The 72,089-nt window shown below is 40.3% G+C and overlaps 1 protein-coding gene across 1 annotated transcript; it reads left to right on the top strand.

Annotated features, from left to right (window-relative positions):
* The first annotated feature begins 3,461 nt into the window (after window positions 1-3,461).
* On the top strand, window positions 3,462-60,425 carry NGLY1 (N-glycanase 1). Its single transcript, XM_043968010.1, has 12 exons — window positions 3,462-3,633; window positions 19,214-19,328; window positions 20,609-20,854; window positions 32,226-32,388; window positions 37,306-37,525; window positions 48,216-48,337; window positions 49,522-49,667; window positions 49,997-50,107; window positions 51,728-51,892; window positions 53,968-54,153; window positions 59,065-59,242; window positions 59,650-60,425. Exons 1-12 carry the CDS (start codon window positions 3,494-3,496, stop codon window positions 59,823-59,825), a joined length of 1,968 nt encoding a protein of 655 aa, XP_043823945.1. The 5' UTR covers window positions 3,462-3,493; the 3' UTR covers window positions 59,826-60,425.
* Window positions 60,426-72,089: the final 11,664 nt, after the last annotated feature.

The raw sequence follows: 72,089 nt of genomic DNA on the forward strand, positions 1-72,089 counted from the left end.
TTACACATACAGAACAATGTCAATAGGGAAGTGAAGAGGTGGGAGGATTGGTGGGGGCAACACAAAAACACGGAATATTTATCATGTTAAGCCTCTTTTCTCAAGCTGAATGACACTACTGACAGATTATTGAAAAAAGGGAAAAGAATATGAGGAAGAAAGAAAGGAGTTATGGCTAATTTTTATTTATTACCTTGTGGCACTGTGGGGTCTTGTGTTTTGTTTGGCATTTGGTTGATGGGAGAGGATCCACTTGTGAGCATGGAAGAATTCCAATTAGAAGAACTCTTTCCATCTATGTAAATCAGCCACTGCAACCTGTAGTTTTGGAATTGCCTGGGGCAATAAGAGGTTAACTGATTTAGCTATAGTCACACAGCAAGTTTATGCCAGAGGTAAGATAGGAACCCAAGAACTGATTCCAAGACCAAACTAACCACTATCAGTGGTTCTTGGACCCAAAAAAGATGCCCAGGGAAGGGATATAAAAGGTTCAGAGACAAAACCTAAGGAGTACACATTGAGGAGAGATGTTTTCTGAATGTAATCAGACGTGGCAAACCCATTAGTTATTAAGTCCTATCAAGGGAAAGAAAAGATTACAATGACAAAAGAAGTAGACCACTATATATCAAACTAGGGATTTGCTGTGGGGAATCAATTAATCTACAAATGAGGACTGTGTGCCAGGTTAAGTGATATCATGCTCCAGTGTCTAAAGGATTTGAACTCAGGTCCTCATGGCTCCAAGTCCAGTGCCCTATCCACAATTCACCTAGCTGTCAAGTGACCTAGATGGAGACTATAAGGGACTCTGAATGACACAGGTGCTGGTATTTTATCCTATCAGCAATAGGAAGCAAGCCATTGGAGCTTTTTTTTAGTTAACTTGGTCAAACACATGCATAGGAATATCACTTTGTCAGCTCTGAGAAGGACAGACTGGAGAGGAGAGAGACAGGATTAGGAGACTGTTTCAATAATCAAGGTGGGAGGTGAAAAGGGCTGAATCAGGGCAGTAGTCAGGCAATCAGGGAGAAGAGGCCAGATGTTGGAGATGTTATAAGACTAGCTGAATATGGGGAACGGAGAAGAGTAAAGAATTGATCATGACTGAGGGTGCAAACCGAGGTAACTGGAAAGATGGTGGTGCCCTCAGCAGAAATAGGAGAATTAGGAAGAAGGATTGGTTCTAGAAGAAAAATGGAGACCTGTTTAGTGTGACATGCCTACAGAACTTGTTCAGGGGCCAGTTGTTGATGGAGGACTGAAGCTCAGGCCATATAGATGCAGGAGTCACCTGCACTGAGAGGACAATTGAACCCATGCCAGCTGATGAGAGGGTTAGAGTGCACAGGGCAGAGCTTGGAATGCTCTTTCAAGGACCTGACCAAGGAGGCAGATGGTGGCACTAACTCCTGTAGTGGGGCATGGCGGTGATAAGGGACTAAAGATTTGATTGTGGAGACACAGTAAAGGCAAAGTGGTGAACCCGAGAACTGATTTATGGAAGGGAGGAAGGGGAAATCAGAGTGGTGAGAAATAGGGAAGATCAAAAATAGGTTTAGGAGGAAGAAAGCATCATGGGATATGGCTGGAGAGAGGACTTTCTGAATCCCTTGCCAAGTTATTGGATCAAATCAGGAAAATTATAAGGCACATGTTTAATACATAATAGATAATAATAGATATAGTATGAGGCACATATGTAACATAAGAATTTGTGAAATATACATTTATGTATAATTAATATATTAATAGCGTATATCTAATTTATTATACACACATGTATATATATACATATACATATATACACACACACACACACACGTGTGTGTGTGTGTGTGTGTGTGTGTGTGTATGTGGTATGGCTTACATAGACTGTTCATAGATTTAGATCCGGAAAGGACCTCAGAAACTAGTCCACACCCTTCATTTTATAGAGGAGACTGAGGATCAGATCTCCGGGATGATCAATGACAAGGTCATTTACTGTGACACAAGAACCAAAGCTTTTCCACCAGTCATTTTTGTCACTTTTTGTCATTTTCTGGTCTGGGCTTTAAGACTGGGGCCTGAGAAGGGCTTCTTTGTCGAGTCTTACAGCATTAGAAATGCTTGTCTTACCAGGTCAGGGGTTCAAATGGAAGGGAGAAGAAAAAGATATAGCAAGCTGCCAGTCTCACCATTAACCTAATTAGAGACTGAAACAGTGGTGAAATGGTGTGCTCTCTATCTTATTTGATTCTAGACGTTTGGGTGCTGGGGAGATGGGGACAAAACTGAAGGAGTTCCTGTTTCCTCACATTCCCTCAGGAAGACAACACACTGGACTGTTCATATTGATACAGAATAGACTTGGGGGGAGGGGGCACTAGCAGCTTGGAGGTATCAGCAAGGCCCGGGGTTGGAGGTGGGACTTGAGCTTAGCTTTGAATATAATTAGGGGTGCTCTGAGGCCTCAAAGAGAAGGGAGTGCGTCCGCGACAGAGGGGACGACATGTGTAACGGCAGAAAGACGGGTCAAGGAATGTCATGTGTGAGCAAAGGCAAGAAGCCGGGTCTGGCAGAGCTAGAGCTGTGAATGGGTCATGTACCCGATACTAGAAAGGTTTGGGTCGAAGTTGTGAAGGATTTTAAATGCCAGTCAGGGATTCAGATTAGAATTTGATGCTTGGAGTTTATTGAGAGGGACACTTATCCCAAATCATCCAAACCGAGCTCTGATAATGTCAGGGGTCCCCAAGAATGATCCAAAGGATGGAAAAGGAAGCTGAAGCAACATGTTGGCCAGGATCACTGAGAAGAGAAGGGTCCCGGAGTGCGCGAGGCCCCAAATATCCACTTAGGAGGCCCTGGGATTCCTACGGAGAAGGACCGTCTGTTAAGAAGCCATCAGCGCTGAAGGCACAAAGGCAGAAATGAAACTCGCAAAAATGAAACTCACAAGCTGCGGGCGCTGGGCCGGCCGGGAGGGCGCCCGAGGTCACGCAGCAGCGCCAGGTAATGCGCCCGAGGCCCGCAATGACTAAAAGAATTGCCCACGGGCGCCTCGGGCCAGGGCTCAACGTTTCCAAGGCCCCGGAGCGGCAGGACTGAGCGGCGGGCCCTCGGGGCTGGTCCTCGGCCTTGGCCGGCCCAGGGGGGAGCCTCTTTCCGCGGGGGGCGGGGGTCCGCGCGTGAGGCCTGCGCCCCGGGCCGGGTCTGCACGCGAGCGCGTGGGGAGTGCGAGGCCGGCCACACCGGACAGCGGCGGGGAGAGAAGGGCCTCAGCCCCCGGCCTCGGGCGTGCCAAGGACGCGCCCTCCCCACGCAGAGTCCCCGGCAGGAGCCGAGCGCGCGTGGCCGCGGCTCGCTCCATCCCCCGGCGGCCCGGCAGGCGGGCGGGGCGGGCGCTTGCTCAGTGCAGGGGGCGGGGGCCGGAGGAGGAGGAGGAGGAGGAGGAGGAGGAGGAAGAGGAGTCCGAGCCGGAGCTGAGCCGGAGCCGAGCAGGATGGCTGCTGCGGCCGCCGCCGCGCTCGGCCCCTCGGCGGCCGCCCTGTCCAGGGCCGTCTCGGAGCTCTGCCAGAACCCCCGTGAAACGTTCCTGGAGGCCTCCCGACTGCTGCTCACCTACGCCGACAACATCCTGCGGTAAGACCCCTGGCCCGGCCCGGTCCGGCCCGGCCGCTCCGCGGCAGCTGCTGGGTCATGCCCGCACGTGGCCACCCGGGGGTGCTGGGGAGGGGGCGGCGCGCCAAGTGTGCTAGGGACTAGCCCCGGGGATTGGCGCGGGGGGGAGGGACTGCGGCAGACTTGCAGCCTCTGGCCTCCTGCCCTTTCTGGGGGTCCTGGGGACGCCCACTCGGCAGCGAGCAAGGCTGTGCATGGGTCAGCGTCCTTGGGCACGTCCTGTGGGAGGGGGAGGATCAGGACCGAAACCATCCCCCTCCTCGTTGCAAAACTACACACAGGTCAAAGGCTTCCCACCCCCCAGGAGAAGTGAATTTGCCTTCTCTGCTTTAAAATCAGTTGTGTACATTTCTGAAGTTGTCAGTGAGACCTTGGGAGGGCATGTTCTGGAGGTTCGGCTTGGGGGTTTGGGGCATCGCTTTCTTTTCGTCATTGACCTCTAAGTATTAATTCGGGCTGTGTGTGTTGGGTTAAGCCGCGTGTACGAGAGACAATAAACCTAGTTACCTTGGGTAAGTCAGATGTGGCTTTGCTTTTTTTCCTGTAGCCAGAGAAACACGGCGAGGTTCATTTCTGGGTGAAAGTACACTTTTTATTTCTTTCAAGCTAGCTACCTTCCAGCTTCTGATCAGCTTTACTGGAAGTTCACTGTAATGACCTAACTTATTCTTCCCACCTTTGATTTTCTGACTAATCAGCCATGTGCTGTCTGCCATCAGTCTGATAGACGGATTATTATCCATTTTAAGATTGTGGATACATTTCACTGGACGTCATTTACAAGCCATTATTGCAGGGACCATACTTGGAGTGATTATTCCGTACTAATAGCACGTTTATTTGGGCACCTCTGTCCCTTTAATCTGAATTTGAGGGGCTAATGTGTGCAGAGTCCTGTCGAAGATATTCCCATCTAGGTAATCATGATCTACTACACTAGTCTCCACCTCTTCTTTCTGTGGCACCGCCCCAGATGTGCTGAATTTGCCCACTCATTCCCGGGGAGGCTAAAGAGGCCGCGTGGAGCCACTTCAGATCCCATTTCTCTCCGGCTCTGAAGAACTAAAGAGAGCCAGTTGTTGCCTCTCCACCTGCCCTGCTCCTTTTAGTCCTAGGTGTCTGTAAAGGAGCAGGGAGGGGTGGTAGGCAAAAATATCCAAGAATCATTTCCTCTTTCAACCTAATGGAACCGGAATGCTTATGAGCTTTGAGAAATTCCCCTCATATTAACACTGGCTATGGGGTTCATTCTAACCTATGAATATATATTAGGCAACACGTTTATTGAAGACCTTATGAGACAGGGCATGGGCATTAAGTCACAAGCCCCCACACACTTGTATATGTTTATAATCTAGAAAGGGGATAGGGATTCCCGGTGCATACAGTAGGTGTGATGAAAAGCCCTGTAGTTGGCATTTTATGGGAGTTCTTTCATTTCCCCAACTAGTCCCAGACTGGCCCCCTTTGTCACTCCTTTAAAAGAGGGAGCCAGAGATAGTCATTTTATTTTCTGTATTTGCAGTGATACATACCTCTCTTGTCAGTATGACTGCTTGGTGAGCTCTACAGACATTGAACTTCAAGCTTCTGAAATACAAAGTGTGGAGAGATAATCATCTTCTCAATTAGGATAATAACTCACAGAGAGTGCTTTGTGAACTGGTACTCCCTAATGGAAACCGTTGAAAATACTAGAGTCGGGGAGAGTTAACAAGATTCATGGTGTCTACAACATCCAGAAACTGGGTCGGACACATTTGTTTTACCTCATGATAAATGACTGAAGCTTTACTGAAGATAAGATCCTATATAACTTGACCTGACTCTAATTTCCAGAAATAATGTATCTCAGTATTTCTGGGCTACCCAAAGGAGTGCCTTGAACTCAGGTGCTTAATAAAAAGTCATTGAATTGGAAATTAAAAATCTACATTTTTAAAACATTTAAAACCTACAGAAAATTCTCCCTTTCTCCTGCCTCCCCCCTGTTGGACCCCTGGAAAGAGTAGCCTTGTTTACTGCTTTCAGTTCTCACTTAGACGTAGTCTGTCACCCCAACCAACCATTGATTGTATCTTTCTCAGAAGGGGTCAGTGATCTCTCTCTTTCTCTCTCTCTCTCTCTCTCTCTCTCTCTCTCTCTCTCTTTTTCTCTCTCTCTCAGTGAGGCAATTGGAGTTAAGTGACTTGCCCAGGGTCACACAGCTAGTAAGTGTCAAGTGGCTGAGGTCGGATTTGAACTCAGGTCCTCCCGACTCAGGGCTGGTACTCTATCCAGTTCGCCACCTAGCTGCCCCCCCCAACTCCCCTCCCCGCAGTGATCTCTTAATTGCTAAATCCAGTGCCTTTTCTCAGCCCTCACCTTCCTGAACATTCTGATGCTCCACATGCTCCTGTTTTCCTCCTCATTTTCTAGATGGACCTTCTTAGTGATCCTTGAGGAAGGGGCCTTTCCTGCCTATCTTGTTATGCCTTCTCCATCTCCCACTCCCAAGCTTGTGTTCCCGACCCCCCCCCCCTCCAGGCTCTTTCCTGAGCCTCTGCTTCCCTCCCTTAGTGATCTTTATGTGTTGTCTCTCCCCTTTAGAATGTAAATTGTTTGAAGATGGGGACCAACCAACTAGTGTGCTTTTTTTACTTGTAAAAGTCCCAGATCTCGGCATATAGTAATAAATATTCTAGCTAGTTGGCTAGCTATTTCAGCTGCTCTCACGGGTTCCTTGATCACTTCAGGTGAAAACCAAAGCTATACAGAGATCACAGAGTGTAGGATTTGAAATTTAGAAGGGACTAGAAGCTGTCAATGCAACCCATACCTGAAAGGAATCGATCCTCTAACATAGACAAGTGGTTGTCCAGTCTCTGCCTGGAGAACTTCAAGGAAGGGGAAGCTCCCGCCCCTCCAGGCAGCCCTTGGCATTTTGGGACAGCTGTAATTGTGAGGAAGATTTTCCTGATGTCTGGCCTCAATTGGCTGCTTTGCAGTTTCCACTGGCACTGCTACTTGGAGGCAGCGATCATGTCCCCGAGTCTTCTTCAAACTAAGCAGTCTCCGGTTTCTTCAGGAGATGTGGACTCAGGTCCCTTTACCATATCCAGTTGTCCTCTGGATACTTCAGCTTATCAGTGTCCTTGAATCAGGATGCCCAGAACTGCGAAGAGATGAGGTCTCACCGGGCTAGAGTCTCTCTTCCTGGAAGCGGTTTCTCTCTCAGCGTATCCTAAGATTATATTTGCTTTCTTTTTGTTACTTTGCTACTCACTCTTACTGAGCTTTGGGTCTGGCCCCCAGATCCTTTTGAATTCTGTCTTAGCTTTCCCTCCTAGCCTTGTGTCATGTGCAGATTTGTTAACCATGCCATCTGTTCCTCCATCCATATCATGAATACAGCTTTAGGTGGCATTCTCATCAAATTAGCAAATGACCCAAAGCTAGTCAAACCTCCTCATTTTATGAGGCATGGAGAGACTTACTTATTCAAGGTCATACTGTAGCCAGCCCGAATCTCTGCTGAACTCCTTTCTCAGCTGCCTGTTCTATAGATCTGTCTGGATGACATGCCAGCATCCTAAACTCAGCATATTATTCTCCTCCCCTTATCACTGCCCCCTCCCCCATACAACCCTCCTTGAAACTCTTATCGTTAGTGGCACCAGTATTCACCTAGTCATGAGGATTCAAAACCCCGGATTCATCTTTGACTTTCACTCCCCTCTTAGCCCCTAGAGAATCAAATCAAGTGGCTGAGTCCTGTAGTGTTCCTCCACACCTCTTTCCACTCCTCCTCTCTTCTCTGTTCACATTGCTACTCCCCTAGTTCAGGCCCTTATCACCACTTGACTATTACAATAGCCTCCTAATTGGTTTTCTACCTCCAATCTCTATTCTTTGTATAGCTACTAAAATAATTTTCCAAAAGCACACTTCTGGTCCTATTATTTCCCTGTCCCAGCCCCTTGGGTTACCCCCTGTTACCGCTAGTATAACACACACATTCTTTAGTCCAGCATTTAAGACCCTTTGAAGTATGGTTCCGGTCTTGATCCTCTGAGTCAGTTCCAGACCTGCATCTCCATTTGGTTCTAGGAGTTTTTCACTGGATGTCCCACCAGCACTTAAAACTCAGCTTGGCCCAAACTCAGCCCATTCACTTCTTAAATCTGTTCCTCCCTCTGACTTCAGGCACCACCATGTTTCACAAATTTAAAATCTGTAGGTTCGGGGGCAGCTAGGTGGCGCAGTGGATAGAGCACCAGCCCTGGAGTCAGGAGGACCTGAGTTCAAATCTGGCCTTAGACACTTGACACTAGCTATGTGACCCTGGGCAAGTCACTTAACCCCAATTGCCTCACCCCCCCAAAAAACCCCAAAAACCCAACTGTAGGTTCTCTTTGACCTTTCCCTCTCCCTTACTTCTCATGCCAACTTAGTCACCAAGTGGTCTTGTTTTTGTCTCTGCCCCCGACCACTGCCTTAGTTGGGGTACTCACTACCAAGTCTTTCATTCATGCCTCCCCACTTCTTTCCAAATAGTAGTGCCCTCCCCAGTGCCCTCCTGAAATTACTTGGCATTTGCCTTGTGTGTTCTTTGTGGTTCCTCAGGCACATACATGTTGTTTTCCCCAACATTTGCTTTTGGAAACCAGGAACAGCTTCCTCCTTGTCTTTATGTCTCCAGCACCTCCTAAGAGCTTGACTCGTGGTGTTTCATAAATGCTGGTTAATTGACTTTATCATTTATGATGCTGCTTTGTTTATATCGCTGTCTTCTGTTTATTTCCTCCTGCATCTGTTCACAGGGATCTCCTCCTCTTTCTCTAAATAACTTTTCTTTGTCATTTATTGATGCACAATAATATCCCAATACATTCACGTAACCATACTGTTTTCAGCCATCCGTCTGTCAGGTGATTGGTCCCATTTTTATTTTTCCGTTATTTCTGACCACAGAAAGCACTACTGTGAATGCCTTTACTGTGTCCTGGACCTTCGTTTCTGACTTTGACTTCCTCGGGGTATTTGCTTATCAGGAGTGACATCTTTGAATGGAAGGGTATGAAAAGTTTAGCCATTTTTATTTCATAATGACAAATTGATTCTTAAAATGACCGGACCCCTTCATAGCCTGAGCAGCAGTGTCAGGGTGTATGGCTTCCCCCAGGCCCATCAGCACTGACTACCAACATCATCTGTCATCTTGGCACTAGGAGAGGCAAAATCTCACAACTGCTTTAATATACATTTTTGTTGCTTTTAGGGGTTCCAATAATGTCTTTTTGTAGCCGTTTAGAATCTTCTATTTTTATTTGAGAACTGCATATCCTTGAGCACATCTTTGGAAGATTGGCTCTTGGTGCTACTTTGTGTCCCAACAGGCTACGATGCGCTCTCTCTCTCTCCAGCCAATTCAGAAACTTTATCTGCTTCCAAGATTCTACCCAGGTACCATCTCTGTGTGGCCTTTCCCTCAAGTAGTCTGAGAGCGTATTGTCTGGATTTCTTCTTTGAACCCATCGCTGCTTGCCTTGTGTCATCTGTGTACATGGTCTGTCCTTCCTTGAAAGCGTCTTATACTTAAACACCATATACTTCTTCAGTTGAATAGGGATAGATGCTGGTCTTGGAGGAGTATTAATGCAATCAATCAGTCAAGCAATATAAAATCATTAAATATGAGTGGTCGGGGAGCACAGTAGCAAGGAGGAATCAGGAAAAATTTCACAGGTTCTTCAACTATGGAAGATGGAAGAGAGGGGGGTGGGGACACTAGAGATGGAGCATCGAGTGGGAGGGACAGAGGCAGTCAGTTTGGGTGGACGTAGCTTCATGAACATCGAGGTGAGAAATATGTTTCCCATACATCCTTTTTAAAATGTCCTCTAGTCCGCTGATGGTGAAACTGAAGCCTTGCTGAGGGACCAGTTGAATAAATAAATCTGAGTCTTCTGCTTTGTGATGCTGATTAACGATGAGGTCACTGAGAGCTGGAGTTTAGCAAGAGAAGGGCTTTTGTCTTGTCTAACTCCTTCCTTCTACACATGAGGAAGCTGAGGCCTGGAAAGGTTTGCTGACCTGCCTACTAAGATCATACAGTAAATGGCAGAGCCATAATTCAAATCTGCCTCTTCTGGCTCCAAAACCAGTGTTCTTTCCATTGCATCACATCTGGACCACAGAAAAGAGGGCAGGATTGGAATTCTGGATCTGGGGGTCATCTATGTCAGCATGAGATTGCCAAGGGACAGAGTTGAAAGAGAAAAAGAGACCAAATTCAGAACTTTAGAGAAGGCCTCCAAGTGAGGAACAGTTGAAAGGGATAGAAGAAAAACCAGAATGATGCGGGATTTTGGAAATAATTTTCAGGTTAGAATATTTCAAGGAGATGATAGTCAACATGCCAGATGATATTAGGGAAGTCAAGGATGGATAGTGCACTGGCCCTGGATTCAGGAGGACCTGAGTTCAAATTCGGCCTCGGACACTTGACACTTACTGGCTGTGTGACCCTGGGCAAATCACTTAACCTTCATTACTCTGCCCAAAAGAAAATGGAATTGAGAATGTTTAACAAAATAAATAAAAACAATAAAACATAGATAATGTTACTTTGTGGTTTTCTAACTCAGTGTGGCCACAAAAATCCATTTCTATTTTAGTTTGACAACACTTCTTTAAAGTAATAGCTTGATTGCTGCATTGATCATAATTTTGAAGTCTTTCAAGTGTTTTCCTTTATAATATATTCATCATCTGAATTATTTCTTCTGCCTTCTCTGTTGTCATCAATTTATGCAACTCTTCCCAAGTTCTTCATATTTATCATTTCCTGTAGTAAAGTAGCATTTCATCCCATAAAGATACCAGAGTTTGTTAAGCCATTTCTCAATTGATGTGGACCTATTTTTCTTTGCAACTCTCTTTGATTGTATAAATATTTCCTATGCCTGGGACCTTTCTCTTTGTCTGACTTTTCTAAGAGGCTTCATGGACATAAACAATCTCTCTTTAAGAGAATGGACGTGTTGATGCTGCCTTCCCAGGGTTCTCTTACTGACCTCTCCAACCAGTCTTTTCTGCCAAGATTTAAGAAAAAGGAGCCAGAACAGCTGGAGAATAGGACCCAGAGAAATGGATTGCTGAAGTGGAAATGATGAGAACCTTCCTTGAGAGGGGGTGACTGCTGCATCTTAGAAGCTATGATGAAGAACAAAGCCAGGAAACCTTTCACAGGCAGCCTATGTTTTGGGGAGCATTTTTCAAAGAGTTCAGAAAAACGATAGGAAAGATCCCATGGCCTAAAGTTATTTAGGAAAAGCTCTTAAGAATGTAATTCTAAAAACAGAAATAATTCCAGTTTGGAAGAATAGTGGAAGCTCTCTAAAGAGGCTGGCTCTAGATGCATAGGAAACTCACTGAATAACTGACATATTTAAAAGGCTGTACACAGGAAGGAAGCCAGGTCCAGTGACCAAGCATGAATACAAAGGCCTGGCAGGGTCCTGGCTGACTAGTGGGGTGCTGAATTGAAGGTTCTGAGGAAGTCCAAGGACAACAAGAAGGGTGGGTTTTTTTGTTTTTGTTTTTTTTAGTGAGGCAATTGGGGTTAAGTGACTTGCCCAGGGTCACACAGCTGGAAAGTGTTAAATGTCTGAGGCCGGATTTGAACTCAGGTACTCCTGACTCCAGGGCCAGTGCTCTATCCACTCTGCCACCCAGCTGCCCCAGGGTGGGTTTTTTTTAAAGCTCTATTTGGGAAAAGAGGATCAAAGAAGGGATAGAACCCCTGTTCTATTTGGATATGGAACCACGTTAAAACCACTGACCAGAAGAGGCAGAGCTGCTCAGTTTACTGTTTTTGTTTTCTCCGCCAAGCAGAAAGAGACTTGCACAGTAAGGTAATACTCAAGATAATTATGGAGATGGATAGTAAGACATTATCTAGCTGGCCCTGATGATTTCGTCACCAGGCTTAGGTATCTTTACAACATGTTCAGGTGCTGAAAGAACTAACACACACAGTTGTTGAGCCATTGTCAGTGGTTGCTTAACTTTGGAGACTGGAAAATTGAGGAATAAAGAAAAGAAATAGCGGCATCGTAATAGCGGTTTTTGAATGTTTGCTGTAAAGGTGGAAAATGTAGAAGAGGAATTAGATTTTGTTCTGTTTAACTCAAGAGAGAACTAGGCAGTGGGGGCAGGCACCTTTAGGCTTGATAGAGAGCCCCAGGAGCTAACGATTTGAGCTGTCCTAAAGGGGAGTGGGCTGCCTCAGGAGGTCCTGAGGTTCTCCAAACTCCCTGTGGGTCTCCAAGGAAAGGCTGGGTGATCTGGGGTGATTGGGCTTCTGTGACAGCTTCTGGGGTCTAGTTCTGAGGAAGTCATCCTGTGTCATAACAAAGTGATAGGAATTAGAGTGAGGGGTAGGAATCAAAATATGTCATGTGGGGCATTTACTTTAACGATGGAAGATAGTGTGGTGTAGTAGAAAGACCACACGCAAGATTTGGAATCAGAGAAATTGGGTTTGAATATTCAGCTGTTAGACCTGTGCGATCCTGGACAGATCATAAAGGTTCTGGGCCTGTGTTTTTCATTGTTTGTAAAATGAGTTTATAGGATCGTAGAGTTAGAGCTGAAAAGGAAAGCAAAGCAAAGCCCCTCATTTCACAGAAGAGGAAACTGAAGGCCAGAGAGGGCAAGTGACTTGTCCAGAGTCTTGAAGCTTAAGACAGTTCCAAAAGACTCATGATGGAAAATGCTGTCCACATCCAGAGAAAGAATTGATGGAGTCTGAATGTAGATTGAAGCATGCTATTTTCACTTGTGTGTGTGTTTTCCTTTTATTCTGGTTTTTTCACAACATGAAAAAAGGTTGTATGTGATTCCACATGTATATCCTAGATTAGATTGCTAGGTATCTTGGGCAAGGAAGGAGAGGAAGGTAGGAAGAAAAATTTGGAACTCAAAATCTTTCAAAAAATAGATGGTAAAAAATGTCTTTACGTGTAATTGGTAACAATAAAATACTATTTAAACATAAAAATGAAAAAGCAGAGTTGCACAGCTAGTAGGTGCCTGATCCATATCAAACCCAGTCCTTTCTTCTGTCCTCTATACCTGGGTGTCAAACTCAAATAGAAACAGGGCCACTGAACCTAGATAGGATTCCCCAAAGAGGCTTATTAGCTTAGAAATCCACCTGCTAACATGATCTATGTTCTATTGTATTTTTATTTACCTTTTGGGGTATTTCCCAATTTCATTTGACTCAGATTCAGGCAGCATTGTGGGTGCCTGACACCTCTCCACTTCCCCATCCCCCACCCCTTGGAGCTGAAGTAGATGACCTCTGGGGTCCCTTTTAGCTTCCTTCTGGACGGCCTCCTGTTGTCCTGGAACCCTTTATCTCTCAGTGGTTTTCCGCTCTGTATTTGTGTCTGGACAGGATGCCTTCTACATAGTAAGCACCTAGTAAGGCTTGTCAGTGAACTGGAAAGAGCTTTGAATCTGAGCAAGAAGGTCACGCTAATCAAAGGATAGTTAGAGTTGAATGCGGAATAAAAATTATATTGTAAGAGATTGAAGAAGTAAGGTGGCAAAGATATGGCAGGCAGCGCTCTAGGCCACACATTTTTAGATCCCATTTATTTTTTCCAGAATGAAATTGCGGGCATAGGTGGAATAAGGGAGGACCGCCCGGGTTGGGCTAGTACCTCTGGTTAAAAATGGAGAGAAATAAGACAGTCCTGGTCCAGAAGGTGCTCTGGGTAACCACAGGAGGGGAAGGAGATGAGCTAAGGATACAGGACTGATTGAGCTGAGTACAGCTCCCTTGCCTTTTTGCCTTGCTCATGGTCTTCTACCAGCCAAGAGCCAAGGCCCAGCTGGACTTGTGCGGCTTCATGGACTCAGGTGCGCTGCAGTCTGTCAGCAGGCTTGGTGATGGGTGAGCTTTAAGCTTCTCTTGCCACCCCAGTCCAGCCGTTCCCCAACCATGCTGACATGTGCAGCCCTTTTGGTGTTATCTTCCCCATTTGAATGTCAGTTCCATGAGGACAGGCTCTGTTTTGGCTTGTTGGCATTTCTTTCCCTATCGCTTGCATGATTCCTGACCCACAGGAAGTGCTTAATAGATACTTTTTCATCAGTTCAGTGGAGTCTTGAAGACATTAACTGCCTTTTTAATTAGTATTATTATTATTATTGCTATTATTAAATTTTTTTTTGCAGTGCAATGGGGGTTAAGTGACTTGCCCAGAGTCACACAGCTGGTAAATGTCAAGTGTCTGAGGCTGGATTTGAAATCAGGTGCTCCTGAATCCAGGGTCGGTGCTTTATCCACTGCGCCACCTAGCTGCCCTATTAACTGCCTTTTAAGAAAAAGTGGGCATTATTTCCATTCCCACAACAAGAGCCCTGGCGACTCCATTAATGTGCTAGTTCACAATCCTGGGGGAAAGTAAAAGACCAGTTTGGGTTATAGAGTAGGGGGTTCAACTGCCAGAGGACTAGAGGGGTGGGAAGTGAGGAGCAAATCATTCTCCAGCTGTACCTTAAAAACTGGGTCAGCTGCAGGTGCTCCCTCCTCCAGGAAATGTTCCCTGTTCCTTCTGGGTGTTAGTGCTCCCTCTTCTAGATTTAAGTATGTGATGCTGTGCTCCCCAGGGGGAAAGTTAGCTCCTGAGCCTCCAGGGAGGTGATCCTTCCAGAAGGAACCTAGAAAGTGCTGTTAGGGAGGGCGACAAGGAGCGGAAAGCTTCAGGACGCTGGTTGTATTTTCCTGCCTGCTGCTGATGGTGGGCAAGAACTTCAGAGTTGAGAAGTTAAGAGCTGGTTAAGAAGGTGGTGGCTGGGAACCAGATTTGGGTTTTTTAAGCATGAGAGGGATGCGCTTTGGCTCAGAGGTAGGGTACACCCTTAGAGGAGTGTTGAAGCATAGGTTTGTCTGGCCTCCAGTGTCACAAATGGAACCAAAAGGGTTATACGCTGAAAAGGCAGAGGGAAGTAGAAGCCTGCCTGGCCAGAACCACCAAGTTAGATGCGAGAAACAAAAAAAAAAGGGCAGCTAGGTGGCGCAGTGGATAGAGCACCGGCCCTGGAGTCAGGAGTACCTGAGTTCAAATCCGGCCTCAGACACTTAACACTTACTAGCTGTGTGACCCTGGGCAAGTCACTTAACCCCAATTGCCCCGCAAAAAAAAAAAAGTTAGATGCGAGAGCTGCTGCAACAAGGAAGAAGGGTGGCGGTAGAGATGCCCAGTCTTTCAGAGGACATAGGATCCGAGAAAGCACCACCAAAACCTGCGTCCCCAGGTGTTTGTACATGAGAGGGTAACAAGCAGGGTATACAAGAGATCCTAAGTCTAACCAAACAAGTCTCATTTAAGACTTGATGGGATGGAACTCATGTCTGAAACATGCTGCTGGGAAGGTATACTTTAACGGGAGCAGACTAGATCTCATGGGGCAGAGCAGAACAACATTGTATATTAAGATACATTTAGGGGCAGCTAGATGGCGCAGTGGTAAAGCACCGGCCCTAGATTCAGGAGTACCTGGGTTCAAATCCGGCCTCAGACACTTGACACTTACTAGCTGTGTGACCCTGGGCAAGTCACTTAACCCTCATTGCCGTGCAAAAAACAAAAAACAAACAAACAAAAAAAGAGATACATTTATTTGATGCAGGATGATAAGGAGTGACTAGAGGAATAAGGAATGACAGTGAAGCCTTTGGATACAAAAGCAGTGGAGGGAGAATTGAAGATCATGTTCAGGCAGTATATGATAGACCACCTAGACAAAAGTAGGAAATAAATGAAGGACTTGGGAAACACGGCAAGCCTGAAACAGAAGCGTGACACAGTAGCCGTGGGAGACGTCAGTCTTTTCTACTTCTTGAAGTATAGTGTAGGACCCAAAGCAGAATAGCTACTAAATGTATGGGCTCTTTTAATGATGATCTTGTTTGGTTTGTCCCTCATTCTTGAAGAGGACCAGCGCTCTAGCCATTCCACTTAGCTGCCCCCTAATGATGATCATTCATCCCTTGGACGTGATGAGGGGAACTGATACTCTCTACTTTATTCTGACCAAAAATGAGAAATTGGTTACCAAGATTGAAATGAAGCAAACATTTTTGGGGAAGTGATTATTCCATCTTGCAGTTTGGAGAGAGAGAGAGAGAGAGAGAGAGAGAGAGAGAGAGAGAGAATGAATTAGTCTAATGTCCACCACCATCAATCAGTCAGTAAACATTTATTAAGCACCTACTATGTGCCAGGCATTGTACTGGGCACCAGAGATACAAAGACAAAATGAAAGTACACCCTCAAGGAGCTTGTGTTCTATTGGGTGAGACAATACATACACCTAAGTATATTCAAATTAAATAAAAGGTAATTCAGGGGCTTTGGTGAAGCCAAAAAAAGACCAGTAAGAGGTAGCATTTGAGCTGAGCTTGGAAGAAAACTAGGAGTTTTTGGAAGGTGGATGTTATGAGGAAGTATATTCCAGGAAGTGGAGTGGGTGCCTCCTGTGCAAAGTGTGATAACGTGAGATGGAAAGTTATGTGTGAGGAAGAACAAGAAAACCCGTTTGACTGGACCTTAAAATGTGTCAAAGGGAGTTATATACAGTAAGCCTGGAAGTGTTGGTTGGAGCTGGATTGCGAAGGGCTTTAATGTTAAACAGCTGTTTGTATTTGATCCTTGAGAAAATAGGGAGCCACGGCATTTCCTTCTCTGAGGAGTGACTTGGTCTGATCTCATTTTTAAGGAATAACATTTTGGCACCAGCATATGGGATGGTATGGAGTGGAGAGTGACCAGTTAGTTAGGTTATTGAAGTAAATCAGTCAAGAGATGATGAGGGCCTACCCTGGCATAGTAGAAGTGTGAATAGAGAGAAGGGGATGGATGAGAGGTACTGGGGAAGTAGAATTGACAAGACTCCATAAGTGATGAGATCTGTGGAGAGGTAAGACTGAGTGACTGCAGGGAGAAGCGGGGGGGGGGGGGGGGGTCTTCACAGAAACAGGAGAGTCAGGGAATGGGGGTAGGGATGCCTCGGACACTTTAGATGCGCTGGGAAAGCTTAGTCTATTCACCTATCTTGCCCACGGGATCCTTGTCTTGTTACTGGACAGGGGAGCCAGTGGTGAGAGGTGTGGGATGGTTTTGCAGCTTAACGTTTTTGTTCCTCAGAAGGTGTTGGGGTTTAACATCACAGACCCTCTTATTACTGAAAGAGACTCTGGTAAGGGAGCGCCTCATCCGAGATTTCATTCTCAGATTCACGTCTGCCTCTGCTCTTCTTGTTTGCGGCCAGCCGTCACCCCTCTCAGGCTGGCCTCATTGGGGCCTCACTGTCCTCCGCCGCTCAAAGAATGTTCCTAAGGCTTAACCTGTTTTTAACTCCTTCTCATAGGAATTTGAGGTTAATATTTTATCCTAAAGGCCACAGGGAGTAAATGAACATCAGCAGAGTGTGGGAGTGACCTAGGCCCGTGCATTGGGAAGGTTATTTTGCCAGTGAATGATGGATTGGAGGGGAAGGGAAGGCCAGAGGCAGGGAGACCCATTAGGAGGCTGGTACAGTCAGCCAGGCCAGAGGTGCATAGTCTGGAGGAGGGGACTATCCTTCTTTATCTCTTCCCATAAAAACAGCTTTCTTTTCCTTCCAGTGCTTGGATCCAAAAGGCCCAGCCCAGGGCTTCCCCTCCCAAGAAGCTGTGATGACAGCCCCACTGCTGAGAGCCGTCTTTCCTGCCCCGTATTTTCTCAAAATGCCCCGAGCTTTGCCTTCCCCTTCTCTGCTCTGCATTGTATTCGAGCACCTCTCATTCCCTTTGCACACGCTCCCACCCCCATGAAACTGCCAGCTCCCTGCAGACAAGGTCTTTGTGCACACAGGAGTGTGGCATGATGGGCGATACAGTCTGGGAACCCAGGAAGAAAAGCTGGGAAAGCCACAACAGAGATCCACTTGATAAAACGTTAGATTTGAGTCAGGAATCCTTGGGCCTGTGTCCTTCTCCTGGTCCGTAAAGGCTTTGGGGCCTCAGGCAAGTCACTCTGAACCTCAGGTTCTTCATCTATTCAATGGTATATTAGCTGTTTTATCTCCCTCACAATGTGACCATGAGACTTACAAGAGATCATGTGTGTGAAGAACTTTGCAAACCCTGAAGCATCTGTCAGACTTTTAAAATTATATACAGATAAGCACTAAGTAGAAACTGTTGAATTAGAGGATGAACCCCCTCAAAACATTTTTTGGGGGTGAGGCAGTTGGGGTTAAGTGACTTTCCCAGGGTCACACAGCTAGTAAGTGTCAAGTGTCTGAGGCCGGATTTGAACTCAGGTCCTCCTGAATCCAGGGATAGTGCTCTATCCACTGCGCCATCTAGCTGCCCCAGTCAAAACATTTCCAAGAGGTTATGGGGAAGAGAGTTTGGGCAACATAACAGTCTCCTGTGGAAAGAGGTCAAACTCAAGCTTTCTCTGACTCCAGAGCAAGAATTCAAAAGAAGGATATTATGTTTATGTAGCTACTAAAGACATTGGGCCCTCAGACCAAAAGGAGGTAGGGAAGAGGGGATGGGCAGGGGATGGCTACAGGGGAGGTGACAGATCTTTGCTAAAAAGAAAGAGGACTGGAGAGGAGAAAGGAAGAACCAGAATTTCTAGAGGAAACAGTCAGATGAGTTGTCTGGTAACATTAAAGAAAAAGGAACACATGGTAGAAAAAATGAAAATGTTCATTGGTTGTGTTTTAAAGACGCTTGTAGCACATTTATCTGGTACTGTGAGGTGGCTGTGCAAGTGTTATCAATGCCAGCTTTACCAAAGAAGAAACCGCGGCTTTGGGAATAAGGAATTTGCCTCTGTTCTGTCTCTTTCCCTTGTAATACACCACTTCCAATATGTAATTCATTTGTTGCTTTGGAGGTTTCACTGGCAGAGACGTGGTGACTCTCCATCGGTTTGGCTTCCCTGTGTTGTTGTTGTTGTTACAAGGCAGTGCTCCCTGAGTTGGTTGGGGGTGGGTGGGGAGGAAGACACCTGAAATGACTGTGAAGTCAAAATAACATCATCAACAGAACTTAGAAAACTAAGCCAATCGGTTGTGCAATAGTCTTACCTGACTCTTTCATTCCTGCGAATGTTCGGTCTTTTTTCTTTATTTTTTGTAGCTCCTTAGACATTCCCTAAAGGTTTATAGTTGTAACAGTTCTTTGCACTGACAGCCATCCTGGGCTCTCCTCTTCTACACATTTAGTCTACCACGCTCCTTTCTCTGATCTGGATGTTAGCGTTAACATCATGTAACTGACCAAATCCCTGATAACCCTTCTGGACCTCAGATTTTACCTATCTTTAGATTGAGGAGCATAGACGTGGGCAGTAATACCTGCCTTACTTACCTTACGCTGGAATACACTGAGATCTTGGAAATGAAAAGATGTCAGAAAGTATGAGGTGCTGTGTACAATTAAGGGAGCAGCCAGAAGTGAAATTTTTGTTTTTCTTACCAGAAACCCTAACGATGAGAAATACAGATCTATCCGGATTGGAAATGCAGCCTTTTCTACCAGACTCTTGCCTGTCAGAGGAGCAGTTGAATGCTTGTTTGAAATGGGGTTTGAAGAAGTAAGTATTTTGCAGGCACTTGTAGATCTTATCCTCCTCACGCTTATCTTGTCTATCAAGGTGTGGACATCTTGGCTTATGTGTGGACATGTGCTTCACTGCTAGTACCATCCTTCAAATGGTCAACTAATTCTTTAGTTCTTAGCCTTAGGCAAACCCCAGTGTGTGTCATCTCTTCTTTTACTGGGCTGAATCTCTTAGGTTAAATAGAGTACCGTAGATTATTATTGTCGTTATTATTATTATTTTGGATTTGAGAATGAACTTCTAGAAAATGTGTGTGAGCGCCAATGCCCCTGACTCTCCCTGATGCCCTGCCATCTCTGTCTATTATCAATTTCAATTTGATCATATCACAGTAAATTTAAAGATGGAAAGGACCTCAGACTATACAGAGGTCAGGACACAGGAAGGAAGAGGCAGAGTGGGGATTTAAACCCAAGGTCCTTGGACTCAAAGCCTGCTGTTCTGTCCACTCTGTCACCCAGAGTCCTTTTTGATTGTTTGGGGAATACTTGGGCTTGGTGGCTTTGGTTTTTGTCTTTTTCCAAAGGAAAGGGGAACACATACATACTCATAGCTGATTTAAAGACTTTCTGGACTAAACTACAAAAAGAAAAGATCTTTTTTTTTTTTTTTTTTTTTTTTGCGGGGCAATGGGGGTTAAGTGACTTGCCCAGGGTCACACAGCTAGTAAGTGTCAAGTGTCTGAGGCTGGATTTGAACTCAGGTACTCCTGAATCCAGGGCCAGTGCTTTATCCACTGTGCCACCTAGCTGCCCCAAGAAAAGATCTTTTAAAAAAGCTCTTTGCCTGAATAAGGTAGTTCAAGAATTGTGTTCTAATAAGCTGAGAACAGTCTACTTGGTTCTGGTTGCATGTGTCTAGGACAAACTAGACCTTGGTCTCTATGAGCTAATTGTTGGTGGTATCGCCATAGTGCACGGAAAACTGGGCCTGAACTCAAGGACATGTGAGTTCAAATCCTACCCCAGGAAGACTCTGGGAAAATCATTTCACCTCTGTCTGCTTCAGTTTCCTTAACTTTAAAATGGGAATCCTAATAGCACCTATCTCCTAGGGTTGTTGTATCAGATGCCGTAATAATTGTAAAGTGCTTAGCATGGTGCATGGTACATACTACATGGTATATAAATGTTAGTTATCATTCTTATATAGTAGGCATTTTATGCATGCTCTGTCACCTTGTTTTCTAACAAAGAATAAGGCACTCTAAGCATAGAACAAAGGATGAATCTGTATATTTTCGTATGTTTCAGGGAGAGACACATCTTGTGTTTCCTAAGAAAGCATCAGTTGAGCAGCTCCAGAAAATCCGTGACCTTATTGCCATAGAGAGAAGTAACAGATTGAATGACTCAAATAAGACCCACAAAGTAGATTCATCTCAAAGACCCAGGACTGATGCTCAGCCCATGACAGCTCAGCTTTCCAATCCTGCCGAATTAACACCCAGCCCAGTGAACAGTCAGCTACAGCCAACACCTACACACTCTGCTCCAACGGTAATTCCGGGTTTGATTATTACATTTAAAAAATATATATTTAAATAGAATAATATCGACAAGTCCCTCTGAGAGAGAGGCCATTTATAAATCATTTCCTGAGTCTTATGCTGATTATTCTTGGGACTTCTTATCCCCACACAGGGAATGCTTCATAGTTGCCTTTAAAATGGTTATGTGGCTGCATGACTTGTCATGGGATTAGGAAAAATGTTCTCTTTTCTTGACACTTGTACCTTTATGTTGATGTTTTATTATAATGATGAGATGCTAAGTTATTTATAATTGTCCCCTATATCCTGCTTCATTTTTTATTTAAAGTTGTAGTTCCTAAACTGTGGGCCTGATAAAGCAATTGTAAGGGATCCAGCTTATTAAATGACTTAAATATAATAAGTAAGCAAACAGTTGCTGTAGACAGGATGATATATTTCCCACAAGTTACCATTTTAAAAACAATGGCAGGGGGCGGGGGGGGGGGGGGGGGCGGCTAGGTGGCACAGTGGATAAAGCACCGGCCCTGGATTCAGGAGTTCCTGAGTTCAAATCTGGCCTCAGACACTTGACACTTACTAGCTGTGTGACCCTGGGCAAGTCACTTAACCCCCATTGCCCTGAAAAAAAAAAAAAAAACCAAACCAATAGGTACTGTTTTGATTAATAACATATAAGTTTATTTAAAATTATTGGTGAATCTATAGTAAGTTTTTGTCATATCATTTCTCAGAGAATACTAATAGCATTCTTTGGGGTCTGAATTTTTTTGATAATCATAGCAGCTCATTGATTCACACTCATGCCGTTAACATAGATCAGCAGTATAAATTGGTGCTTAGCCTAAAGTCAGTCAGTGATAGACATGGCGGTCCAAGAAAGTTGTAGGTTGAGTCTTTGTTGACCTGGCTGTTCTCACCCTAATCAAAGGTAAACATCTACTTTTCAGTAGTTGACCATGAACCCAGTCCTCCTGATTGGCCTGGCAGCGGTCAGACCTACTGTATAATGCAGTTGCCATTTTCTGATGATGAATGTTACAAGTTGTGAACTTTACCTATAAACACACACAACTACAGACACATTTACTTAGAATTTAAGGGTTGGAAGGAACCCAGAGAGGTCATCTGGTCCGTCCCCTGGCTTATCCAGTACACTTGCTATTCAGCCAGGAATTCATCCTGTTTTTACAGATGTCTCCATACAAGAAGATGCTAAAGTCTTCCATGCTAACTCATTCCATAATTACTGTCAGAAAAGTCTTATTCCCGACTACGTCTGTCTCTTGTCAGCTTAAGCCCATAGCCTTTTGTTCTTTCTTGAGCAAAAAAAAAAAATTAGTTTTTCACTATTGTCTCTCTAGCAGCCCTTTACAAGAGATATTGTTAAATGATTAGATCTTTTCTTTAGACTGAATAATTTCAGAACCACCCACCTTTCCGCCCCTGTTAGGGTCACAGAACATATCCACAACTTTTTATCTATTCTGGGAAGGCTATGGACTACTCCTTGAGACGAAAGGCTAATGGGTTAGAAGAAGGCTGTCTTGGACACCTAGGTGGCGCTGTGGATAAAGCACCAGCCCTGGATTCAGGAGGACCTGAGTTCAAATCCAGCCTTACACACTTGACTCTTACTAGCTCTGTGACCCTGGGCAAGTCACTTAACCCTCATTGCCCTGCAAAAAAAAAAAAAAAAAAGAATCAAACAGAAGAAGTCTGTCTTCCTCTGAGTCATTTATCCCTTTGTTTTTGTCTAGTGGTTCTTTCTTCTTAAATTTTTTTTTCCATTTAACAAAAATCTATCTTCTTTCCCTCCTACTTCCTTATTGGGGAAAGAAAGAAAAACAAAACCTTACACTGAATATGTGTAGTTGAGCAAAACAAATCCCCAGACTATTATTTACCTTAAGGCCTTTACCTTTCTGTGAGATGGTGGGTAACATTTTTCTTCCTTGGTTTTCTGGCATTGTGGTTTTTCAGTCTGTTGTTGACATTTCTTAAGTTTTTCAAAGTTGTTTGTCTTTATAATGTTGTTGCCCTATAAATGATCCTGGCTCTGCTCATTTGATTATGCATCAGTTCTTAGAAGTCCTCCAGGTTTCTCTGAAACTGTCCCTTTCACGATTTCTTACAGCACAATAGTATTCTGTTACATTCACATGTCTTTTCATATTGTTATCTGTTTTTTACATCTCTTCTTTACTGCTGAAAGAATAATAGCCCTGTTATTCCTGCTCATGAAAGATAATTAGTCCCTTGTCATTAATATTGAGGAGAAGTAGGCTGCAGAGTTAAGGACTTCTTGGCTTTTTTTTTTCTCTTGGCTTTTTTACTTCCTAATTATGTTCTTGTTAAAAAAAAATTCTCTTCTTAAGATTTGCTACTTCACCTCTATATGTTACTTAAGAGTTTACTATAAGACTTCTTTTTTTTTTAATTAATTAATTTATTTTTTTGCAGGGCAATGAGGGTTAAGTGACTTGCCCAGGGTCACACAGCTAGTTAAGTGTCAAGTGTCTGAGGTTGGATTTGAATTCAGGTCCTCCTGAATCCAAGGCCAGTGCTTTATCCACTGTGCCACCTAGCTGCCCCCTACTATAAGACTTCAGGTTTCAGGGTTTTTTTGCTTGTTTGTTTTTTGCAGGGCAATGAGGGTTAAGTGACTTGCACAGAGTCACACAGCTAGTAAGTGTCAAGTGTCTGAGGCTGGATTTTAACTTGGGTCCTCCTGGATCCAGGGCCAGTACTTTATCCACTGTGTCACCTAGGTGCCCCCAACACTTTCAGTTTTAAAGAAATTTATATCACTTTTTAAAAATAAGGGCCTATTTACCTGGACTAATATATTTCTGTTGTTATTGTTCTGGTTTAGAGACTCTATCTACTGAATTAGTTTTCAGAGAACCCTTCTTTCACTTTTCATTTCAAATGTTTTGGAGGTTAATATTGTGGTATTGATTTTGGGTCATTCCAACCACAGATCTCTGCACACTCAATTAAAAAATTAAAACACCATTATATTGTTCAACCAAATTCTGGTTCCAGAAATAAAAACTACATCTTGATCTCTCTATATGTCAGTCATACACTTTGTAGCCAGAATGCTTATAATCTATCAGCAACTCTTTCTGGGGTACTTGTGACAATTCTGCTTTTAAAAATGTTAAGAATTGGAATGTATTGTTTACCTGAATCATACCTTAGGGATAATTTAGTCCAGAGGCATGAGATAGCAATAATGGGGTACTCCACTTAACTACACATCTTCTGGAACTCTCTGCTTCTTGAATGACCTTAGTTATAACTTTATTTTATGAAAGGTGATGGATCCAACCAGAGAAAATTTTATTCTGTATCTAATTTGTAGTAACACAGAAGAACTGTTTGCAGAGGTGGGAGTTATGGGAACCCTCAAGGGAAGTGATCCATTTCTCTTAGAATTTGGTAAGAAAAACATCTAGGCATAGTCTGACATGCATCCTAGATTCAGGGAAAACATTTCAAAAGGTTCAGAAGAAACAGGATCCCATGGATTAAAATGCTTCATTGGGGTGATCTGGTCCCAATATCTGGAGGAGGGGGACCATGGACTCAGCCCTTGGGGGCAAAGGCCCTCATCATGGTCAGATCCCTGGAGGAGAAGAGAACTGTGGAGCAAGACCCCTGAGCATGGAAAGGACCCTTCACCCTCTTACTTCAATCAGGCCCTTGGGGGAGGGAAATCTAAGATGAATGCCTGCCAGGAAGTAAGGCCTACGCCAGTTCTGATCATCATCCCCCAGGAGTAGGGATCTGAGACTCAGCCTGCAGGCCAGGAATAGGGCCACAGAATATTTACTCTTATCTCTCCAAGAGGGAAGGAAAGGGGCCTGTGTGTCAGACACCATGCCGTATACTTTACAGTTATCTCCTGTGATCTCCACAACAACCCTGTGAGGTAGGTGCTACTGTTACAGTGGAAGTAACAGAAGAAGAAAACTCAATTAAAGACCTAGAATATCAGCAGATAAAAAAACAGGGAAGATAGTGATTGCAAGAGGAAATATGGCTTCGGGATCAGATAAAAAAAATCCATTCCTCTATGAATAAGTATTGCAGGACAAAAGAAAATGAATAAACTCCTCATGAGGCAGAGGACCCTATATATCCTGAAGACAGCATGGGACCACAGTGGGATGTTCTTGAATGGTTTAAAAGAGAAATAAGAATTGTGAGAGCAGAATATATAACTTACATAGGAAAAAGAACTTAGCATAAAGAAAAAACTGGAATCCATGGTGACAAGTCTCACCAACAAAACAAAAGAGAGGATAACTGGGAATGCAAATACATGGAAGTGAAGAACAGTCTAGAAGAAGAGAATCAAAATCTGTAACATTTTAATAAAGCATGATTTCCCTACAAGTAAAATATATAGATCTCAAAGATAGGCTATTTAGTGACCACTTAAGCATTATCGGTCTCCCAGAAGGATACAAGTCAAAAAACCTGAACACTGTAATGCAAGAAATGGTACAAGAAAAGTGCCCCAAACTCCTGAACACAGAAAACAAATTGCCAATCAAAAGAATCTATAGATTGCCTCTATAAAGGAAAAAAACAAACATATGCTGCAAACTCCAAGAGACGTGGTGGTTAAATTTAATGATTCCTTTGAAATAGCAGATTTTCCAGGCAGCCAGGAAAAAGACTTTCAAATAAAAGGAAATGAAGTTCAGACAACATAAGCCTATTCTGAACCCACCAGAAACTAAAGGATGGAATGGAATAATGTATCCCAAACACCAAAAGGCGCTCAAGATGAAACCCAGGTGACATATACTATAAATCTGAACCTAAACATAAATGAAAATAAGATGTTCAATAAAAAAGAGACATTCAGAACATTCCTAGACATATAACCAGACTTGAAGAAATTGTTTGCTTCTCAAACATGCCAGGCAACAGAATGGTTGGGTAAACAAATCAACCCTAGGACAACAACAACGAAAGAACAACTTGATAAATCATTAAAAATTTTTCTTTAAATGTATACAAGGGTGAAAGCAGAACTCAAATAGAAACATCATAGACTAAACCCTCAAAACACCTCACCTACAAGTGAGTCCCTTTTTTTTGGTAGGACTGAATTATAAAATGGAAATTTACAAAATGGAAGGGTGTAAAAAAAGGGGGTAGGGGACAAAGAAGATAGAGGCGAACGTGTAATGTATTTTAACCAAGTCAAAGGCTAAGAATGAAGGGGAAATAACTCCTGTATTCTCTCTGGAAGAAGACAGCCTACAGGAAAATGATCAAGGTGGCAAAGGAAGGAACTGAAAAAGGATGAAAGAATGAGGAAAATTTGTTCCAGTGGTGGGAGGGAGTTACCCTGATGAATAAGCTCATGGAAGACTAGAGATCTTCTGTAAAGGGAGAGAGGGACTTGCTCATCCTGCCTCAGGAGGAGGAGAGTTCTTGGAGGCAGCTGGAATCCAAAAGAGTGAGGACGTGGATCCAGGAAGAGATTCTGAGTTAAAAGGTGTTGGGGGTGGGGGGGTGGGAAAATCCCTACCATGGAACAATATCTGCTCTTTTACCCTCAGGAACTTATATTTCTGAGAGAAAGGGAGATGGGAATAAGACCTATAAACCAATAACAAACTCTTTGTAAGAGAAAACCTTAAATAGGTACCGCAGAAGTCTTAATTTCATGAAGAATACAGAGAATAAAGAAGCACTAAATAAGTAGAAGCTCTGTGAATCAAAGAATATCAATAGAATAGATAGGGAAGATAAGTAATGAAGAGAACGGGGGAAAGAAATCCTTTTTAGAAAAAGGCATGGAAAATTAAATTTTAAAAAACTAACATCAAACATGTTGCAGGAGGAGAAGAGAGATTCTACTTGATTCCTTACAAGGAAAAAAAAGAGAAAAAGGTAAATAACTAGAAAAACAAAGAAATAAAAAGGAACTAATAAGCAAAACTCCCAAACTTGGGAAAGAGGGTAACAAATCAGGTAAGGACCCTAAGGGTAAGGGGTATAGAGCTGGTATGAATATGGTTGCCTTAAAATAGATTAAGCTAAAATAACTGAAAACATAGTAGCACAATTAGAGAGAAGGGGTGGATGGAAAGGGAATCCTAATGTTGAGGGGAAAGTATTTAGAGACAAATGGAGGAAAATAAAAATCTAAATAATTATAAGCATGAATGGATTAAACTATTCAATAAAATGAAAAAGAATGACAGATTGGATAAGAAAACAAACCCCCACAATCTGTTGCTTACAAGAAACACATTAAAAATAAAAATTTTAAATTTAAAAAAAGAAACACATTAAAAATTAAAGACATACACAGAGTAAAAATGAGGGATTGGAAAAAATGTACCATGCATCAAGTGAATCCAAAGAAACAGGAGTTGAAATCATGCTGACAGACAAAGCAAAAACATTTGAAGCCTAAAAGGGATAAACAAGGAAACGACATTATGCTGAAAATAACCATAGACAACAAACCAATGTCAGTATTAAACCTATGTTCTCCAAATGCCTTACTATTTAAATGAATGAAGGAAGCCTTAACTGAGTTACAAGAAGATAATAGACAGTAACACAATAGTGACAGATTCTAATGTTCCTCGTTCAGTTATGAATAAATTTAACAGAAAGATAAAAGGGAAAAGATAAAACTGAACAGACTTATGAAATTGCTGGAGATAAAAGATTTATGGCATGTTCTAAATGGAACTGCTAGAGAACATACATATTTCTCAAAACCACTCGGAACTAGAATAAAAATTGTCCATATGTTAAGTAGCACAGAGATATCCTTGTAAACATGTAAATGCATCTGTTTGGATCATAATGCAATAAAAATAGTAAACAAACAAAAAACAGAGACCCAAATGGAGACTCTTAACAATGAAAACCTAAATAATGAATCGCTCAAACAACAAATCATGGAACAATTGTGTGAAAGAAAAAATGATAATGTTGAAATAACACATCAGAATTTCTGGGAAGCAGCTAAAACAAATATCTTTTATAGGAAAAATATCCCTATAAACACACATTAACAAAAAATAAATTGAACGCACATTTTAATACATGAGAAAACCAACAAATAAACAAATCTAAAATAAAAATAGAAGAGGAAATGTTAAAAAAATTTAGAGGTGCAATGTATAAATTGGAAACAAAAAAGAAGGTAGAAAATGAGATAAACAAATGAGAAGGTGAAACAAAACAATACCAGAAGAGATAAAAAGTATAATCAGAATCTATTATGCCGTTATCTGATAACAAAATTGAGAACACAAATGAAATAAAGGAATACTGTTAAAAATATAAAGCGCCCAAATGAACAGAATTCCAGTTAGAGATCTTAGGTCACCTAATACCAAAAAAGAAAATAGAAGGAACTGCCATAGGAAAAATCTGGAGAATTCTGACAGACTTTTAAAAAACCAGTAGTGTCCTTCCCACAGAAATGATTTACACCTCATGGGAATCCTTCTTATGAGATAGCTCTAGTCCTAATACCTAAACTGGGAAGGAATAAAACAGAGAACTATGGATCAGTATCATTAATGAATATCAGTTCAAACATTTTAAATAAAATTGTCAGACTGTAGCAATTCATCCAAGAAATCATTCCTTATGACCAAGCCGGATTTATACCAGCAATGTGAAAATAACTAACATGGTTAATATTAAAACAAAAATATCCAAAACCATATGACAAAGTATAGGCATAGAGGGATCCTTTTAAAAATGTCCTTAAAAGTATCTAAAATTCGGGGGCAGCTTGGTGGCACAATGGATAAAGCACCAGCCCTGGATTCGGGAGGACCTGAGTTCAAATCCAGCCTCAGACACTTACTTGATACTAACTGTGTGACCCTGAGAAAGTCACTTAACCCTCATTGCCCCACCCCCTAAAAAAAGTATCTAAAATCAAAAGTAAGCATTATGTGCAATGTGGAGATACCCTAGGAAAGAAGGGAACAAGCATTTGTTAAGTGCCCGCTATGTGCCAGGTGTTTTACAAATATTTTATTTTGATCTTATAACAACCCTGAAAGGTAGGTCTTATTATCTCCATTTTGCAGTTGAGGAAACTGAGACTGACAGAGGTTAAGTGACTTGTCCAAGGTCATTCAGCTAGTAACTCTGAGGTCTTATTTGAATTCAAGGCTTCCTGGTTCCAAGCTCTGTGCACTCTTGTGGCAGTACCTAGCTGCCTTTTCCAGTTGATAAGGGAGTAAAGCCCGGATGCAGGTGCTGGCACCAGCAATAAGAGAAGAAAAAGAAATTGAGATGCAAAGATAGGTAAATAAGATGTAAAACCATCCCTATTTGTCAATAACGTGATGATGAACTTTGAAAATTCTACAGAATCTGTGAAGATACTAATGGACAATTAGTAGTCTTAGCAAAATTTCAGGCTTAGAGCATAAACCCTCAGAAATGAGCTGCATTTCTCTATCATAAAATATCCAAACAGCAGTAAAGAAGGGCAGTCCCCTTCCAAATGACTTCAAAATGCACAGAGTATCAGTACAAAGAAATCCCTAATGACAGAAGGAACACGTTAAACAGTTGGAGGAACCTTAGATGCTCATGGTTGGCCTGGGACAATATTGCTAAAGTTAATTTACACTTTTAAAGGAATACTTTATAGCACTGGATAAAATAATTCATTGGAAAAAGAAAAGATCCAGAATATCTAGGGAAATGATAAAAGAGGTAGAGATGGAAGGAGAATAACACTTCCAGAATTCAAATTCTCTTCTAAAGCAGCAGCGATCACAGCCATCTGGTGTTGGTTAAAAATAGCGAGGTCAATCAGTGGAACAGACCAGACGAGGGAGAATCAGAAACAGTGGAACTCAGCGTTCAACAAGCCTGAAAACACCAATTACTGAGGAAAGAACTCCCTGTTTGACAAAAACTGCTGGGAAACCCGGAAAGCGGTCTGGCAGAAATTAGGCCTCACACCGTATTCCACAATAGGATCTCAGTGGAAATGCAGCCTTAATGTTAAAGATCTTGCTGTTAAGAAAGAATTAGAAAAGAAGCAGATAATATACTTCTCACAGTTATGGATAGCAGATGTCTTCTGAACCAGACTGGAGCAGAGGCAGGAATGTGCCCAGAATGCCCTTTCTTCCTGCTTGCTTCCTTTGACACTAAGCAAAGTTTGTGGGCCGCCTTCCTGATTCTGCCAGCTGCTAGTGCGTCCTCCCCTAAAACTATCTTATATATACTGTGACAAGGTCATATATAATTTATGTGGATCCACGGTGTCACCTGTGATGAAACATAAGCTTTTATAGGTCAGGGAGTGTGTCCTTTTTTGTCTCTGTGTCCCTCATGCTCAACGCAGTCCAGTACCCAGGGGATGTTTAATCAATGCTTGTGGATTGACTGATGGCTTTTTGTGCTTGTTCGGAAAAGAACCAACCCTTCTAAAGGAGGAACAGTAAACAATCGTAGATTGTACCGTTGTTTAAAACTGTGACTTTATGTATTTTATTTTGTATGTGTCTTTTCTTGTCTTCTACATAAATAGTCTGTATCATATGCACGGTGGGATAATTTTTGGATAAGAATCTTCCAGTTATTTCCTTCATTTGCCTACCTGACAGCAGGTTTCTTCCTGGACCTCAATTCAGAATTCAGGTCTTTAGGTTCCTGTCGACAAATAGATTCAGTAGAGCCCATGCACCGTCTGGCCAAGGCTTTCAGATCATCCCCATTAGGACAAACTGTCAGTGACTCAGAACCTGAAAAAAAACCAGGAGGATTCTATCCCTAGGCTTGTTACTACTTCTGGGGTGAAAAAGGAATGGTGTTAAAGCATGATTAACTTAAGAAAGTCAGTCAGTCTCTCTCTCTCTCTCTCTCTCTCTCTCTCTCTCTCTCTCTCTCTCAATTAGTGAACAGCTGGTCTAAATTTATACTTTAGCTGGGCAAGTGTTAGTTTCAGAACATGTGTGAATTTTTATGTGCTTTTCTTAGCAACTAGAGTGGTGTATGAGTTAGTGCCATGTGTGGAGGTTTTGGGTTTTTTTTTTTCTTCAAAAGAAGTAATCACTGTTTGGGAGCTCTTGGCGTTAGAAGTCATAAAAATAGTTCAGCCCAGTTTTAGTTTCTGCAGTAAAAATCAGACTCCTTTTGTGCTAGATTTTTGTGTACACAGAAGAAGAGGAATTGTTACATGAGATTTACATCTCTTGTCTTCTTGTTCCCTCATTCATTCCTCAAGGTGATTGAGAAAATGCTAATTGACAAAACGCGGCATTCAATCTTGTCCAAATAAGTAAAAATTCTTCTTTTTGAAATAACAAGCAAAACCTAGTGCGGCCAAGGGCTACCAGAGCTCAGGCTAGAAAGAGAGAGGTCTTTATCTACTTGGTGACAAAAGGCACTTGTGGGCACAGCTTCTGTCAAACGGAGGCTGATTTGACAGCAGGGGCCAGATGTGTGCTGTTCTCCTGATGAGTCTTAAATACGTCTCCATCTTCCTCATAGGAATGCAAAGTAGGCCTCCACTTAATGAGAAAAGAAGACACCTCCGAGGTCTCTAACCCTACGTTTTGCATTCTAACATTGTCTTTCTGCTGCAAACATCTCTTAGCACTCCAGACAATTAACTCCTGCTTCTTGTAGCTGTTGCCTTAGTACATGGTTACCAAAGCAGCTGTAATAGCCATGTAATCAGCAGTTTATTTTTATGTCTGCACTTATCTGAGCTGTGCCAATGCATGCATAAAGAAATAAACCTTGTTATTTAAATGCCATTAAAATCACAAGCAGTGAAGTAGTTTGCAAATTGAAAAAGACAAAATTGAAAATGAAAGCACTTTTGAAAAACTCTCCTCCCCCATTCCATAAATGAGAGTTTGAGTGGAAAATTGCTGCAGAAGGAACCACTATAAAAACTCATTTTAATATGAAAAAACAGCCTCGAACAATGCACTTAAAGCCTTTGTTCTATTCTCATGTAAATACTGATAAATGTTCAGATTGGGTGGCTTAAATCATAGAGCTATGTCACAAATCTGTGTCACACACACACACACACACACACACACACAGAGACTCAGATAAATTGCTGATTCATCAGGTCTCCAGAATCATCACAAATCTATAAAAGAATGGCTGGTAGCTTATAACTGAGGTGGTAGGCCTACAGCATGTAACATGGACGATAATGTGGCATCATTGGCTTAAACATCTACTGTTTGGAATGAATCCATTCATCCCATTTTAAATAGAACAAATTTGAGTATTGTAGATTTTAGGAAAGAACTTTTAAATTATTTGGATAAAAACTAAGAACAAGAGTTGTTTTTTTGTTTGTTTTGTTTTGTTTTCCTCCATAGGGTTCTGATTCAACCATCCTAAAAATGCTTCGGGACAGATTTGAGGATGTGCTTATCTATGAAAACCTTTCTCTTCAGAAGAAAGCTTTAACTTGTATTCCAGTCCAAGAATTGCAAAGCAGAGCCCAAGAAAAGTTTGAAAGAGCTAAAAAATTGGATCAAGGTACTACACCTTTGATTTCATTATATTCATGGGTATAAAAGTAAAAATGCTGTAAAGAGTTAATATAGTGCATTCTGTATATTCCATCTATACTTTCTCAAATTGTTTTTTTAAAAGGTCAGTAGTAATTTAATCAACTTTCTACACATATTTTTATTTATATATATATGTGTGTATGTGTATGCACACACACAGAGACATAGTACCTATGTAAGTCATGTCAGTAGTCAAAAATAATTATCATTCCTGATATGACACTTAGGGGTTAACAACTTAACATTCTAGTTAATATATGACTACTGTTTACAGCTCTCTCTCTGAGTGGATCAAAACTGACTTTGAGCCCTAAGTAAAATTACCATTGTTTTATTCTTTCACAATAGAGGGTGAGCGTGTGTGTGTGTGTGTGTGTGTGTGTTTGTGACACTAGATTGATACTAGAAACATAAACACCATTGCTTAGCCCAGTGTCTGCCACATAGTTCTTTCCCGAGTAATTTATGTTTTAGGGTTTATTGTATATTATTGGGTTGTATAGTACATATTGTATAGGGTTATTGAGTTCAGTTAATTCTGATTCTTCCTTGTCTACCTGTTCTACTGGCCTTTTTTTTTTTAATCAGTACCAAGTAATGTTGATGATTAATACTTTATAATATCATTTAGGGTCTGGAAGTCATATTCTTTCTTCATTCCTATGTTTTCCCCCACATTTTCTCTGGGTATTCTAGATTTTTTTTTTGTTCCTCCAAATAAAATTTTCATTGCTTCTTTATTTCCTTGATAGTTTTATTGACATAGCACTAAATCTGTAAATTAATTTAAGCAATATTTGTCATTGCTATATCTTTTTCCTTAAGGAGCATTTTGTAACTGAATCTAGCCAGCTTTGGTAAATCAGCTTCCTTATATTTTATGCATTTTGTAGTCAGTTTGAATGTAATTTTCCTTTCTGTTATTCTCCCCTGTGTTTAGTTATAATTATGTGGAAATGTTATTGATTTTTGTGGGTTTATTTTGCCTTCATTAATTCAGTGAAGCTTTTAAATGTTTCAGTTGCTTTGTTTATTCTCTAGGATTTTCTAAGTTACACCATCATGTCATCAGCAAGTAGTTTTACCTCCTCTTTGCCTGTGCCTCTGATGGCTTTTCTTTGTCTTACTGTTTATTGCTTGCATTTCTAGAACCATATCAAATAATAGAGAAAGAGGCATCCTTGCTTTATTCTTGTATGTATTGGGAAAATTTCTAGTTTTTCCCCATTATATATAATGCTAGATTTTAATTTTAAATACTTTTCATCACATCTTTAAATGTCCCTCTAAGCTCATACTTTGAAAAAAAAATTAGTACAAATGAGAATTGTATTTCGTCAAAGGAGTTTTCTGCATCTGCGTAATCATATGGTATTAGAAGTTTTGTTTTTATTATGACTCATTATAGTCATTGTTTTCCTAACATGTTCTTGTGTCTGTGGATAAAATAATTGTAGTCTTTATGGTAGGATATGATTTCATTTTTAAAAAATTGGCATTAATTAACCATATTGGTCTATTGCTTTATTCTTCCTTGGTTTAGGTGTTAGTACTATATTTGTCTAATAAAAGGAGTTTCGTAGAGTGTTTTCATTCCCCATTTTTGAGAATAATTTGTATAATATAGGCATTAGTTATTCTTTTAAAATCTATATAATCGGGGGCAGCTAGGTGGCGCAGTGGATAGAGCACCGGCCCTGGAGTCAGGAGGACCTGAGTTCAAATCCAGCCTCAGACACTTGACACTTACTAGCTGTGTGACCCTGGGCAAGTCACTTAACTCCAATTGCCTCACACACACAAAAAAAATCTATATAATCCTCCTGTAACTTCATCAGGACTAGGGGTTTTCTTCTTTGGTAGTTTCTCTACATCTATTTTGATTTCATTTCCTGATACTAGATTATTTGAATTCTTGGTCTTGCTAGCATGTAACTGCATGTAGCAATTTCTGATCATTTAAATTTTTTTCTATTGTGATCTTAACTATTTGATTTTCTTCATTTTATCCGCATTAACTAATTTTTGGTTTTTTAAAGAATCATCTTTTGATTTTTGTGAGTTTTAGAATCATGGCCGATTTATTTATCTGATTTTCAGGATTTCCTCTTTTTGGATTTTGTTTGTTGGGTTTCTAATTTTTAGTTGCGCAGTTAGTTCATTAGCACTTTAAAAAAAAATTTTACTGAAGTGTGTTCTTAGGGATATATTTTTTTCTGAGGACTGTGTTAACTGAATCCCAGAAATTTTAGTATTTTGTCTCATAATGTCTTTCTCAGATTTATAAATTGTTTCTCTGGTTTGTTTTTTGACCTATTCTTTGGGTAGGGTGTTATTGTTAAGTGTCTATTTAGGTCTTTGTCTTTTGAATGTGCTCTCTGTATTGAGTACTGCTTTTTTGTGTTATGTGTAAAGGATGTTTAGTATTTAGTGTTTGTTTTTTACATCTATAATTTCTGTGTTCCATGATTTGATTTTGTAGAAGTTGTGGTGCTGAGAAATGTGTATATTTTTAAATGTTCTGAATTCTCCCACAGTTCAATTCTTTATTTTCCCTCTTGCTTATCTTTTTGTTAGATTCATCCAGCTCTATGAAAAGAACATTCAAGCCACCTACTATTATTGTTACTATCTTAGCTAATTTTTCTTCATTTCTAACATCTGGTGCATGCATCTTTAGTATTGATATTGTTCATTATCTATGACCTATCCTTTAAGCTTATGAGAGAAAAGTTTGTTTCATTCTTTGAATTTATATCCCCATTACCTTCCTGGTCCTTAGCAGGCACTTAATCAATGCCTACTGACTGATTGTTTATATTGTTGATATTATGAATTTTTGTTTTTACTTTGATAAATAACACGATTGCAGTCCTGCTTTTTTGGAGTCACCTGATATACAGTCAATTTTGTTCTAATCTTTCATTTTGATTCTGCATGTTCCTTTGGTTTAAGGTGTATTTTTTTATTCAACTGATTGTTGGGTTATATTTAATAGAAAACAAATTGAATCACACTCTGTGATCATTGCTATTTAGTTCCCCTTTACCCCAGAGAAGAACTCAGTTCCCTTTATGACTTACAACTCCAGTAGGGAGGGCATGGGCCAAGTGTCTCTCTGTTTGGGTTAAAGTTTGGGGACAAGGAGGGGAAAGGCTCCTGTGTCAGTTTACCTCTGGTATAACTTTCTACTCTAGGTGGTCACAAACTCAGAAGAGACATCTGTTATTAGTTCTCTTCTGCTTCCACTGAGAATTTATGATCTGGGCCCAGGCACTGAAGATATCCGTGGTCCTTTGCTTAGCTTGACCATGCCCATTACTTCAGTTGTTCGTTTGTTTCAGTCATGCCCAACTCTTTGTGATACCTTTTGGGCTTTTCTCAGCTAAAATACTGGAGTGATTTGCCATTTCCTTTTTCAGGTCATTTTACAGATGAGGAAACTGAGGCAAACAGGGTTAAGTGACTTGCCCAGCGTCACACAGCCAATAAGTGTCTGAGGTTGGATTTGAACCCATGAAGTTGAGTCTTCCTGACTCTAGTCTCAGCACATTATTCACTGTGGTTCCATCTAGCTGCCCATTACACATATTAATATAAAAACTCTGTGTATATATCTGTGTGGGTATATCAAAGTATACACATGCGCACATATATGTAGGTGTGCATGTGTATACCTAGAGGGATTCCTAACCTTATTGTTTGTGAACTTGGTTTTAAAAAAATATTTCGATAACTATTTCAATATAGTTAGATTTCTTTGTAATCTTGTGTATTATATTTTATGTATCTTTTTTTTTGTTTGTTTGTTTTTTTGTTTTTTTTGAGGGGCAATTGGGGTTAAGTGACTTGCCCAGGGTCACACAGCTAGTAAGTGTTAAGTGTCTGAGGCTGGAATTGAACTCAGGTACTCCTGAATCCAGGGCCGGTGCTCTATCCACTGCGCCATCTAGCTGCCCCACATATTTTATGTATCTTAAAACATTCTAGAAAAGGATCCTAAGCTTTCCCATACTTCCAAAGGGGCCCATGATCCCCCAAAAGGTTAACAATACCTGATGACAGCTAGGCATTCAAACATATAAACTAGTAACACATCATACTTGCACATATCATGACAGTTGTTATACTTTCACATGCATATGTCTGAACACAAATATATCAAATAAACCATGCGGTTCAAGTGCCATTAAAACTCATAAGCATGAACTCATTTCCAGATAGAGACAACATGGAAAATAAAATCACGTTGGGAGATTTCTTTCTCTTCATTGCCACCTCTTTGGTTAAGGTGACTGATTCTTAGAATAGAGAGTCACCTCAGAAGAATATTACACAATATAGGGGTGCATTTTAAGCTAAAAGAGTGACTTTGTCAGTGTGCAAAGTAATTGGACATTGTGGGAAGGGTAGCCATGTTCATTACTCCTGTCGTTGGATTTCATATTGGTCTTATTGGTTCTGCGGTCGTTGTTTCATTTGTATAAATAGGTGACTTTTAGAAAAAACAGTGTACTCTAGTCAGGAGAAGGATTTGAATCCTGCCTTTAACTGTCTGACTTCACAGCTCTGACTCCGCTCCTTGTGTTTAAAATGGACACGATGAGATCTGTAACATCCATCTCACAGTGTGTTTTGAGGATCAAATGGGAGAATGTATCTAGATGTAGATATGAATTGCTTTGCTGTGGCTGCTCTACTTGTTCTTCAGGTCTCAATTTAGGCCCAGTTACGTACACGACCTGGTAGAGTGTCTGGCCACGGCAGGCCAGCCCTGAATGCATGCTCATTGATTGATGGTGATAGATGATTGTTTAGGTGTGGAAGGAGTAGTCACTTTTGGTAGCCTTGCTAATGAATCGGTTTGGCTTTAACTTTTCAGGTGCTAATATAAAAGAAGAGGATTTTCTTCTGCTGGAACTCCTGCAGTGGTTTAAAGGGGAGTTTTTTCAGTGGGTGAATCACCTTCCATGCGCTAAATGTAGCGGTGAGACAGTACCTAGAGGCGACTTGCCTCCCGACGATGATGAGCGGAGGTGGGGAGCGAATAGAGTTGAAGAGCATTTCTGTAGCTCGTGCCACGTTAGCAATCGATTCCCAAGGTATGTATGCTTTGGGTGACTAAAAGCACCTCGCTGTCGCTGGCTTTAAAGATTGTTTGTGCGTTCATTATTCTGAGCTAGATTCTGGTTTCCCCATTGACTATAAAATCAGAGATGTGTTCCACCTGAAAATAATATTATCCCATGAGATACTAGAATAATAAAGGAAAACGGGAGCTTTCTGACAACGTGAACAATAATGCTCAAAACTGTTGCCGTTAAAATTGGAAAATAAAAATACTAAAGAAAGATATTGTAGGATAGTTTAAAACTGGAAATGAATTCAGACACTTCTCCTGCCTCATGTATATTTTCTTCTTTAAAAATGTCAATTTGCATGACTATTTAGCTGCTTTCTCACCAGACTGATTTCTTACTGCTAAATTTACATCTGAGGACATTTATTTGGCCTGTCTTTTTTTCTTTGCTTTCTTCACACTAATTGCTTTTTTTCCCCAGATGTGTTTGCCTGGTAATGCTTACAGAATTTGTTATAGTATTCTTATAGAACAAGCTGCCTTTCCTACCTAGTTAATGTTTGAAATTCCCAAGGTTTTAGCATTAGTCATTCAGTGTCAGCTGGGACCTGGAGTTGTCTGACAACCATCTCTTGTTCCGTACTCAGCACAGGTGAGTAGGTGGTGTCCCTGTGGGCTGTTCAATACCCAGCCCAGGAGCTTGTTACTTTAGCGGATGCCTAGGGACTGGTTAGCTTGTCAGCAGAAATGACAAAAGGCTTATCACTGTGGACCAGTGGCCAGAGGCTTGTTATGGTCTGTATTAGATGATCCAGACATGTCACCTGACAGAAGCAATGGGGCAAGATGGCATCCTGGGACCCCCAAGCCAGGAGTTCCTATAGTGAGCTAACAATTCCTAACTTAAGGACTTCATTTTAAGGCAGTTACTCTTAGGAGGGAGGCTTACTTAAGGCCAGAGGTGTGTCTTGAGCTGTTTCTATAAGCTGTTGAAGAGCTGGCTGTGACTTTGACATTGAGGCCACCATTTCACTCCCCACCACCTTAGATCGTCATCATTATTGTTGTTAGAAACAAGTAGGTTTTCTATATGGAGGCTCTTTCGATGAAGTTAGCTTGCTCTTACAGTGACACACTCCTGTTCATCTCCCACCCTGTGCAGAGAGAGCTTTGTGCCCAGTGCCGTTAGACTCAGTGTGGCCCTTGCCTGAAAGGGGCTTCGACAAGGCAGCTTCCCCCGCCCCCCCCCCAGTTTCCTGTTTTCCTTTTTATTTTTACTTTATTAGTTTTGTTTCTACATAAAGCTTTTTAATTTCACATCAAAATTATGTATTTTACTTCCCATAAACCTCTCTCTCTTGTTTGGTCATAAGTGCTTCCCTTATCTACCAATCTGACAGGTATGTTTTTCCATATTCTCCTAATTTACTTGTGATATATCACCCTTGAGGTTCAAATATTTTACCCATTTTGGCCTTACCTTAGTATATGTTGAGAGATGTTGGTCTGTGCCTAGTTTTTGCCGAACTGCTTTCTAGTTTCTGTAGCAGTTTTTGTTAAATGTTGACTTCTTACCCCAAAAGTTTAGATATTTGAGTTTATCAAACAGTAGATCGTCATTTCCTGCTGTGTATTGTATACTTATCTATTCCACGGATCTCACCACTCTATTTCTTAGCCAGTACCAAAGTGTTCTGATGATTACGGTTTTGCATTATAGTTTAAAATCTGGAACTGGTAGACTGACTTCTTAGCATTTGTTTTTTTTTTCATTGATTTCCTTGATACTCTTAACCTTTTGTTCTTCCAGATGAATTTTGTTGCTATTTTTTCTAGCGCTATAAAATAATATTTTAGTCATTTGACTGCTATGGCACTGAATAAATAAATTAGGCAGAATTGGCATTTTTATTATATTGGCTTAACTTACTCATGAGCAATGAATATTTTTCCATTTGTTTAGATTAGTCTTTATTTGTACATAGTGTTTTATAATTCTGTTCATATAATCCTTGGGTTTGCCTTGGCATGTAGACTCCCAAGTATTTTATATTGTCTGCAGTTATTTTAAATGGAATTTCTTTATCTCTTGCTTTTGGGTTTTGTTGTCGATATACAGAAATGCTGATGATTTATGTGGGTTTGTTTTATAACCTTCAACCTTGTTGAAGTTGTTAATTGAACTAGTTTTTAGTTGATTCTCTATGGTTCTCTAAGTATACCATCACACTGTCTGCAAAGAATGTTAGTTTGCGATCCTCATGGCTTAATTTAATTCCTAAAATATATTTTTCTTGTCTGATTGCTATGGCTAGTATTTCTCATAAAATATTGAATAATAGTGGTGATAATGGACAGCCTTGCTTCATTCCTGATCTTATTGGGAAGGCTTTTCACTATATAAATCCCACATAGTCATAGTGACATGTGATATATTGCCGTAATTGCCTTGTTAGTATTTTATTTAGAATGTTTGCATTAATTTTTGTTAAGGAAATTGGTCTTTAGCTTTCTTTCTCTGTTTTTGTTCTCAAAACCGTATATGTGCCATAAGAGGAATTTGTTAGGACTCCTTCTTGACCAATTTTTTTCAAATAGTTAATATGGTATCAGGATCAATTGTTCCTTAAATGTCTAGAATTTACTTTTTTTCCATATAAATATTTTATTATTTCCAATTACATTTAGAGATAGTTTTCAACATTTGTTTTATAAGATTTCTAGTTTCAAATTTTTCTCCCTCCCTCCCCCTCCCCAAGACAGCAAGTAATCTGATATAGGTTATATATGTACAATCACATTAAACATATTTCTACATTAGTCATGTTATGAGAGAAGAAAAGGAAAAACCTCAAAAAAGAAAAACAACAACAAAAAACAATATAAATAGTATGGTTCAATTTGCGTCTAGATTCCACAATTCTTTTTTTTTTTTTTTCTGGATTTGGAGAACATTTTCCACCAAGGGTCCTTTGGAACTATCTTGGACCATTGTATTGCTGAGAAGAATCAAGTCGATCACAGTTGATCAACACATCATGTTGATACAATGTTCTCCTGGTTCTGCTCATCTCACTCATCATCATGCAAGTCCTTCCAGGTTTCTCTTGTGGTAAAATATGAAAGTTTTTAACAGTCGGTTAGGATAACTGAAAGACGCCAGTTTTTCAAGGACCACCCTTTTGGGGAGGAGATGAACAGTCTGCCTGCTGCGCATGTCAGACTGCCTGCCGGGTACAGTCCGCCTGCTGCGCATGTCAGACTGCCTGCCAGGTACAGTGCGCCTGCTGCGCATGTCAGACTGCCTGCCGGGGTTTTTTGGGACTTCCGGGGTGGAGAGAGGGAGAGGAGCCCTTTTGCCTGCTTGGCGGGACTCCTGACGGCGCGGCACAGACTCTCTCTCCAAAGGTGGCCTTTTTTCGGTTTGGTGAGTTTTTATAAGGAATATAGACTAAGCTTAGACTTAAGACGATTTGTATTGTGTTTCTACTTTCCTATCCTTCTAATCAACATCACCTTGTGACTATCATAACTATAAATAAAAAGGTCTATCTAGAAAACCAAAAGCTGCTTCCATTTACTAGTTTGGGAGATAAATTAAGGGAAAGGTTAAGTAGGGGAGATTTATGATCTAATATCCAATTTTAAATCTCACACTCTGAAATCTTCCTGTTCATCTTTTCTTACAGCACAATAGCATTCCATAGAATTCCCTTTTAAATACATATGGTTCTTTTTTTTTTTTTTGTCAGGGCGCTCACTGATAGCTTGTTAAATTTCTTTTTCTAAGATAGGTTTTTTAAGTATTCTATTTTATGTTTACCTTTTTATGCTTCTCTTGAGGCTGGTATTTGAAAGTCATATTTTCTAGTCAGCTCTGATGTTGTTTTTTAAAATCAGGAATGCTTGCAAGTTCTCTATGTCCTTAAATATCTATTTTCTTCCTTTGAAGGAGTACATGGTTTTTACCTGGGTAGGTTATTCTTGGTTGTAATCCCAGCTCTTTTGCCTTTCAGAATATTATATTCCAAGCCCTCCGCTCCTTTCATATGAAAACTGCTAAAACATGTATGATCCTGACTGTGGCTCTATGGTGATTGAATTATTGTTGTTTTTGCTTTTGTTTTTCCAGGCTGTTCTAACTATTTCTCTTTGGTGTGGGGGCTTTAGAATTTGGCTATAATATTCCTGAGAGTTTTCATCTTGATATCTCTTTTCAGTGGTCATCTGTGTATTCTTTCCATTTCTATTTTATCCTCTGGTTCTAGGATAACAGATAATTTCTTAAAATTTTATGTCTAAGTCTTTTCTTGGAACATGAATTTCAGTTAATCTAATAATTCTTAAATTATTTCTCCTCAATCTATTTCTAGGTCAGTTGTTTCTCCTATAAGATATTTCATATTTTCTTCTATATTTTTCTTTTTTTTTTAAATTTTGATTAATCATTTCTTGATGTCTCATGGAGCAATTAGCTTCCACTTGTCCAGTTCTAACTTCTAAGGAATTCCTTTCTTGAGTGAGTTTTTATACTTCTTTTTCCATTTAACCAATTCTGTTTTTTAAACTGTTGTATTCTTTGGTATTCTTTTGTGTCACATTTACTAAACTGTTAATTGTCTTTTTGTGATTTTCTTCCTTTGCTTTCATTTCTTTACCTATTTTTTCATACCTCTCTTATTTATTTGATTTTGAATATAATTTTTTAACCTCTTCTAGGAACTCATGTTGGACTTGTTTTCAAATCACATTTTTTTTCCTTTGGGGCTTTACTGTAGTTCTTTTGACACTATTGTATTCTTTTGAGTTTGTATCTTGATCTTTCCTTTCATCATAGTAGTTTTTTATGGTTAGGTTCTTTGTGTTGTGTTAAGGGCTAAAATTCTAGCTAAACTGTCTAAAATATCTAATGAGTGGTCGCCAATAAATTATAAGCTTTAGCAAGAGTTAGACTTTTAAGCATTTATTAAGGAGAATAAGAATTTGGTAAAGAGAGAGAAAAAGGCCTAGATTCCTATCTATTAAAGGGAGAGCACATTTCTAGCTCCCTTCTCCGCCAGAGTCCAGAGGAAAGAGCCCCAGAGTCAGCGCCAGTCTCTTCCTTCCTCCTCCCACTAGTCCGCGTCACTTCCTCCCAAAGAAAAGACTCCTGGTCTTGCCCTCAAAGACCTTCGCTTCATGGGCAGAACTCTTCTACAGTAAGTATCCAGCAGGTGCCGTCATTCCAATCGTTACAGTCCCCCCTGTTGTTCCTCAAGAAACAAAATGTTTCCTTGATGGAACAGTAAAAACAATATAATAACTATTGCTAACTAATAATATGTGAACAACAATATAGAAAAGGAAGAGAGGAAAGTTTTGTCCAGAGGGGCGATTTTTTTTTTTGTCCTCATGAACCGACGCTTTGACATTAGTCTTGCAAAGGGAGGGCCTCTGCAGAGAATACATGTTACAGATGGTGTATATTATAACAGAAAGAGAAAAAAACAACAAAAACAACAAATCAAAACTGTTCATTTAAAGTCTCTGAAAGTCTTTTCTCAGATGTCCTCTAGGTGTAGTCGTGGAATGGAAGTCTTTTCAGGGGTTGATGTGTGGATGCTGGTAATTAGCCAGGAAATTTCCTACAAAATTGAGCTTAACACAACTTTAAAATAGCTTTGTCAATAATCAAATCAAACAATGAAAGTTTTCAAAAACATGTCTAAGGGAATTCAGAATCTTAGTTGTTACACATGAAACATATAATAAAACAAAAATTGAACCATTCTTTAAAATTATAATATTACTATAGTCCCCCCCCTTATGGAGGGTAATTGAGAAGACAATTGCTGTGATATTAATTATTAAAAATAATTTTTTATCTTTGTTTCATCACTTTTTGCATCATCTGCCTAATTATCCTCATGCCATTATGAGAAATTAAAAAATCTAATATAATTGGTAACAGATGTCAAGGCCAAATTCAACACTGTATTTATCATGACACCTGAGATAATTATGGGGGTTACCATAAAAGAACAGAGAAATGATGGGATATGAGCATTCCCACACTTGAGCAGTATGTACTGCCCATACAGTATGCCAGGCTTAAAAGAGGTGGATGGAATATATGTCCATGCCACCGAACATATTGGAAGAAACTGAGTCAGACTTATTCAGATGCATGGGATTGAGATGTCCATGGCATCAGGCATATAGGAGGGAGCATAGAAGCCAGGTGTAGAAGTGAGATGGGTGGGATCAATACTTCCAGCCATCTGTACAATATTGTGGGGAAAAATAAAATAAAATATTAAACCAAGAGAATCCAACCTCAACATTTGTCAAAAGCCGTTCCCTTGGCCATACCTTGACTTCATGCATGTCTCCCCTCATGTGACAGTTCAGTGTCTGCTCTTGCATGTATTCCTCTTGTGATTGGATGGCATCTTGGCCAACTGGCATCTGATAACTCAGAATAAAGGCAATTAATGTCTTAAATGATAAGTTCCCATAATCCAAGTCTCATATGTATTTAAAAATTGAGGATAATAAATGATTGCAAAAAATGTGAATACATCTTGACTCAGAACACAATATATAATTATGCAACAATTTCAAATAATACCCCTTTTTTAAAAACTTAGTATACAATTACTTTTGTGAAAAATCTGAATATATTTAAATACAAGTTAAAGCATAACAGAATCTCAAAGAACTTTTTTTTTTTGAAAAAAGAAAACTTTTACAAATGTTCCCCTCTTTTTTTTTTTTTTTTTTGGAATATGCTTATCAAAAATAATACTTCTAGAATCAATTTACACTTGCCATGGCAAACAATTTGCTAGGGAAATGCTTTAAAGAGTTTGATCAAATAATCAGTTGAGAAAAAATAACAAAAACAAACAACTCAGAATATGGGAGCACAATACTCCTAGAATTAACATTGTATAATAAAATCAAAACCATCTTGCAATGTTTCAAAATTAGATAGACAAATGAATAGAAGAAAATACACATGGAACAATAAAAGACAATGAAATTCAAACTAAGGAAGTCTAAATGAATGTGAACTTAATATTAATAAGAGTATTATAAAATATAAACTTGATCACATGACTATAAAAAGCTTTTACAAATATTCTCCTTGTTTTAAAAACTAAATATAAAACACAATCTCAAAAGCATGAAAATCTCTATGAAAATAAACCCATACCATTAATTTCAAAATGTATATGTAATAGCATAGAAATCCTATGTAACCTCTGAACTGATATTAATACTCTGAGTGAATTCAGAACACCTTTGATTCCAATATCTAAAATCCCCAATACTCATATCAATAACGTGCTGCTTACTTCTACATTTCTGTAAAATATATACCCTTCCATGGCAAAAGAGGCAGAGTCTTGAACTATGTTGATTGTCATTCTTATTCAGCTTAAGTTTTTCTTCTTTAACCCCTCTATATTGTCTGTCAGTCTTTTCACCATACAAATGCTTTATAAGATTACTAATTAAAGACAAAAGCAGGTTAGCAAAATTATGAACAAAACGAGCATATCTGGAATTTAAAGAGTTTTCTAAGATTGTCTCAAAAGCACAGCCAGGCCGGGGAAGGGCTGAGCCTGAAGCTGCAAATGCAGGTAGAGAAAGTTGAGCATGCGCATTAGATCTTTGGACTTCCCAGGCAGGGGAAGCAATGGGCTTGGCCATGGGAGGAGTAGAGGGTGGGGTCTGGAGAGGAGGGGAGGGACCAGCACAATTTGAATCAGACTTGATTTTGAACTCAGGCCTGGATTCCTCTTCCCCCACTTTGCCTCCAGGTGCTAGGGGATTAAAAGCTTCTAGAGGGTGGGTCATTGCCTCCAGGCATGCAAAATTAAAGCAACAATTAGTGTTAGAACTGGGAAAAGCTGCAGGAATCTCTTCAGGTTTCTCTGAAAAAGCATGGTTGGGAGAGGGAGAGATATTTCCTTGTGTGAGTAAGTTGCTGGCTCTTTTAACAAAAATAAAAAGAAAAATAGAAAATCCACAAAAACAAAGCATTAACATGATCTTATCTCCCATTTGTCTGGTTAAACAGACTAAAATCAAAAATAGGATAATTAGGGAGTTTAAAAGGTCCATTCGAAAAAATTTAAAGGAAAACACAGCCAGTGCGCCAGTACTTAGCAGTTAAAGGGAGAGGGAGGGGAAATTTCTTACCCAACCAGCAGATCAGAAGACTGAGGGTTAGCTTTCCTCTTCGTGGTCAGCCATCTGTTAAGGGCTAAAATTCTAGCTAAACTGTCTAAAATATCTAATGAGTGGTCGCCAATAAATTATAAGCTTTAGCAAGAGTTAGACTTTTAAGCATTTATTAAGGAGAATAAGAATTTGGTAAAGAGAGAGAAAAAGGCCTAGATTCCTATCTATTAAAGGGAGAGCACATTTCTAGCTCCCTTCTCCGCCAGAGTCCAGAGGAAAGAGCCCCAGAGTCAGCGCCAGTCTCTTCCTTCCTCCTCCCACTAGTCCGCGTCACTTCCTCCCAAAGAAAAGACTCCTGGTCTTGCCCTCAAAGACCTTCGCTTCATGGGCAGAACTCTTCTACAGTAAGTATCCAGCAGGTGCCGTCATTCCAATCGTTACAGTTGTTTGCTCGTTTTTCTACCCTGTTTCTTGATTTGGCATGTTACCATAACGTTGGGCTCTGTTCCCAGCATTGGCTCTGTCCCAAGCTTCGGACTTTTTTACACTGGTGTTTTTAAAGCTAGTTTTTTGGGGCTTTGGAATTTGTTGATGCTTCCAAGGTGGTGTGAGCTGGGGAGAGATATGGTCACTGCTCTGCTGGTTTTCACTCTGGTCTTTACCCAGAAAGTACTCCTGATCCCTTGGAATTGCAATTGAAACTGCTCCTCTGGGCCTCTCTTCCCTTGGGACTGGAAACAATACTATTCCTCGGGGTCCCTGATCCATTGGGACCAGAAGTGATACTGACCCTCAAGGCTTCCACTCCCTCTTGACCTCCTCTCTGCCCTCAAAGACAATGGGGATGCCAAACAACATCTGGTCCTGTGTTCATTGCTAGCACAAGGGTCCCCTGTAATCTCTGACCAGTTGCCAGGTCCCCTTACCATCTCTGGCTTGAGAGCTCCCCAGACTGCTGCTGCCTCTGTCACTACCTCCTGTTCCGTGGGTCATTCTTCTCCCCCATGTTGCAGAGCTCTCTTTCTGACTTTCCTTGTTGTCTTGGCCTAGAAGAACGTCCCACCCTGACATTTTGCTGGCTCTGCTTCTCCAGAATTTGATTCGAGGCATTATTTCTTTTTCTTTTTTCTTTCTTTTTTTTTTTTTTTTTGTGAGACAATTGGAGTTAAGTGACTTGCCCAGGGTCACACAGCTAGTAAGTGTTAAGTGTCTGAGGCCGGATCTGAACTCAGGTCCTCCTGAATCCAGGGCCAGTGCTCTATCCACTGCGCCACCTAGCTGCCCCCGAGGCATTATTTCTAAGTTGTTTGGAGGGGAATGTTGAGAGAGCTCAGCTGAATGCTTCCTCTACTCTGCCATCTTGCCTCTGCCCCCTCTGTTCTTATTCTGAGCTTTCCTGTGCTCTCTTCTGTGTATTTTAACTATTTTATTGATACCCCTTCCTTTTCTTTTTTAACATCATTATCCTCCTGGCCCACCAGACACCCACCCCCAAAATGGAAGCCCTCTCATAACAAATAAATAAGCAAATAAACATCTCGGCCCCGTCTGAGAGTGCATGTCTTGTTTTATGCCTCAGGTCTAGTCGCTCTGCCAAGGCAGAAGGATTGCTTCCTGAGTCTTCTGAAGTCACTTGGTTATCACAGTGACCAGAGCTCTTCAGTCTTTCAACGTCATTGTCCTTTGTAGTCACCGTTTACATTAGTCTCCTGGTTCTGCTCAGGTCACTCTGCTATTGTTGCTGTTTACTCGGTTCTTCATGTCCTATTCTTCGTGACCCCTTCTGAGGTTTTCTTTGCAAAGGTACTGGAGTCATTTGCCATTTCCTTCTCTGGTTCATTCTATAGATGAGGAACCTAAGGCCAACAGGGTTGAGTGACTTACCCAGAGTCACATAACTAGTAAGTGTCTGGGCCAGATTTGAACTCAGGTCTTCCTGACTCCAGGTTCAGTGCTCTATCCACAGTGCCACTTAGCTGCCCTTGGGTCATTCTACCTTGATTCATATACGTCCTCCGAAGGTTCTCTGAATCTTTCTCTTTTGTCATTTCTTACGGTGCAGTGATATTCCATTAGGTGTGTACCACAGTTTGATCAGCCTCTCCCTAGTTTATGGGCACACATTTGGCTTCTAGTTCTTTTTTCCAACAAAGAGGACTGCTGTCAGTATTTGGCTACATGAATCTTTTCCCTCTTTCTTTGATCTCTTTAGGGTCTAGGCATAAGCGTGGTTTCACCGGATCAGATTCTAACAGCATGATTTTGCCTGTGCATCCTTGAAGAGTTTAATCTCTTTCTATACCAAATTCTTGGGGGAGGGTTGAGGTATGTGTGTATGTTACAGAGTGTCTACTCAGTTCTGTTCTTTTTGGCAAGAATATTTGAAAGTCTTCCATTAAAGTTCTATGTTTCCCATGAAGGAGGTTGTTGGATTTTTTAGGAGTTATTAACCTGTTTCATTTCACAGACATTTCCGACATTTTCACATTACGTGTACCTGTAGATTTTCTGCTAATCAAAGTTTTGTTTGTTTTTGTCAGGTATAATGATCCTGAGAAACTCTTGGAAACCAGACGCGGGCGATGTGGTGAATGGGCAAACTGCTTCACACTGTGCTGCAGAGCCATGGGGTTCGAGGCGCGCTATGTCTGGGATGCCACTGGTAACCATGTCCTCTGGGGTCTCTGTTCCCCGATTTAGCCTGCCTTGAATGTTTTCTCAGAAATATCTCATTTGTGGTTTGAGGTACATGACCCTGCATGTAGATAATGGAACAAAGCTTACGTGATATAGAATCCTTATTCTCTGCCCACCAAGGGATGGGGTTTGTGTATTTGGCTTGCTTTTTTGAGTCAGGTAGACGTATCATTCTCCTCATTAAAAAAAATAAAATGGAAGACAATCCCTGCCTCTAAAAGAGAGTAACAGTTAGTGTCAGGGAGGAGAGTAGAGGCAGGCTCACCTCTATCATAATTCCTGCTTCTCCCAGAACATACAGCTAAAGCTGGGACTTATTTCAGATGAAAAGAAATACTAATAACTTCATCGTGCTTTAACATTTAGCAGGGGCAGTGGATAGAGCACTGGCCCTGGGATCAGAAGGACCCAAGTTAAAATCCAACTTTTACACTTTATTCTGCTAGCTGTGTGACCCTGGGCAAGTCACTTAACTCCAATTACCTTAAACATCTAGATCCATCTCCAGTCATCCTGAAGTATCTCTTGCCACTGGACCCAGATGGCTTTGGAAGAGACAGTGATGCTGGTGACTTTGCCCAGCCCTGCCTCACTTCAACCCAATTCACTGCAAATCATGACATCACCTTCCTATGTCATGGTCCTCTTCTAGAATGAAGGTCAAACAACAACAACGTTGCCTGAACAGAGTTCATTTTGGGACTTGTATTTGTATCCCCAGCATGTAGCTCAATGTCTGTCAAATATAGGAAGCGCTTAATAAATGTTTTATCCATCCATCCATCTTCCTACCTGTCTGTCTGTGTTGCAGCATAGTGATTTTTTTTTTTGTCCATCTTAAATTTGACTACTGGTTAATGAGTTGTTATTACAAAGAATGTAGGCTTATTTTAAAGTATTTCAATAAAACAGGAAAAATTTAAGGAACATGTTTTCCATTACACATTTCACACAAAATCCTCGCTACCTCTCATATGTGAATATGTGTGTGTAATACACATATATTACATTATAGACAGCATATGTATATACACATGTGCATTTACGTATATATACATGCCCATATATAATGTATATTGTAAAGAGAGAGAGAGAGAGAGAGAGGATGGAGTCCGCTACAGATCTCTTTCTCCTCTATTGCTTGTGCAGACCATGTTTGGACAGAAGTATATTCTCCGTCTCAGCAGCGATGGTTACACTGTGATGCTTGTGAAAATGTTTGTGATAAACCCCTCCTTTATGAAGTAGGATGGGGGAAGAAGGTCTCCTATATCATTGCATTCTCCAAGGATGAGGTAGGGAAAATATTTTTTTCTATTTAAGATATATTATGATTAAGGTATTTTAATTACTTCATGACTTAAGCATACTAAATCAACTTTCCAAATAAAATAGAAAAAAATTTTTGCCAGGTTCTGAAATTTTGTTTGATTTCCTAATTACTCTTAGAAATATGCTGGTTATAATTTGAAAATTAATATCTTCTCACTATATTTCAACATTTAAAAAGAATAATCTTGAAAAGCTTGCTAAATATTAGCTTGCTGTGTACTCTGCTTATTCAGAAACTAAGTATTGATGGTATTGAGCATGACAAATGCCTGTATCCTTTCTTCTATTTGAGATTGTTGATGTCACTTGGAGATATTCCTGTAAACATGAAGAAGTGGTCTCTAGGAGAACTCAAATTAAAGAAGAATTACTTAGAGAAACAATTAATGGCCTTAATAAGCAGGTATGTGATTGCACACTATTTCTATAAAAACAAAGACAGATCTCTGTAGAGAGATCTGAATTGAAAATAAAAGTCAGTGGAAAATGGAATGCCCACAAGACTGTAGACTCAGTCAGGAGAGGAAGAATATAGGCCTGTCGACAGAACCCCATACCTGCCATCTGTCCCTGGCTAAGTGCAGAGAAGCCCATGTCTGGCTTGGCTGCAAGGTTATGAAGTTTGGAGCCAAAACTTGAAGGCCGTTGATGCTTGGCATCTGGTAGCAGAACCCCCACACTGCTGAAATCATACATATTCTTCAAATACTAAAGGGAACAGGTAGTAACTCCAAGTTCTCTATTCTCTGTGAGAATTCTCTATCACCTTTTGACTCTCTGAAGTTCATCCTATTTGGGGCTCGGTTTCCAGTTTGTCTGAACATCACCAAAAGGGGATTTACTCAGAGCCTGAATTGGGAAGAAATATCCTTTTTCAAATTTTTCTCCTGATTGGTCCGAAGTTCTGAGAAGTCATTTCATGTGTCCTTGTGATCTTTCATACAACCTGAAAAAGGGGTAATTTCATGTAGGTACCTTCTTCAAAAGAAGACACCCTAGTAGGTGATGAAAGTGTGTGTGTGTGTGTGTATGAGAGAGAGAGAGAGAGAGAGAGAGAGAGAGAGAGAGAGAGAGAGAGAGAGAGAGAGAGGGAGGGAGGGAGGGAGGGAGAGGTTGGTTTAGAGCCTTTACCCATCTCATTTCTTATATGAATCTCACTTTTTCACTTTACAAAATTTCTTCTGCATTTTTATCACCAAATAGACTGACCACATCTTGCAGTGTGGAATAGAACAATTTTGAAATATCCTTCAGGAGTCTTAGCTCCAGAAGCAAGAAATTGATGGGTCTTAGAAGTGTGCATTTGGAAATTAGGCAAACGGTGTCAGTCATGTTTTATTTATAGAGTACAGAAATGACTTCAGTGTGTGCTCAAAAATAGATTTGCAAAAGAAAATCAGAACGTAGGATTTTAGTAAAGAAGTGTATTAAAATGTGAGAACAATATTTGGTTGGAATAGTAGGTTCAGAATGCTATCTTTGAATACATATAAGTTAATGATCAATGCATCTAATTTAAATAAGAACAGAGTAGAATGTAGAATTATCTCAGGGTTAGACTTGCTAGAGTTTCTAAACCATTTCTAATTATTTAGAATTGTTGTAGTCCGGCTTTTTTTATGTTGTGAATGAGGAAAATAAGAGATTAAGCGACTCCTACCATGTTGAGAATCATTTTAAATGAGTTGGAGGGCATTTGATTTTATTGTCTTTAAAAAAAAGATAAATCTTGAAATTGAAGCACACATTTCTTCTGTCATTCTTTCCTTACCTTTTCCAGCTTCTTGGTCCACACATTATTCCAGATTTTAATAATTTCTTTTTTGTCTTAGTGAGAGAAAACTCAGCCATCCAAATTGCTGAGAAAGTACCAACCTGCACTGACTATGAGAGTTTCCTCTTCTGGGAATTTCTTTGACCAATGAGATGACAGGTGCAGCCTCCGTCCCTGTCCCTCATCTTACTTAGATACACTTTCAGGGTTTTTTCTTTTCTTTTTTTATTTCCTTTTCTGCAATCACAGAGGCAACTGTCCTTACCAGAGAACCGAAGAAGGGAACTCCTGCACAGGATAATCGTGGAGCTTGTGGAATTCATCTCTCCTAAAACTCCTAAGCCTGGAGAGCTTGGCGGCCGCATCTCGGGTTCAGTGGCTTGGAGAGTAGAAAGAGGAGAAATGGGTTCTGAGGTATTTAATTCATTAACAGGGAGGAACTTCTCTTTCCTCCCTCACCCAAGCCAACCCTAGGGAGTACTTCTGGGTCTTAGGATAATGGCTTTGACACTTCCCCCTATCAATTCACATTAGAAAGTAATGGTTTAGAGGGCAGCTAGGTGGCACAGTGGATAAAACACCGGCCCTGGATTCAGGAGGACCTGAGTTCAAATTCGGCCTCAGACACTTGACACTTACTAGCTGTGTGACCCTGGGCAAGTCGCTTAATCCTCATTGCCCCCCCCCCCAAAGTAATGGTTTAAAAGAACATAAAAATTTGGAGGGAATTAGTAGTTTATTGCTTTGGAGGAGGAATAAAGAGGAGTAATAGTTGGTGACAGTTATACTACAGAAATTCTGGGAATTCTTAAAAATAAGGGTTTGAAACTGTCCCATCCTTTGTTAAGACTTCTGATATTGTGATTATAATATGCTTATTTGTGTCTACCATTTGTTCATTTTCAGCCTGCTTAGGTTATCATCATAGGGAACCCATTAAGTTGTAGTTCGTTGGGAAGATGTAGAAAAATTGAATTCTGTTATGCTTCCTTTTCCCCTGGATTGTTTGTCTTTAAACAACTGATTTTATAGACATTCATTATATATTGAAAAATATGTATTCCTGTTACTAAGGAGAGAAATTTATTTTATTGATAAATATTCCATTTAAACCCATCATTGCACTTCATTAGATTTCACAAATACAAACCCGACTGTACCCAGCATTTAGGAGGAGGAAAACACTCAGCTAACAAAGTGACATATTGATAACATAACAATTGACTTTAATAGATGATATTTTATAATGGGATTTTACTTCTTTTTATAAACTGTATGAAAATTTTGTGAGATAAAATGGGAGAAGTTAATTTGTTGATGACAGGGAATATCTCTCCTAATGATTCCAAACCTCTTGCTTTGATTAGAAATTATTTTTATTGGTAGAATTGTAGTTATTTTAAGCTATTCTTTGGTTAATAATATTCCTGTTGCTAGGTAATTTACTATGTAAATAACATTTGTTCAATCTAGTAAATACTGTGGTTTAAATCAAATTAACAAATATTTGAGCAGGTGCTGTGTTCAAGGTACTCTGATGAATATTGCAAAAGATGGGAAAATATGTCAGATATGGTCTCTGACCTCAGAGAGTTTGTGATCTACTTTGTAGAAAGCATGGGGCAATGGGGAGATAGGTCTACAAAAAAATATAGAAACGTACACTTTTAAAAACCATTATTTTCCCCATCAATGTCAGTCTGTTCCCCCAGTTTTTCAAAATTTGTCATTGTTGATTCTCTACAATATGACTGAAGGGGGTGGGTCATCCTAATTACATTTTGCACATAGTATTTGCTGTAATAGATTTGACTCCGTTTTCAGTTCAGTCTTGGAATAATAGGACAAAATTCAACCAGTAATTTAAATCATTGATTTCTATACAAGTTATAATCTGAATGGATCTAATTTAATGTGTGACTGTGTTCTGTTAGATGTGTGAAAGTTATTTAGTTCATATCTTTTTCTTCTAATGACAGATGTCCTTATTCTTCTATCTTGATGATAGTTGATGAAAGTAGGTTAAGTGCCTCCCATTATTGGTATTTATTTTCACAGTGAAGTCAGCAGAAGAAAGGAGGCCTATTGATCACCGTGAGGAAGTGGGAAGCATTGGTCATATGTAACAGGCGCTAATAAGATTTCTAGAAAGACAATATTTTAATTACTTTAATATGTAGAATTAAAACATAGTGGTCATTCCAAATTGCTCTAGTCATTGGAATGGTATGGGATCTGGACTTGTGATCTCATTAGCATAGGGTGCTCCTCAGTGAAGAAACTCCCTCTTACAGATGAATGCTTAACATGAACTCAGCCATAGCTGAAGACGACCCTAAGACTCTGGGAACGCCCCGTATCGCTCTGTTGATGAGATGGTATTTTTAAGAAATCTGTTATTTAGAGGCCTTATTGTGTGCATGCCCAGACCTCTCTATCCATTTCTTCTCATTTATTTGGGAAAAATAATTGTGTTTTCTTTTGTTAAGAGAAAAGAAACTGTGTTCATACCATCTGGAGAGGAGAAAACGGCTAAGCTTTTCCACCTCACTTATGATCCAGTGAATGATTGTTATGTCCGAGTTTCAAGTAGTAATGAAAAAATTTCTGGATGGGAAAATGGTGTTTGGAAAATGGAATCTATGTTCAGAAAAGTCGAGACGGACTGGAAAATGGTAATTGTCTGCATGGCACAGCCTGTCTTGAGGACTCTCGTTGCCATTCTCCATTAACTGGTTGCTTATAGCGGTCAATATTTTAGTGAATCTGTGATTTCCCTGATGAAGAAATCTCTCCATCTTTGCTTTCTCATTTTTGTAATGCATGTCCCCATTTCCTGTAGATACTTCAGGGTTTACCTCCCCCCAGATGGGAAGCTTGGGTCTTTTCACATTTCTTGGGTCCGTGGGTAGACAGCACTCGGGCTGTGCATCTTCTTTTGCTGCGTGACTGGCCGGCCCTCCTTTCTAGGCTCACCTTTCCCAAGTGATCTCCCTAACACTCCTCAGGTCTCTTGTTATTGTTGGTCTCTGCTAATGCTTGCTCTGTGTCTCTCTGTTGTCATTGGATTTACCACCAGTTTGGGTTCTTTTTATTTGGATTAACTAACTCTTGAAGTAAAACTAAGAGATCTTGGCCTCACTTTACATTTTAGTTGGGCTCCTCTATGTCAAATTAAAAAATATATCCATCTGTCTGTCTATCATTTTCTCACCATGTTTTTTTTCCCTACCACGGTTATTTTAAAGGCACATTTCCAATAGGGAAATCTCTCTGCAACCAGATATCACTTCTAACTGCTTAGGGTCACTTCAAGGACAATTCCAGCTTTCTTTTCTCCTTCCCTTCCCCCCACATATACTTCTACTACTTCTTCTTTGTCATCTTCTTCTTTCTTCTTCACAGTGAAGTTTAAGTGACTTGCCCAGGGTCACACAGCTAGTAAGTGTTAAGTGTCTGAGGTCAGATTTGAACTCAGGTCCTCCTGAATCCAGGGCCAGTGCCTGGGTTTCCTTGGATTCCTTCAGCACTAAGCTCCTAGCCCCTTTTCAGAAGGAGGCCTTTGCTAATCAGTCAGCCAGCGCTGATGAAGTGCTGCTTTGGTTCCCCACCCTTTACCCTGACTGTGTCTTCTGCGTACAGGTCTTGCAGATGGTCTCCCTCTTTAGAATTCAAGGGCAGGATCTTGTTTTCCCTTTCTTTATATTCTCTGCAGTGAGCACAATGCCAGGTATGCAGTAAGTGCTTAATAAATGTGTGTTGACCTGGCTGACTACTGACATGATGTCAGTAGTCCTCAGAGAAAAGTTAACTGAAGAATGATCAGTGCGTGGGATCTTTGTACTTCTAGGTGTCAAAGTGCGTGCAAGACATTCGTCCAGTTCGTGTGGGAATGCCTTCTCCACAGGATGTCCTTGGGTGCTGTGGGAGGCACAGAGATGACTAAAACACTGTCCTGCTCTTAAGGAGTTTTTTTATATGGGAAACTGCCGTCCTCTTGGCAGGGCTTGTCGGCTTCCTTCAGTGTCACTGACAATACGTGGTGAAGTCGGTGACAATTTAAACCACTTGGTTTTCTATTAAGCAAAATTCATCAGCTGGAAAGGGGACCTTGGAAATTCTTTGCCGGCACTTTACCAGCTCAATTATCAAATGAATGAAAAAAAACAACACACAAACATTTGTGAAGTCTTTGCTTGTCCAATGAAATCATCCCTGAAGTTCTGTAGGAGCTTGTCACCAACCTGCATGAGATGTTAAAGGGCCAGGTGCTATCACCCAGACTTGGTTCAGCAAAGTACTTTGAAAAGCAAATTCTCTGTGCTAGGTATCCATAGAGAACAGTCTTTAGCTGGGCCTTGGATGGTTCACACCCTGCCCACGAGGCCTTTCCTGTCTTCCCCCCCCCCCCCCCATTACCACAATTACTTTACACTGACTTTCATTGTGTGTGGACGCTTTGTGTGGACACCAATTGAAGTTAAGCTCCTTGGGAGGAGAGACTTTTCATTTCTGTCTTTATAATCCCCCAGCATGAATACAATGCCTGGCATATCAAAGGTGCTTAATAAATGTTTGCTGATTGACTGACTGTAGGTTAGAGTACTATATAGTAAGTTTAAATGGAACGAATACTGACAGCCTAGGTAGAACTTAAGAACCTACTAAAAAACAACACTCATAATTTCAAAGCCTAATTTGTCATAACTCGCTGTTGGGAAACCCCAACAGCTGACAAACCCATCTAGCCTGTGACAGTCAGTAAAGCATGTCATCTTCCTTCCTCCCTGGTGCCCCCAACCAAACCACAGGTGTGTGAAGAGGCTAAGCTCTGTGCACGGCAAGAAATGGTGATAATGAACAAGCTGTTATGTGAATGCAATCTGAAAAATATGCTGGTATGCAAATTAACCTGCACCAAGCAAAATGATTAAATTAATTGACTCATACAATCACCCAGACAGGTTTTTACATCTTAGTATGTATGCAGTCTGTCTTCCTTTGGCTGTAAGCACTTATTTCACTTGATTTTGTGTTGTTTATAAGATTCTGACACATCCTGAAACCACACTTAGCACATCTGATAGTAAGCATACCTTTTACAAGAGGCCCATTTTTTCCAAATCTAACCTTGATCATTGCTAATAGATTTTTAAGTGGGCTTTAAATCAGGTGAGTGTTCAGACCGTTGACACCTGTTGGTCTCCATCTCTGATAAATTTCATTATGTGATATGATCCAGGGCCATGTTGCAGCATTACATTTCGATTTAGGAATTTCTATAATTCTAGAATTTTACTTCTAATTTAGATCAATATATTTATCAGAGTTCATCATTCCTTCAATGGGGACAAGACTTCTTTGCCAACTGGAAGTAAAACAAATCTTCAAAAAAGTCGTGTCTCACACACACACACACACACACACACACACAAACACACACACACACACACACACACACACTGATTGCTGTGGAAAAATTAAATCATAATTGAAATTCCAAATAATTCATACACCACTCTAGCTCTTTCTTCAGCAACTCCTACATTGATGCATTGGTAGTGTTGTCCTGCCAAGGGGCAAGCTTGTGATTAGATAAGTTTAACAATTTAACAGTTTAACAAGATGCAATTGATTATGTTTGCTCCTCAGTTCTTCAGAATGGTTAGATCATTTAGTACAGTTGGCTGGATTGAAATTCTACTGTTCTCTCATTTAGCCTCCTAACCGGCTAAGTGAAAGGAGCAAGTCTCATTGTTGACTTGTCTCACAGGCCCCCAGAGCTTCCCAAAGGTTCATTTTGAGGAAAAATCCAATTAAATAGGGAATAACTGAGTGTTGCTATTGCCCTAAGTGTAAGCAGAGCACCCTTTTATCAGGTACACAAATTTCAAGTTGGCTCTAAAAATGACTGGAGAATGAGCAGCATTTGTAGCCTGAATACCTGCTTCACTCTCCTCAGCTCAAGTCTCTAAGAAAAGATTTACCATAGTTACAAAAAAATCTGAATTAATATTAAAATCCTAGAAATAATTTGAATTGAAATAATATTGACATGGCTCAAAATACGTAATAGAGGGGCAACTAGATGGCAAAGTGGATAGAGCACCAGCCCTGGAGTCAGGAGTACCTGAGTTCAAATCTGGCCTCAGACACTTGACACTTACTAGCTGTGTGACCCTGGGCAAGTCACTTAACCCCAATTGCCTCACTAAAAAAAACAAAAAAAATAGGTAATAGAATCTAAAAATTCAGTTTACTTATCACTTTTTAGGACCACATTTCCTAGGATTCTTGAATTCGGTCAACATTAAAATTTTTTCCAGGGTGTTAAAGGTATGACATAGAGAACTTTTTTTTATTTAAAAAATAAAAGGCTCCACCCTAGGATTAAAAAATAAATAAATAAATAGGCTCCACCCTGGGATTTCTTTTCTCTAGACCCTCTCTCACTGACTTTATCTGCTCCCATGGGTTCACTACTATCTCTGGGCATTTAACTCAGAGATCTATAGATCCAGGCCAAGAAAGAGCCTTCACTTCCGCCATGTCCTGAATACATCTCAAACTCCGCTTGTCAAAAACTGAATTCGCTCTCTTTTCCCAGAAGCCCACCCTTCTAACCAAGCTTCTTTATTTTATTTCTGACAAAGGCACCGTCTGTCTTCCGGTCTCCCAGGTTCACAGTGTCAGCACTGTCCTCAGCTTCTCCTCGATTCTAAAATATCTAGTCAATTGCCTGATCTTGCTGTTTCTTCCTGACTTATATTTTTCTCTTCCAGCCTCTTCTCATGGCTGACCATAACAACCACCTTATTTGGGCCCTCGTCAGCTTCTTACCTGGTCCTGGTGCTTCCAGTCCATCCCCCACTCTGCTGTCAAAGCGATTTTCCTTAATCACAGCTCTCACCTTGTCACTCCATCAACTCCTGTGGCTCCAGTTATGTCTAGGAAAAAATAGAAATTGTTTAGTTTTTCCTAGGCTAATTAAACATTATTGCCCCTCCCACATGCTACAGTCCATACAAATTACCCTTCTTGCTATTCACACAACACTTCCTCTTTCTCCATACCTCTCCTCACCCCTGCCTCTGGAAGCCTTCTCTTCTTGAACTGTCCATCTCAAACACTGCTTCCTATGTGAATCCTTTCCCGTGCCTTCCTTAACAACCTTGTATTTGCTTTGTATTTATTCTATGTGTATTTACTCTACATTTATATATGTATTTGTTCAGTGATTAAAATCCTACAGGGTCTGAGTTCAGACCAGAGGAATTCAGATCTTTTCTGTCCATCTTTCTATTTCTCTTAATAAGGAAAAACGAGAAATTACCATAGAATGTAAACTCCTTAAAAATAAGGACTGTCTCATTTTTGTATTTTGTAACTGCAGTGTCTAGAAAAGAGTAGACACCTAATAAATGCTTGATGAATGATTAAACTAATAGACTTTGAAGTATGAAAAAACTAGGTTTCCCCAAACCACTTAGCTGTCTAATGATCACATGACCTTAGTCTCTATAACTTTGTTTACTTCTTTCTCCAGTTCCTCATTTCACTTCATTTCATGTTTTCCTACCTTCTAGGTTTACTTAGCTCGAAAAGAAGGATCATCATCTGCCTACATTTCTTGGAAGTTTGAGTGTGGGTCAGTTGGGCTTAAAGTTGATACCATTTCCATTAGAACCAGCAGTCAGACCTTTACGAATGGAAAGATACAATGGAAACTACGTTCTGATTCAACACAAGTAGAACTGGCAGGAGGTAAGCATTGTACTGAGAGGCTTAATCATGGAATGTGTTTGCCATTTTAATGAGAGTATAATCACATTTAACCAGATGCTAAACATTATCTGGCCCAGTGTAATTTTTTAAAAATTATACAATAGTCACCAAAAGAAGAAGAATATTTCGTAGCTTGCAAATTGAGTAAAAGGAGAAAAGCCCTTTATGGTAACTGTCGTGTCACATGGAGTCGACTCTTTTGGCCCTCTTAAAATAATTCCTATTTATTTGGGTAGGTTTTATTTTTTGGTGGGTGGGAGGTTGTGGTTAACAACACACAAGTACTAAAATATCCGTCCCAAGACTTCCTCTTCATGATGTGGACTTCAATTTAAATTACTTGAGACAGAGCTTTAATGATTTTTTTATTTCTTTCCACCCAACAGATAAAAGCCTTCATTCCTACCGTGATTTTTCTGATGCCACAGAAGTTATTTTGGAAGCAAAACTAAGTGGCGGGGATGGTGATGTTGCCTGGCAACATACCCAGCTGTTTAGACAAAGCTTAAATGACCGTGGAGAAAATTGTTTGGAGATAATTATAAAATTCAGTGACCTTTAAGAACTTGAACATTACAGAAATGCAGGCAATCATCAAGGACTTATCCTGGTCTAAAGTCTTCTGTTGATTCACTGAATGTTGGCAGTTTACCACTGTTCTCCCTGCTGACAGCATTTTTTTTTTTTGGCTGGCCATCAATCATATCAGTTGTCAAAATAATAAACCTTTATACCATGGACCATAGTGAAATCCTAGAATTTTTAAAGCTACCTCTCTTTAAAATGCTAATTAATGCGTGTTAATGGTCAGAATAAGACTACCTGGGAATCAGATTTTATGTTAAAATTGCATATATAGTGTCAAAAGCTGAGTAGGGTGCCCTCTTAATGCCCTGTTGCTAGTCATGGTAAAACATGAAGTTGTTATTCTTGGTTATTTGGTATTTTCCAGTCTCTAACACTGCCTTGCATATTTCTGGTGCTTCATGTTTCTTGAATTGGTTAACCTTGAGCTTCTTGGTAGGTAGGCAGTGGAATTGAAATTCTTTATGATTTTTAACTCTTTTTGATCTTTAAAATTAACAATCGAGAAGTTATGGTGCATGATAAAATTTTTATTGTAAATATGTAGGCATTTTAAAATAAAATGAACTATTTTGCATTATGCCTTTTAGTGGTTGTTTTAAGACAAAATTTCATAAGGCATTATGCTTGAAAAGAAATGTAATAACTCGTGAAAAGATTAACAAATTAATTCAAAGATCTTCTAGAGATTCCCTAGTATACTCACCTAAGGAAAAAGTCACTTTTGACCTAAATTTTTATCCCTCTCTCTGGATAAAAATGCGTGTTCTGGATATTGGCATTCCATATCTATTTCATGTTGTATATAAAGCACTTTAATGTTTGCTATAATGACTCATTTATTACATGTCACATATAAAGCATTTTAAAATTTTCTAAAGTGACTTATTCCATATAATCTTTTGGGCAGAATAGAAGGACATTGAAAGGAAAGCTGAAGTTGGAGTCGAGACCTGACTCGTCAACCCCTTAGAGCTTTATTTCCTTGTCTATAAAATGGGGACATTATTTAGATTGCCTTGAAAGGTTGTTGTGAAGAAAACATTTATGAACCTTCAAGTGTCATGTGGATGTGCATGAGTATTATTATTTATCCTTTTAGAATCAAGGATGATTTCAACTCTTAAGAGCATATTTCATATCAAGAAAATCAGATTTTTCTGAAGATCGTGTTTCTCCTCTTATCCAACATATGTTATTTATTTCAACACTTGAAGATCTGTGATTTTTATTGGTGTGGATTTTCCCATCATTGGTGTTTAGATTAAGGTCTTTATCAGTTACCCTGACATTTTATCAGCCAGATCAGTGACCAACCTTCTGGTGATGAGCCTCTGCAAACACACATCCGAGTTTGGATGGTGACAGATGTACATCTGTTGCTGGAACCATTGTCAAAAACTTTTCTTCCTCCCCTGGCATTGCTTTTGAGAGCCCCAAGTAGCCTCTGTGCCACAGCGAGGCCCCTGAGTAAGACTGACCAGAGTTCCCAAAGGAGCTCTCACTGACTCCCTGTAGGCAATCGGCGTCTGCTATAAACCACCTAGAGCAGTTCTGCTTTTGAAGTTAACAAGAGTGTCATCCCTGGGCACCCCTTCTGAGAAGCTTTTAAACCCTGAACCATGCCCAGCATCCTGTGGGGGCAAGAGGGGCGGTACATTGTTAGAGAGGGCTGGAGAATGAAAATTATCAGTACTGCTGCAGCTGCACAGGGAGAGTTTGTATTGGCAAGAGGAAGAGTCTCTGTTATAGAAAACTGCACAGCAGCTGAAAGCAACTTCACAAGAGAGGATTTCGAAAGTGAAAATGCTAGTGTGGTGTTTTCCTGCACACACACACACACACACACACACACACACACACACCCCACACACTTCCGCTTTAGGCCACTTCAGCTGCATCATTTTAGCATGAAGTGTTTCCCTTCCCCCTGCCCAGTTGTTTTTCTCTGTAGAGCCAGGCAAGAAAATGATGTTTGCTTTTCATACACTCAAACAAGCATATATTTGGGACCAGAGCCTCTGATTTCCTTCACATAGAGAACTGGCAGGGATGAAGCTCCTTCTGTTATTACTTTTTACCCTGACATCCTGAGAAATTAAATAACTTGCCCAAGTCAGAACCTGGGTCTTCTTGACCGTGAAGCCAGCTCAATAACACCCATCATGTGTGTGCGTGTGCATGTATGTGTGTGTATATATATATATGTATGTATATTTGTGTGTATGTATATATATATTTGTGTGTATGTGTATATATATATTTGTGTATGTGTATGTATATATATTTGTATGTGTATGTATATATATATTTGTGTGTATGTATATATATATTTGTGTGTGTATGTATATTTGTGTGTGTATATATATATTTGTGTGTGTATATATATTTGTGTGTATGTATATATATATTTGTGTGTGTGTATATATATATTTGTGTGTGTGTATATATATATTTGTGTATGTATATATATATTTGTTTATGTATATATATTTGTGTGTATGTATATATATATTTGTGTGTGTGTATATATATATTTGTGTGTATGTATATATATTTGTGTGTGTATGTATATATATATTCGTGTGTGTATGTATATATATGTATATGGAAATTATATTCACATTGATGTACATATATAAGAAAAGTATGTATACATGTACACACATGAAAAGTATGACCTTATTGCCTGACTCAAAGGAGAAAAATACTGAGAATGAGAGAAGGGGAATACTCTGTGCTAAAATTGTGTGGCCAGGGTAGCACGGTGGAGGGGTGGGGGGCGGGAATCTCTGGGTACAGACTTTGTATTCTGTACGATTACTAGCACAAGGAGTCTTTTGAATGTCAAACAATGAGATCTCGATATACAGAAACATCCAGAATTTGTTCACAGGAGATTCTGGACAGAATAACTTAAATCGCCAATTTTTTAAAAAATCGGATAAGAATTGGAAGGCAGAGGGATAGTTTGTAGGCCAACAGGTGAGGCAGAAATAACAAAGTCCTCTGATCCACACAGGCTTGGGAGAAGCAGCACCATGGCCGATGGGTCCCCTGTCTGAAAGCACTCATCATCTCTTGCATGACTGATGAGAGGCACAAGATTGTTTATTTATGGACACCATATTTACAACCGCATTGTGTTCTACGGCTAGAGAGCAAATCCCAGCCATGGCTTATAATGTATATTATTTGCACAGTTAACAAATCGGTGATTTGGGGTATTTACCTTTCTATTCCTGAAGCTAATAAGGATTTATGCCCTAACCATAAGTCAGATAACATTTTTTAAAAGCTCCATAGGACATTCAGTTGTCGGGATTTTTGCTTGTGTGTGTCTGTGTGTGTGTAGATTTGTTGTTATCAGCAGATGGCTATAAATTGCATCCCTTCCCTGAAGGAGGCACAGAAAGAAATCTGAATCCAGTAGCAAAAAAAGGGAAGTTTCAAACATAAATCTTGAGGCTGCTCCAAAACCCTCTTTTCAGGTGCATTCGGGTATTTTCTAGTCATGCATGGTTTGGGAATTTCCTTTGTCTGGGCCGTATGTTTGCCATGGGGCGTGGCAGGGGCACTTATGGAGAACTTGCTCAGTAGCCAATTAGTTCTCTCGGGTAGGGACCCTGTTGCTACGATGATTTCAAAGATGTGTTGCCTTCCCCTTTGACTTGGCAGTCACTTTTCTTATGCTCACGCTTTGGTAGACTGGCGCTCTGGGCAAAGATTTTTCACCTGGGAAGTCCTTTATATTTGGATCTTCTTGGGTTTTACAAGGGTTTGTTTAATTCCAAGGAGCCAAGGTCAGTGAATGTGCTTTCACAGTCTGATAACCAAGGCAGCCTGAGGCCTAGATGATTGAACAGAATCACTGTGCATGAATTTGCTGATTGGTCTTCCTGTTGGGGTCATCATCCCTAGCGCTCATATGCACGCTACCTGCTGCAGGGGAAAGAGCCCTAAATTTGGAGTGAGAGCACCCAGGTTCACATCCCGGCCCTGTTATTTACTGACACCTGTATCAGGGGATCTTTGCCCTTCTTTGTGCCCTTGGCTCCTTGAGCAGCCTGGTGAGACCTATGGATCCCTTCTCAGAATCCCATTTTTAAATAATTAAAGGGAATGCTAAATTTCAATGAGAGGTTAGTGAAAATAAAGTGTTTGGGGTTCGGTTTTCCAAGTTCTTGGAAAACTTGAAATCCATCCACAGAACTCTTAGAGGCCCCTTGGCCCTGGATTAAGAATCACTGTACAAAATGATCATCTAAGTTCCTTTCAGGGGACAAAATCCCACAATATTGTTTTATTTCTAGATATAGAATTAGGGGGGAGTGAAGTCAAGACCTGTGACTTCTTTGGTGTAGGAAGCTCCTTTTTTGGGGGGCCGGGGGCAATGAGGGTTAAGTGACTTGCCCAGGGTCACACAGCTAGTGTCAAGTGTCTGAGACTGGATTTGAACTCAGGTCCTCCTGAATCCAGGGCCAGTGCTTTATCCACTGCACCACCTAGCTGCCCCCAGCAAGCTCCCTTTGTGAAAACCCATAATGATGCTGAGCTGGTGCACCTGTAGCTTAAGAGAGTCAATTGTGTCAATCGGTTTGTGTCCAGTTTTCTTGATTCAAATGCCCCTCCTCTAACCCCCCGTTTTTCTTGGTTTTCAAAGTTGTTGCTTGGTACTGAGTGACCTAGGTGCAGTAGCATCAAATTCATTCAGCTGCTGAAGCTCCTTAGCGCAGGGCCAAGAACCCGGAGCTTATGAGAAAGTGCTGAACTTGGAGCCCAAAGATCTGAGTTTGAACCACAGCAGCACCACTTACCGAGTGACCTCAGCAAAATAACAACCTCTCTGAACGTGTTTCCTCTGTCAAGTCAAGGTAATAATACTTATGCTGTTGACCTCACAGTCGTACAAATGAAATCATATATGTAAAATGCTATTTAAATGCAAGCGATTATTAAAACTCCTGGAAACTCTGACTCAGAACCTGTCGACTCTCGTTACTCTGGAATCTAATGTGTTTGGTTTCCCGTACTGTGACAAATTATAAGAAGGATGCCACTCACAGAAATGATAGCTCACAACTTCACAGTTCAGGAAGAGGAGAGAAATGAAGGAAAAGCAGGTACGCCCCAAAGAGAACAAGGTAATCTTGGACCATTTGTGTGCCTTAAGTTTTGAGGGCGTTGCCACAGAATCCATTGTTGATTTTTGTGGTGGGGATGATGCACCTTAACAACTGGAGCCCAGAGAGGTCAGACAAAGGACTTATTCTTTAGTCTCCTGTAACATGAAGGGGCTGTGTTAAAGGATCTTCCAAGGACCCTTTCAACTATGAAGTTCTATGGTGATTAAGACAGGATTCAGTTATAAGGCAGGGGCAATGCATTTTAGAATTTTATCAAACTGGGGACATGATTGGTTTTGCTTGAGAGGAGTGTCATCTATCCAAAAAATGCCAAATATAACAATTCACTCCCTGCTGATGCCAGATAAATGAGACAACTATTTTCTGATAGAAAAAGCCTGAGCTTTTAAAAACATTGTAGTGATTTTGTAAAAGTTGAAATATATATAAACTGTAAAACTACAAAATTTTAGACTTCTGTTGAGTTTTACACAAACCAGATTGGGAAGAACTGCAAGGCTTATCTTGACCGTTGGGTCAGTCAGATGAATGATTAGTCAGTGCTTAATACATGAGCAGTTAGTGTACGCTGAGTTATAGAGAATTTACATGAAAGGGAAAATAATAATTTTACCCTAAAGGAGCTTACGCTCTAGTAGTAGTTACAGTTCAGCTTTGAGGCAGCCGGTTATACTTGTCATTGCTTAAATCTGGAGGAAATGCCCATAGTCTGATAGAGGATGACTGGATCCTGCCTCTGGTGAGTAACTAGATGCATGACTTTGCATAGATCATTTAACCTCTGGTCCTTAGGCTTCCCATCTGTAAACTGAGAATTGAACTGGGTCTGAATCTCTCCCAGCTTTAACATCCTGTATGTCAATGAGACACTCTTCGTTAAATAGTTTTAAAATAAGATCGCCACTGCTTTTTTGTGAAATTAAACTCTATCCTCAAATGTTTCAGGCTTCATTTTGGTTAATTGATGTGATCACAATTTATTTTCTTAAATTTGTATCTTTCCCCCAGACACGCTGAATTTCCTCTACTGCTAATGTGCCTGGCTGCTGTCATTTGTTGTGAATTTCCTGGGAATTAGTATTTCTCAGAATACCCTGAAAATAGCACCATGACTTGCTGTGAATGTGGCCTGGATGAACAGGTAGCAATTTGCTAGTTAGTGCTTAATAATTAGTACTTAACACCTTCCTTACAACCTCTCAACACCCTCCAGCCTCTCCACAGGTAATGACTGGCTATCATTAATGATGACCCCTGCCTGGGCTGATGCCCAAATCATTCCTAGAGAGAGAAATAAAAATCCCTCCCTTCCTTTAACATGTTTGGTGGTACCTAGAATGAGCAAAGTCTGTAATGATCACACCCCCCAGGATTTGGAGTATGATTTATTTGGTTTTTTGTTTTGGTTTTGTTTGTTGTTTTTGCAGGGCAATGAGGGTTAAGTGACTTGCCCAGGGTCACACAGCTAGTAAGTATCAAGTGTCTGAGGCCAGATTTGAACTCAGGTCCTCCTGAATCCAGGGCCGGTGCTTTATCCACTGTGCCACCTAGCTGCCCCCTGGAGTATGATTTATTAATAGTGAGAATTAAGTGTGTAGTGGCATAGTGGGTAGAGAATGGCCTTGGAGCCAAGAAGACTGAGGTGATACATCTGATACATCCTGGCCCTGGGCAGGTCACTTAACTTTGCACAGAAAAGGTACTACCTGCATTGGTAGAGTTTCCTTATCCGGGAGTGCCCTCTACCAATGAAATCACAAGTTCAGTTCTTATCCCTATGCGGTGCTCTAATTAATTTATTAGTTTCCCTCAATATACATATTCCCACCATTAGCATCTGTCCCAGACCTTCTTAAAGTACAGGCGGGTATGACAAAAGCAATATTATTCCTTTGAAATTGTTTCCACCGTATCACAGAAGTGATGAAGTCTTCTGTTTTGTGTTCAGTTTATCATTCTGAAATGGCTTTATTGGCCAAAAATACCCGGTATATTTGTTATCAGAAATATGGCAGTTTTAATTTCAAGAAACAAATACAAAAGTGTTTTCCTTCTCAGCCTTGAAAGGGGTATATATACATGCTCCTGTAAATGCCAAATCTATGAATCCTATTGTTTCTCAAAAAATAATTACTTTTACGATGTCATTATCTGTGTGTTTCAGTTGATGCTACTGAGTTGTGATTTCCATGTCTTGAGAAGATGAATTTCATCTCCGAATCCTTTTAAAGGACTTTATATAAAATGTTACAATCCCCTCCCCTTCCCCCCCCCACCTTCAGACACACTTTTCAGAAACTAAAAAATGACACGTGGCACTTTTCCATCACCAAAATTTTGAAAAATATCTCAAGAGTTCTTTTGTTCTTTTTTAGGACATTTGTTAGAACGTAAGCCTTGGGAACATTTTCATGCTTTTGATCCCAGAAATGAACTAGAATCAGTCTTCTTGTATAGGGGGAAAAAAGCATTGAGTGTCAAGGTGTTGGAGTCAGCGCACTTCAGATACCACTGGAGGCCTGATGTCTCATTGTACCAGTTTCTGCTACAAACGGGGAATTTCAAGACAGCAAGGTAGTGGCGGTCCCTTTGTTTCTCTCAACCCAGCTACCTCTCTGGTTCCATCTCTGTCTCTCTCAAGAACTATCAAGGTAGAGATTTTTTTTTTTTTTACTCAGAAGTATTAATTTGTACCCCTTCTGTACCCACTACTGTTAGCCTTCCCAGATAAGGATTTTCCAGGGAGAAAAGGGACCAAGGGGTAACTGGGATAATGGCGTGCACAAGCTTTTAATCAGCCAATATCAGGTGACTGCTTATCTTTTATGTATAGGTGACTCTTTAGGACTTAATGAAGTGATAGAACAGATTGTTATCCAGAGGTGGTAGCTCCATCCCATCTTGAAAGAAATGACAGATTCCTTATACATTCACAGATCTTTTTTTTAAAATAAGATATTCTCAAGGAAATGAAGGGGGAAGAGAAAAATGATCAAAAGCCAAGGGATTCTTAGATCTTGGCATGGAAAGCAAGAACACCTTCTGGAATGTTGGACAATCACTTAGAATTGAGGAGACTTAAGAATAGAGAACTCGGGGCTTTTGATCTTCGTTTAATAAATAGTGAGCCATCAGTATTCTTCCACTTCTTGTAAACTTAATCTAAAACAGAATAGTGGGGTGGGGGAAAGAAAGGAGAAAGAATGCTATGGGAAGTGGCTCGTGAAACCAATGAATTCAAGAAAACAATTATAGCCTTGAAAAAGAGGGACGTAATTCTAACTGGATTTAAATGCACATTGCAGGGTGAAGGGGTGTTGGGACAGGATAATCATGAAATGGGGGAACTATCTTCTTTACTATGAAGGAAAGAGACTTAACATTCTGATGCTTTTGAGGTATTTTCACGATGGTCACTAATAACATTTGGCATTTCTATGGTATTTCAAGGTTTGCTAAATGCTTTCCACACATCATCGCATTTGTGGATAAGGGACAAAAAGTTTAGAGCAGATCTTAGGTAGGTAATTAGAAGGATGAATGAATAGATAGATGAGAAAGAAAGAGCTCATTTATTAAGGTCTTACTAAGTGCCAGGTACTCTGAGGTTACCTATACATTCAAGTAAGATGGTTCTTTCTCTCAAAGGTAGGGCTGTTCTAATAACAGAAAATAATACATTAAAAAAAGGTGGTGGGGCAGCTAGGTGGTGCAGTGGATAAAATACCAGCCCTGGATTCAGGAGGACCTGAGTTCAAATGTGGCTTCCGACACTTAACACTTACTAGCTGTGTGACCCTGGGCAAGTCACTTAACCATCAATTGCCTCACTAAAAAAAAAAAAAAAGAAAGAAAGAAAAGGGTGAGGGAGAAAGGGTATGAGAAGAAAGAAGAACTCATTGAGGGTCCAGGCAGAAGGAAGGTGGAGCATAGCTGGGGCCCTACCTAACATGGTGGTCCCAGGGAAGTGATCACCAATGAGGAGATGAAGGCCCCAGGATGGAGGTTCCTGGTGGTTGGAATGCAACAGGTGAAAAGGAGGAGTCAGAAGAAAGTACAGGCATGAATGAGGAAGAAGCCTGGGTTGGTTCTGTATCATCCAGATGGTGTGAGTCTGACGTGAGACAGGCCCTGAGTGTTGGTTGAGGACCAGCCAAGATGATTAGAGGTGACCTGACCTTCCAGCAGAGCTAGATGAGTTCTGGTAACGCTAGGGGTTCTGCCTGTCTGGACCTTCACTCATAAACGGCAGCATGCTGGTCCTAAGGATTCGACAACCCAGTTGTCACTGAGTCACTCTGGATTATGAGATCTACAAACTCTAGATTTTGTAGAGGTGGGAGAGTTGACGTATTCTGTCTTTGCTTTCTGAGAATGGACTGTCCACATTACACATTCACAGGTAAGTTATTTTTCTGAAAACTTTTCCATCTTGAGAGCTGGTGTTGTTTCTTGGTTTGAATGCAGGGTTGATGCATGAGCTTCATTTTCTTTGGACGAGCTTTTGGATTATGGTATACTTTATTTTATTTTTAATTTATTTATTAAAGGAAAGGACATGTAGAATAAATTATACTATATTTATGCAGTGAATCCTACCTCCAAAAAAGCATTTGGAAAAGTTTTTCAATTAAACTCACAGTTATCCTCCGATGACTCGTGGCATAGATGTATGGCCCAAGATTTTGAAGGTCCCTAGTACCAAAGAACAAGCTCTGGTGAGTACAGCAGTCTAGAATGACTTCAAGTATTGGCCTGGTGATGGGCTTCTTGTTTGTTGTTCAGGGACCAGTCTAGCTAAGTCTGGGGAGGTTTATCCTTTGACTTCAGGGTGATTATTTTTTCATTCATCACAGTTCTAGAAAACCTTCTATAAAGTCACAGGAGAATGGTAATTGGCATCAGTGTAGGGAGTACCTACACCAATGAAATCAGATGCCACGGAAGTATCTTAGTGAAACCAATAAAATGAAAAGTATTTGTGTATGTGTGTATGTACATATATGTGTACATGTGTCATTCAGTATCATTTTAATAACTTCAAGAGATTATATATACATTTAATTCAGTATCATTTTTTTTTTTAGTGAGGCAATTGGGGTTAAGTGACTTGCCCAGGGTCACACAGCTAGTAAGTGTTAAGTGTCTGAGGCCGGATTTGAACTCAGGTACTCCTGAATCCAGGGCTGGTGCTCTATCCACTGAGCCACCTAGCTGCCCCCAGTATCATTTTTAATAGAACTTCAAGAGAAGAGATGCCAAATGTCTGTTTGTTTTATAAATCTTGCATTTTCTATTTATGCCTTTCATGTCATGATGAAACTTCATTACATATTATTGAATCTTAAAACTAGAAGATCTTACCCAGTGTCAATTTATAAATGCAGAAACTAAGGCCCATAAAGGTAGCCCCAGGTAAGTCACTCACTCACCCATAAAATGAGTAGGTTAATAGCACGATTGAGAGAATATAGGTAAAGAAAGTGTTTTGTAAATTTTAAGGCCTTGTGTAAATGCTAGCTATAATTTTCTGTTTTTCTTTCTATCTAGAAATGAACAAGAGTTGGGAGAAGAGATTAGTGTTTATTGAGGTAAGAATAAGAACAAAATTAATTTTCTAAAAGTACTTTGGTGGGGGCAGCTAGATGGCGCAGTGGATAGAGCACCGACCCTGGAGTCAGGAGGACCTGAGTTCAAATCTGGCCTCAGACACTTAACACTTACTAGCTGTGTGACCCTGGGCAAGTCACTTAACCCCAATTGCCTCACTAAAAAAAAAAAAAAGTACTTTGGTGATAAAACCTTTGGAATTTATAAATACATGTAGTGGAACACTGAGTGACCAGTGGTCATGTGGGATAGGAATGCTTCAACACTTAAATGTGCCATGCTTTCATCTATCTTAGTAGCTATTCCTATCACCAAGGCCAATTATAACCCTCTGTGACTCAAGACTGTTTTCTGAAGTTGCTATGGTCAGCCCAGTGATTGGCTTCTCTGAACTTAGCTTTAGAAAATAGGCATACGGCTCATCGCCAACCTGTACTCAAAGTCTTTCCATCTAGGTAAGGCCTACCAGAGCTTATAATAGGTGGAGGCAGCATTTGAGATGCTAGGATCCCTGCTACGCATGCCAACATGGAAATTTTAATGAAGGTGGATTAGGAACATTGCATATAATTGAAATCCACAGATAATTTTTTTTACAAAAACTTTGATAACCAATCATTTAAACCTTTGCTTTAAATGTTAACTAGAAGTACTATACCATTTTTCCAGACTGAGCCATCCGTTTGTTATTTCTGCCTCTTTGCCTCCATGGAAGAAAAATTTTGGAGCAGTAAAATTTGAGACAAGAGCAAGAGAGACCAAGTAAGCTTTGAATAATCCTGGATAATTTTGAATAAAATTGGATAATTCTTTCTAAAGTAATTGTGCACATTTGTTGATACAATGATGAAATCCATTTTACCCCTGTGATTACAATACTCCATATTTGCTAATTGCACGCTGAATGTCAAGTTGGCTGCATTACAAGAGCTTTGGGGAGAAATGTTTGGAGTTGCCAAAGTGATTTAAAGTGATTCAGAATGATTTAAAGCACACATAGCTATTGTACATTAGTAGATTTTTTTTTTTTTACTGATGAGCCAGATGGAGCTAATCTTTGCCTTTACCTTGTGTAAACAAGGTTATGCTGAAAATAGCTTGTAGAGTTTAAAACCTGAAAAGGATTATGTGTAAAGAAGACTTCCCAGGGAGTGCTGCTATGCTATATGTGTTAGCTTTGCTTCCAATTCTCATGCTAGTGTAAAAGGAAATATTCTTAAGAAGAAGGCAACATTCTTTGCAGAATCTGTAAAGGTCTGGAAGCACTCAGTAAACTTATTTCCTATTATGCTGGGTAGAAATTGGCACTGGTTAATCCTATGTATCATTTGAGAACTCTCATAATTTTATTGTATGTTTGTATGTATGTGGGAACCACTCTCAGTCATGTTTATATGATGGAGACCCATTACTTTAGTCAAGGACCTATGTAATTATCAGTAAATAACACTAACATATCCATCGCCCTTTAAGGTTTACAAAAA

This window comes from Dromiciops gliroides, chromosome 5 (genome assembly GCF_019393635.1).
Source record: "Dromiciops gliroides isolate mDroGli1 chromosome 5, mDroGli1.pri, whole genome shotgun sequence".
NCBI lineage: Eukaryota > Metazoa > Chordata > Mammalia > Microbiotheria > Microbiotheriidae > Dromiciops > Dromiciops gliroides.

What these genes read in the sequence shown, in the direction of transcription:
- NGLY1 (XM_043968010.1), top strand. Translation starts at nt 3,494, where the DNA reads ATGGCTGCTGCGGCCGCCGCCGCGCTCGGCCCCTCGGCGGCCGCCCTG. An exon ending in TTGAAATGGGGTTTGAAGAA is followed by an intron (nt 19,329 to 20,608) that starts GTAAGTATTTTG and finishes CGTATGTTTCAG; the next exon opens with GGAGAGACACATCTTGTGTT. An exon ending in TTGCATTCTCCAAGGATGAG is followed by an intron (nt 49,668 to 49,996) that starts GTAGGGAAAATA and finishes CTTCTATTTGAG; the next exon opens with ATTGTTGATGTCACTTGGAG.